General features: G+C 41.1%; 2 protein-coding genes and 1 long non-coding RNA gene across 7 annotated transcripts in view; 1 reads left to right on the top strand and 2 right to left on the bottom strand.

Moving 5' to 3' along the window:
* Positions 1-11,438: 11,438 nt before the first annotated feature.
* Positions 11,439-16,968, top strand: LOC145435698 (uncharacterized). Of its 2 annotated transcripts, XM_080312990.1 has the most exons (4): positions 11,439-11,981; positions 12,040-16,036; positions 16,271-16,358; positions 16,418-16,968. In XM_080312990.1, the coding sequence occupies exon 2, from the start codon at positions 14,812-14,814 to the stop codon at positions 15,253-15,255; it is 444 nt and encodes a 147-aa protein (XP_080169116.1). In that variant the 5' UTR covers positions 11,439-11,981; positions 12,040-14,811; the 3' UTR covers positions 15,256-16,036; positions 16,271-16,358; positions 16,418-16,968. The 2 variants fall into 2 exon arrangements, with proteins under 2 accessions (XP_080169116.1, XP_080169117.1); XM_080312991.1 differs by lacking the exons at positions 16,271-16,358; positions 16,418-16,968 and adding an exon at positions 16,094-16,263.
* An 18,226-nt stretch (positions 16,969-35,194) lies between these two features.
* On the bottom strand, positions 35,195-37,085 carry LOC145435594 (uncharacterized). Its single transcript, XM_080312879.1, has 3 exons — positions 36,756-37,085; positions 36,379-36,531; positions 35,195-35,263 (listed from the first exon to the last, which is right to left on the bottom strand). Exons 1-3 carry the CDS (start codon positions 36,990-36,992, stop codon positions 35,195-35,197), a joined length of 459 nt encoding a protein of 152 aa, XP_080169005.1. The 5' UTR covers positions 36,993-37,085.
* Positions 37,086-59,785: 22,700 nt separating this feature from the next.
* Positions 59,786-60,948, bottom strand: part of LOC145435697 (uncharacterized) — a 3,503-nt gene continuing 2,340 nt past the window's right edge. For 2 of the 4 annotated variants that reach the window (XR_013913961.1, XR_013913960.1), the window contains one exon: positions 59,786-60,948. This exon is cut by the window's right edge and continues 906 nt beyond it. This is a non-coding gene — a long non-coding RNA (uncharacterized LOC145435697). The other 2 variants (XR_013913963.1, XR_013913962.1) reach the window with 2 other exon arrangements.

Raw genomic sequence — 60,948 nt, 5'->3', positions numbered from 1 at the left:
GCAGTGGGTGTTTGGAAGCGTCGACGTTAGGTCAAAAGAGGGCTTCCTGGTAAAAGCTGACATGCGAATGCTGGTACCCTTTACCCATGTTACATACAGCTATATATATTCTGACTGGTACAAATTGGTACCCTTTACCCATGTTACATACAGCTATATATTCTGACTGGTACAAATGATTTCATATTTATGGGCACTGGGCAGCTTACAATACGGTTGGCAACTTGGAGTACCAGCATCTCACGGTAAATCACCGGCTCCACCTCGTGGAACCCGTCACCCACGCAACGACAACCACGTGGAATCAATGTGGGCCCGCGCAAAACAGCGAAATAAGCGCAATTGCGATACGTGACGAACCGTTCTCGAGAGTTGTTTAATTGAATCTATGTGTCGTCATGATGAATTCGGGGACGATCCGTTCGAACATTTATTAAGTGGTGTACGTAAAAGCCTGTTAAATATCCTATCTTTTATCCAGGTACATGCCCTTCATTTACTTGCTGCAGGCCAAGGTGTGGGTCTCATGTCGTTTCGGCACCCTCCTATCTTTTCATTATATCGCAATATTTGCCTGTGGTCGTGGTGTACTGATTTGATATCGCAATATTTGGTTGTGGTGTACTGATTTGATATATTTATGACAGTGTTTCGAAATCGTATATTAAAATTTCAAGGACGGTGGTACAAACAAGGGGAGGAGTTGGAAGTCCGGTCGGTGTTTTCGGGCTTTAGGGGTACATAGGAGTCGTGGAAAGTAAATGCCATTGCACTGCGAAGAAAAATAACAGCCACAACGATGTTATGGTCTCACAATTATTTCCAATTCTTTTTACTAGTTGTACTAGTTGATGACCATTACCCCCGAGTAAGTGTTGTCAGCTGCAAATATTCGAACTCATTTCAAACTGTGGAAATGTAGGGATAGCGGGGACAAATGTAACTAGGGGAAAATTACTGGAATGATGCATTCAACATTAGGACTTCTGCGAGCAAGCCGTAGTAAAGTATTCATGCGCACATCGATATCTACGCGGAGCCGACGCTAGAGCCCAGAAAGGCACGTATTGTGACACAAAGCCCCGCCTGTCCACAACAATATCCGATCTGAATATGTTTTCCTGTCCAAAGCGCCTACGATGTTCCCCTTCGCACGACGTTTACGAATTACTAGAATATAACAATATCACGTACATGCAGATTTCGAATGCAGAAAAAGAACAACTGTCTTGATACGTATTGTTCGTTGCATGAAAGCAAAGATGCTCATCTACATACGATGTATTCAAACTAACTTTGAGTGTAGCGTATATAGTGTTGTAGGTAAGCGAAATGAAAAGTATTGTTAAAAAAGGTATACGCATATGTTCACCGATTTCAGTTGGCACCGATCATCACTGATTTTCGCTTTAATGTGCCACGCGTCTATGCTTTCTATTTATCAAGAATTGAGAAGGGGAGTATATATACGCCCCCGACTCACAAAAAAAAAACCTTTTTGGGCCCTCCAGGAACAAATTGCAAACTGTAGTGGGCTGTCTTGTTGGTGGTCTTTTTCATTTACACGCTCAGCGCAAGTTTCGGATTTTTCACGTTTTACAGTGAGTATCACGGTAACGGCTGAAGTATAGCGTGGCATTTTTCGACAAAATCATGTTTCATCACTGACAACGTCAACAAATCCGAACTGGTGTTGAGGTACATACAGCGAAGCTATATAACTACGGAACATCAGGCATCATGGTGCTCATATGCGTGACACTGTCAACGACGCCTTTGCTTCATTATCCGGTAAGATAAATGCACAAGATTAGGACGAAACCTGTTCACTGGTATCGCTGGTTGAACTTTGTAACTGAATTAGGCGGACTCCTGCGGTTCGTTGATATAATCGCTGAATCCTGCGGTTCGTTGATATAATGGCTAAAGTTTTGATATCCAACCACTAGTTGCTGTCATATGTCGTTAAAATTGTTCCGTTTTAGTTTACCCCACCCGCATTTCGTCGGTTTCCAAGCACCGTCTCTCGGTGATAGCATATGTCGTTAAAATTGTTCCGTTTTAGTTTACCCCACCCGCATTTCGTCGGTTTCCAAGCACCGTCTCTCGGTGGCAGCTTGTAATTTCAGTCAAAAAGAACATGCTCACATACATATACATAGTAGCTACGCACCCGTATTTGTTAACAGCATCCGACTTGATAATTCTTCAAACTTGGCACCACGAAGCCACATTTTCATGTTACGAAACACCGTCAGAATAGACTTATACCAGCACCAGCAAAGGTCGACGGTAACATAGTTCATGGGGGTTATTACATGCTCTCCGTAAGAACAAAAATCTTCGGTATTCTGAAAATCGCCGAACATTTTTTATGATCGTTATTCCATGCGATCTTGTCACGAACACGAAGAAAAAAAATCTTCGGGAAGCTGCGAACAGTCAATACCATTCGTGGTCGTACGATTGCATTCGGAAGACTTATTTCGGCATCATGGCTGCCCGTTATTCATTTCTGTAAATGAGCGCACATCACATCACACACACATCACATCATACACATCACATCACACTTTGGAAGAGATCAAGAACGGGAACATTTTGACTTGAACGAGTGGAGCGAGAATGAAGTCGTCACAGAATTTCGAATGAGCAAAGATGAAATCGATTATTTGTGTTCAGAACCTGGATTAAGGAATAGTATGGAACCAGTAGGTTATCGTTAGGCAGACCTAACTTTACAACACAAAGTTTTGATATCTCCGAAAACGCTTCGTTCAGGGAGCTTTCAGAATTGCAGCAAAGATTTCTTGAACGTATCGCAGCCAACTGTGAGCAAAGTGTTAGGCGCATTTTGCGATTCAATGCTTTCGATGGCTCTAAATTATATTTATATGCCAAGAAATAACTCGGAAGTCACTGCCGCAAAACGATGTTTTATCAAGTAGCGGGTTTTCATGGCGTAATCGGCTGCGTCGATGGATCTTATATCCCCATAATTGCTCCGCATGATGACGAGTGTGCTTATGTCAATAGAAGAAGATTTCACTCTACTATTAATATCCAGGGAATCTGTGATGCAAACCTTTTATTCACCGATGTTCTGGCAAAACGGCCTGGATCAAACCATGACTCTTTCATACTTCAAAATTCAAGGATTTTTGACGATTTCGAAAGAGGCAAATTCGGAGATTCTTGGCTTCTCGGGGATAGTGGTTACCCGTTAAAGAACTGACTGCTTTAAAGAACTGACTGATGACTCCTATAATCGGCGGAAACGCGGAGGCAGAGAAAAAATACAATAGGTTACACCGCAAAACTCGTTGCTTGATAGAAAGAGCATTTGGTGTGCTGAAAAGTGGGTGGAGGATATTAGACCACACGGGAGGAAGTATGTGTTACTCACTCTCCTGCGAAAGCTGCAAAGATTAGTGACATGCTGCTTGCTTCACAACATCTGTCGCAGGAATGGAACGCCACTGCCCAACTGTAATCCGGATATAATTTGCCCCTGGGATGTTCAAGACGACGTAACTCTCACTGCAACTCCTACAGCATTGAGGAAAAGGCAGAAAATTTTGGAACTACTGTAAAAACTTTGATATTTATTTACTCTCACCCATCGAAAGTATAATATATTTACTCTCACCCATCGAAAGTATAATAAACAGGCTGTTGTAATTCTTCCCTGGCTGCTAGGACGTTTGAGGGTTCATGGTACGCGATCTCGTTGTGTCTTTTGAACTCGAGTAGGAAATTTGACAGAATCGTATTAGTTGCACGGAGTTCCTCGTGGATTTTCTTTACCATCTTTAATCTCGAGCTCAGCCTTCGTAATTTCTTCCCCTTGTTACTCTCATCGGCTTAGTTTGCTCTCATCGGCTTAGTTTGACTCTATCGGATGACGAGCGACCGTCATCGGTAGGAGTGGTTCTTTTTATAGTCTTGGGATCACTGGCATCAATGACGTACAGCTATTCAAATTTACTGGAGGAACAACGCTCCCCAACTTAGTCTAATACGTTGAAGCCATTGACCAGTGGGCGTAGGCATTACGTTGAAGCCATTGACCAGTGGGCGTAACAACCAGAACCAATGTACAAGCGTCTCGGGAAGGAGAAATACAAGCGTCTCGGGAAGGAGAAACATTCTCGAAATACAGCAGAGACTACTTGCTGGTACCCGTGCGCTCCACATCCACATCCGGCTGGTCTTCATTGCCTGATGAGACAGAGGCCGGGCGACGAGAGAATCAGTTCGTATGGATAATGGCGTCCTCGGAAGCAAAATACGTTGAAAATGTTAACCTACCAGCGCTTGTCTTGTGTTATTGTATTCGCTTGTCTCGTGTTATATTATCTTATTCTATTACTGTAACTGTAGAATTAACGTGGTCACTACTAGTTACTGTAACTGTAGAATTGACCAGGTGATTACCAGTGAACTCGACCTCGGAGAACCCGACCCTCGATGAACTCGGCCCTCGGGAAATTTTGTATTCACGTATCGAGTAAGCGGGGGAGATATATGGAATGAATGAAATAACCTGACTAGCCTCGTCTCCGTCAGCTTGTACTGCGTTACTTATACTTCAACCTACAGTGACATTGCCTTCAACAGCCTGCTCTGACCAGCTTCATACAATCAATTGAATCAGGTAAATATCACATCAAATATAATTGAATAAAAACGGGAAAAGCACATCTAATATAAACAATACGACAAAATCACATCTAGCTAGGTGCATAATTGGAGGAGGCGGTGGCTATATAATCAAGATGATTGAAACCTAATAACAGAAAGCAGGTTCATCCGAATTACTCACAAGCAAATCAGGTCGACATTCCGAACATTGGAAGTCTTCCTCCGCCATTCTGAAGTACTCTTCGTGCGACATAACAGCCTGTGGACCACAATCAATGTGGCACCACATGCTGCACGCATCGCATTTCAATGCAGCTTGATTTTCTTACACAGCTTTTTTACATATAACACACAGATCCATTTTTTCGAAAGTCGAACGTCCGCCCCTCGCCAAGTCAATTCAACAATGAGCCGACCATGCGTGATCGATATGCGAACGTCGCGTTCTTTCCCGCGCTTGGCGCTTGCGCAATCCGTGATCTGATCACGCCGTGACTGCGTGATCTACGCATGCCCTGATCTCCTTACAAGATCGACAAATCAGTTGATAAAAACATTATTAGTTTAATAATTCATATTAATACTTGTTAATACACTAATTACAAAATTCACCGAGGGCCGAGTTTGTAAGGCCGGGTAGGCCGGGTTCTCCGAGGTCTGAGTTCACTGGCGACCGACCAGGTCACTACTAGTTGAATCCTGGAATATCCTTGATATTTTGAATGAACGAGTGCTGGCTTATTTCTCTACGATTACCAGAGTTCGACCTGATATCAATCACGCGAGTAGCAGTATATATATATTTCGGTTATAAGACTTAAAAAGCTTGCGTTGCTACACTTACAGTATTGCGGATAGTTGAAACGATGTTAATACATTGAGTGGGTATGAAGTAGAAATGAAGACTATTGGCCTATAGTAGTCGACCATGAATACCCCAAAACAAACAAAGACGATCTGATCTGCCCAGGTCAATATGACAGGGAATTCCATGAGATAACAACCTACGTATGTGTATGAACTGGTTGACTCTCCAGTTCGCTGTTCGTCTAGTCAAGTGCGAACAAGAAACATGTTGATAGTTAATCTGTGTTTGTATTTTTACTTGTCGCTTGCGTAATCTCTACCACGGAATCTTTACTCATGCGTCTAAGGGTGCCCTGATGATTCTTGGTTTTTGTAAAACACATTTGTTACTACAACATACAATTCGAGTCACGGCTTGCCTACAAATATCTCACTGTACCTAGGTTAAAAATCACGGTTGCCGAGTAATTAGTGACACCATTATCAAGTTACAGTGTAACGTCATGTTCGCTTGCTGCCCTTGCCCCAACACCAGATATCAACACGAGCCGTCACTGCTGATATGTCATATCAATAAAATAGTATTGGAAATATTAGACATCAAAAACAAGAGGCGCTGGAAAGTCCAAGCGGGCCAAGTCGTCATGTCCAGTCCAGGTGAGGTTGTGGTCGACAAATGAGTTTTGCCCTCGGTTGAAATGGCTCTAATAGCAATATTTCGTTGACTTGACTCGTGTTTCATGGCATATTCGATCGCATCATCTTATTTTGTGATTTGTGGAAACGATTTTTATAGAATAGCTTGCCCAATTTCAGGGTAGCTGAATTTTGTTTTGATTCAAACCATTTTCAACCCACTGACGCTGAAAATTTTTCATAACTGACCAGAAGAAGTTGGGCATGGCCGCTATGTACGCTAGCCTGCAGTAGGGTTTATCGAAAATCATAATTGTTCTCCAATTCTTCCCCCCTGGCCTATATCGTCTGCTATATCGGCCGTGGATTTTCTCCTGTGTGCTGCCTACGCTTTGTGCAAGAAGATATTGCCTCTGAAATTTACAGACGTGTCGTAAGAAAATTTACAGACGTGTCGTAAGATCTAAATCATATTTTTCGTCTTTGATAATTCAATACACGTGTCGTAAGATCTAACTCATATTTTTCGTCTTTGATAATTCAATACACGTGTCGTAAGATCTAACTCATATTTTTCGTCTTTGATAATTCAATACAGACTCCACTTCTTTTGATGAACGCTGATAACCATGGGGTCCTCATCTAAGCATATCCGGCATAGATGAACACCAGAAATACATGTTGGTTTAATGTTGTGACACAGTCACTGTCACATCTTGAAGGAGATTTTTTCAATGTTTTTCAAACCAAGCAATAAATATGCTGATGATTTTTTATGACCTGTCGGTTAACGAAGCATGTGATTGTTGCAATTTCGTCTACGGCGATCAGTTGGATCCTGAGAGTTTCTGTCATGTCCTTACGCAACAACTACATTGGCATCTTTTAATTGTGTACCATTCGTTAGCGTCGAACGTTAATCTCAATGCTGCAGCTGCGGCAATTCAATCTAGAACCAAAATAATCGAAGAATCGATCTGATGCTCCCTGTACCCAGTTCTCGCACAAGCATCCAAACTTGTTAGCACTATTTCAAAAATGAAAGCACTATTTCAAAAATGAAATCTATAATTACAGACATTGTGCAGCGTCTGCTACTGCGCTAAAAACTTGTTCAACATGAGTTCAACGTCGATATCGAATATTTTGATTATTTCGTTTGCAAGACAATAACTGTTTTCACCTATCAAAGGTTGAAAGGTACTTCTACTACCCATTGCTACCATAAAATTCTATCGGGAAACGTGGGTGGGCTATCTCTATGAGACTAGCTATCACAGATGAGGGTATTTAAAATTTCTTGATCATGTCTAAATCCACATCTTGTATGTTTATACATAACCAATCCTAATCCGATTCCAACAGTGAGTTGTTCTCAAGTTTGGATTCAGCCGTGCGTCTCTATCAAAAGATTCAGCCGTTCGTCACTATCAAAGGATTCAGCCGTGCGTCACTATCAAAATCATTTTACCGTTGGGCACTGCCATAGTCACATTCACCCATAGCAGTACAGTAAACACCTTCCTTGACCACCGATCAGAGAAAAAGAATGCCGCCATCAGGTCGTCACTCCTTGAAAATCTGTGAGTCCAGATCAAAACCCATCACGAAAACATCTAAAATACGAATCACATCCAAATCTGGCAAAATGACAAAAATCCCTTTTCATCTTTGTTAGGCATCATGTTATGAATCGACGTGCAGCTATGCATTGTATATGCGAAGAGACAGGTATGTTATCATCCACACAATGTAACAACGTTAAACATCTATTGCGGTTGCCGACTTGCCGTATGTGTGCCTGTACTGTACAGATATAAATTCACAATACTGCGCACTTTGTGCAGTGTATACTGTGCACTCTGTGCAGTGTAATAATAAGTTGAGCATAAAACTGTGCAGTGTTAAGTTTAAGTTTGGCATAAAACAATTGTAGCATAAAACTGTGCAGTGTAATAAGTTTAAGTTTGGCATAAAACAATTGTAAAGTTACGCGAGCGATCAAATTGTTGCTACGTCATGCTGATACAATTTGGTGAGAGATGGTAGGTGAACTGCTGGCTTCCGATTGGTTGTTGAATTATTAAAAAGTTCGGGTGTGGAAAAAAATTGGAAGCTCTGACGTTGTTCAACAGATTTTGCTCGGTTTTGGATTATGGATTGGCTTTGACCAGTCGAGGGATGCATTATAATGGTGTTTTCCATTAGCGCATACTTGCTGAGCCATTTGCGAGGATATATCACCGTTCCTGTCGGTCGTACTGCTGAAAATGGTACTCGCAATGCCATTAGCACGACATACATCAGCTGCAAAGTGAGCACGACATACACCAGCTGCAGAGTGCATTTATATCGTCAACATGCTCCTGTGCAGACCAGCGTATCTGTCCTGCCACTGCTTTGCAGAAAGTTGATCCGACTAGAGATATGCTCCAGAAGATGAAATGAGCATAGTCACCCGGTAAAGTACCATAAAGGCGCAATATCGTAAAAGAACTCACGATTCTGCTCTCATCATTGACAGAACGAAGCCGACATTCAGTACACGGAAAGAAGACATAATCAAGGGCATGCATGTCAACAACGGATGTGTTGAAACGATATCCCCTGGTTCTGGATGCACGCTGGGTAAGATATTTATACATCATGGAAGAATTGAAGATATTGTGCCACACTGCTGGGTGCATTCAAAATTGTGCCACACTGCTGGGTGCATTCAATACCTTTGGAGAGTGGACAGGCCTAATAATTGTCGAAAAAAAGTCTCCAGCTCTGCCCAACAATGTCTAACCAGATTAAGAAATATACCACTGTACCAGGCTCCTTTGGAAAAAGCTCCTCTGTAAGTTATTTGAATACCAATACCTGTGTAAGTTATTTGAATGCCATTATGTCTGTATTTACTTCTTTGCAAACAGCAGTCGATGTCCGGTCCATCTACTTCGTGAATGTCGGCGCAATGCGGGTACGAACTTAGGGGAGATCATGCTTGGTCAACCCAAGATGTAAAAATCCCGATATCAGTTGCTAGGGTCATTTTATCCAAATGACGTCATGGTCGTAAGGTCGCTAAGGTAACAGCGTAGGTTTCGCTTGTTGTCCGCAAAACCGAAAATATAGAATATTCCGCGAATAATGATAATCGAAGAAATGGCTGCTTTGATTAAGGAACCTGAAATTTTGCAATAATGTGTAGCGATTCCTCGAAGACGTCTTAGGAATGTGAAGAATCCGATTGAAGAATACGATGAGAGAGAATTTATCAAGATTTAATAAAAACGTAGGCATTGAAATATTCCGAATCAAATATTGATTTGATTCGAAACGCGAATAAATTCGACCCACCTACAAGTATTCTTTAAAAACAGAATATACCGGATTCAATCGACAGAATATACCGGATTCAATCGAAAAGTCGAGAAGCTGCGCACCGCCAGCAGTCAAACCGGAGGTTGTCCAGCAACATCAAGATTCAATTGATTCGGTGGACAACTGCGACTCAAAGATCAATTGCGAAATAATGATGAAATACCAAACGCGAAGGGTCGGGTTTCTCGAACAAAATTGCCAATGGGTGGTAATGAAGGATTTGGTATTAGGGGAATACACGGGAATAAACGAAATACGGCGCCTTCTGCAGAATCAAACTAAAATTTATAGTAGAAGATGGGCCGCGAAGGAGTGAAGTGGAACTCAAACTACCGCCGGACGGTCCCTGCGTCATCGAAAATATTAGATGACTTCATATATGATCGAAATACCAGAAGCGCACTAGTGCAAAACGCTCAAAGGAGCATTGGGGTGCAAGCCCCAGCTGATGTCACAAATGCAGCACAACCAATAGCAACCACAGCAGCAAGACCTGCAACTGAATTGAGACGCAGTCCTCGAGTATGCAGAGCCCCAGACAGGTTTCAGCCGTGATGAACTGTATCGAACAATGAAAATTTGACAATAAGACCGTGACACCGTTAGAATCGGCCACGGCACTTTCTCTTATCAGTGACTGCGTTAGAATCGGCCACGGCACTTTCTTTTATCAGTGACTGCTTCATTCCTGTATTTTCGTTAGGGATCTTTGTTATTGGAAGTTTGTAGGTCTGTGTTAGGTTTTGTAGGTCTGTGTTTGTAGGTCTGTGTTAGGTTTTGTAGGACCTAACTCTAAATTTAGTAAATAGAAATTCGAACGTGATCATTTCAAATAACAAAATATTACTATTTCAATACCATAATCAAGCCTACTTAGATCACAGACTTACAAACTTGTATGTTGCTACTGTGCTCATCATAACAAGTTACTACAATGCTGTTGAATTTTAACATTTGCTTAGTAGTATAGGGCAATATATTAATTAAACATGTAATGGCAAAGACCGATTTTGCAGCTTTGTTCCGATTTGCTGAAGCCGGAGTGGATAATTCTTTTACATAGCTCAAGCGGCTGTAAGATGTCCGGTAATCCATAATGCATCTTCACGAGTTACAGAAATTACTGAATCTGGTCTTGATCGAAAGCTACTGTTGCATTGATTTCAAAAAATATAAATCAAACTATAGGCTTACCATATTTTGAATATGCAAAAAGAGGACACTTTTTCAGAAATTTGCAAGATACAAAACCGGAGTGGAATTCCCAAATACAGGTGAATTTTTCCCACTTTGCGGTCGGTTGACTAAAAAAAAAAAAAAAGGTCTTCATTTCGCTCAGAGCTGAAATCACCGATTTTCATCCGAATTACCCGCCGGAGCTTCACTTCTGCGCTATTTTGCGGCATATCACTCGCAATTTCATCTATATCTGACCTCAATTTTCAAAAAAGAGGACAAAATCTCAAAAAAGAGGACAAAAGGGCGTCCTCCGAGGACACTTTCAAAAAAGTCAAAAAAGAGGACAAATCCTCTTAAAAGAGGACGTATGGTAAGCCTATCAAACTATGATTATTATTATTATTGGACTCAATTCAACAGTAGTTTTCAACTCTATCTCTTAATGCTACAAAATAACAATATTCATTCTGAGACATGAAATTAAATTAATGTAATGTATAAGCATTGAAATTATCATGATCATTTACTTGTTATATTGTGACAACTGGATTTTTGTGTACAATTTAATGAACAAAATAGTTAGTTCATTGTGATTGAAATTGTCATTGTCACATCTTGAACACATTTAATTTTCATTATTCGGGATCATGTCAAGAGTGCGGTATCTCCAGTATGAGAATACTTTCTATATATACGTGGGAAAAGGTTTACACAGAACTGAAATAAGCTAGTGTCAAAGTCATGAGTGATTTTATCGTTGACGGGAATGGCTTGAGAGCAAACCTTGTCATCCCAAAAGCAAACCTTGTCATCCCTAAGTCTGGACAACATCGTCTCGAAAAACCGATTCGGCGGCTGAAGAAGATGCCAATATCAGATACTTTGACCGCACGTGGTGTGCGACGTTGCCAAAAACCATTCGGTGTCCTTCCCATGAGCAGCTATAAGCGTACGATCAGACCACCATAACGTCTGAATTTGTAAAAACTAAATTTTTTAAAATGCAACAAAATCAGTTTAAACAACTCTGTACTGCAAATTTCAAAAACCATGAGCACATCACCGAGGACGTTCCTCTCCCTATTTCAAGACGCCCTGTGAAAGAATTATCCGAGCAAAGGGCAAGGCAGGCCTCCAGAGCCGATCGAAGGTCTAATTTCTGGTGAAAAATTTGTAAGCTCAGTGACGTAACAATTCCAACTGAATATCTTTTTGGAAGAAATATCGTAGTTTATCGCTCATAATATAGTCAACGTTACCGCGTAAAGGTCTCTTGCTACGCATCTACTGCAATAAAGCGACGTCTTATCCGGGAACATGCAAAGTGAAGTCGCTGCAGAGATCAAGTAAGTCTTCATTCGTTTTATCACTATAATTTTCATCAATTTTATTCGATTATTGAAGGGATCCTATTACTATTCGATCCCAGAAACGTATCAGACTAAACAGATGTCATATTTGCCATATACGGACTGAAGGTCATCGTACTAGCCATTTTCGGAATGTGCATAAGTGGTCAGTCGACAGAATTAAAGAGTAAGATTGTCGTTGGCGTATTCATAACAATTAGAAGCAAATAAATATTACATATCGCAGGTCTGCTCGCTACGGATCCCAAGCAACAAATTCAGCAATGCCGCCCATGGTCTTGGCGTGTTCTCTGTTCGAGATCAATAGCCACGGCTTATATAGCAACGCAATCGAGGATTAAGCATTTACACAGAATACGTGACGACTACCTACTTGATAAATTTTCAAAAGTTGACCTTCGAAGCTGAAGGTCAAGTAACTCTGAGAGTAAATGTGTCACTTTGGTTACTGAAATACTGCTGATTCGTTTATTAGAGCTACTCTCCAGGTACAATAGGTATCGCGAAGTGCAATCGCTTGACGAATCAAACACAAAAATGGTGATTAGCAAACTGAAATCGGTATTCAAGAAGTTTCTGGCTGACGAGCCACAACAATTCGAGTAACATACATTGGTAACGACGATGGAAGACTGTCCGCAAGCACTAGGGATTTCTGGAATATGCACGTCTACAACATCCGGCGATATTGGAAAAATTGGTGTCATCAGACCACCAACTAAAGAGTCCTACAAATCATTGCCACGTATTCAAGAGCAACAAATATGACAAAAAAGTGCCAGAATCAGAAGCGTTTGTCTCTGGAAATGAATACCATTAATAAAAATTGGTCGAATATCAAAAGATTCGTACTATGATCTCATAGTTTGAAGTTTAATAAGCGTGTTTTTTTTAGCATGATCAACACCGAAACCTTTGAAAAAGTCCTAAATCAAGCGATAATGGACGGAAACGTGCACGACTGCTTGGTAGCGACAATTATTCAGACTGCACTCGCTAGTGGCACCAGAGAACTAGACTCTCATATTTCCGTGGCGTAACTGGATATGAGCTTGGACAGCCCCCCCCCCCCATCCCTTCCGTTGATTCTAGTTATACAAGTGAGCCACAAAGTCGCCCTTCGAATCAGGGTTTGTTAGTAATGGGTCAACAAGATTATAACCGATTCAAACAGGTAGTGGGTACGAATACATGAACGTGTAATGGAGCGGTCTCTAAACCTCTTTTCGCATTCAGATTTGCAAGCAAACAAATCCGGACTTCGATTGGTCCCGAGAGGGGGTCGCGTTGCGAAATTCCAATGGCAAGCCATTCCGAAATCTATCAGTTGGTGTCATCGAATATCTTAGTCGCCACGACGTCCGTCTTAGGTACCAGCATCTGCGTAAAATAGTCGCGACGATGGCGAGTTCGCTAGATGACAAGGGACAATATCATGTCTCAATGTCATCATCGCATACTATGAAGGTAGCGAGTCGACACTATGACGGAATAGGCAGAACTAAGAGGGCAGCTGCTGGGGCGATTCTGTGCAAAAAATACTTGGGACGGCAATGTCCAGTAAACACGACGACCTATATTCTGATTTAGCCGCGTCAAATGTTCATCCAAATGAAGGTATTTATAGTCCTATAAAATTAATTAAAACAAAGCATCGCGACGGTCGCAACCCGGTGTTGACGCGATGTGATTTCTGCCCAGTGCTCTGAATGTCATAGTGAAGCAATTCAACCAAACACGGGTAAACGGCGGGAGTAACTATGACTGTCTTGGTCACGCTGTGAATCCTGGTGACCTGTGTAAGCCGGACCCGAACGCAGATGTTAGGGCCATGTGCCCCCTAGCGCCGTGAGGTCCTAGGAACCAGATGTTAGGGCCGCAGTGCCCCCTTAGTGCCGCGAGGTGCTAGGAACGGGCTCTCCTCTCTGCCTACTCGTCTCCTGGAGGCGCCCGTGTTGTCCTGCCAAGACCGATGGTCCGAACGCCTGTAGGACCAGAGGCTTCTGGTGTCCCCCAACCTGCTCATTCCTGACGGCCGGCCCATTCACTGCGAAATGTCCGCAAGGGATGGGATCCCGGCCCTCCGTTGCAGGTGGTCTATTGTGGGTGGCTAACTCCGTCGATTGTCTACTTGTTATCCCGTCTCTCACCGAATGCTCTCTCTCTTTTACAGCGCTCTAGTTTAGTTGGAATCTGTGTTTGAGAGTTTATTCAAGACAAGAAAGCGAATTTCAGCAAAAGTGAAGTGCAGTACTGCGAGAAAGATAGCAAGATGTCCGATAAAGATCCAGGGAGCTGTACCACAGGGATTGGATCTCGGGAAGGATACCCGTGCGTGCGGTTCCTGTGACCGTTCATTCGGCGCGCCCCAAGGCAGAGGGCAACACCGCAAACGGAGCCGCCCGGTGGCGTTTGCGGCAGAAGCGGTGCTGAAGTTGGAATCCGAGGCGGCTAATTGATCGGCAACAGGTCCTGTGTGTCACCCCAACTCGGCGGGAAGATGTGCGGCCGAGGGACTTCATCCCCAAGGGCTACTTCAGCAAGGGCCCGCAAATTCGGGTGAACTCTGTGCGGCCAATGGAGTACGTCACGCAGGCCCCCCCCTTGAGGAAGGGGCGACTGTACCGGGGACATCGGGAGCGGCAAATGGGCCCGAACACCCCGGGGTAGGCAGTGCGGCCGAGAGACTAGCAGACCCCGATCCCCAGACTAGCAGGATCCCTGCGTCCACGAGTGCCGGGCGGCCAATGGACCGGATACTCAAGACCCCGCGGCCGGGGCGACAGAAGTCTCGTTGGAACGGGCGATGGGGGATGAAGAACCCCAAAGCCGGTTTAGTTCGGCCGAAGCTCTAGATGATTGGGATGAACGACTACGCGAAACCCTCTCCACGCTGGAGCCTCGGGATCCCTTGGAACCCGAGGACACTGGTGAGGAAGCCGTCCTGGATCAGTTAATTGCTGGACGTACCTCGGGGGCGACCCTTGCAGCCGCACTGGACACGCACGCAGGGGGTCTACTGGACCGCCTCGGGACCAGCACGCCCTCGAACAAGCCCCCTAGCAAGGGCACCGGTTCGGAAATATCCCTCCGTAGAGACAAGTACGCAGTCGTACAAAGGTTGTACGCAAAATCCAGGAAGTCTTGTGCGAGTTTGGTCCTGGGGTGGTTGGCGGAGTGCGGGGGTCTTATAATCAGAATGCTCACTCACATAAAATCGCGCGTAGCGCGAAGACTATTTTCCAGTTGAATGAATTGGCCATGAAAATATTCCACAGCATATACACACAGGCTTATTCCACAATGCACCTCGACTGCCACAGCATATATAGGCCTAATTCCACAATGCACCTCGACTGCCTAATCGCGTCGAGCAAGTGCGACGGTGAAGATATCGTGCCATGTAACGGGTTAAGCAGCCGCGGCAGCTGATCTTGTAGAAATTTCAATAAATTGCAGCTCCATTACGGTGGCTTTCTGAAGGAAATAATGGCCGCGTCCAAAAATATTTGTTCGTTTTTACCTTCAATTCGGGACCACATCATTTTAAGAGCGCTGTGCTCCTTCAAATTGATATGCGTAGTCTTCAGTGCAATCATATCATTTATCGAAATCTGAAAAAGCACTACGAAGAAAACTACTCTGATTGGGACATATTCGCGTTACATCGATTGATACGACGCTAAATACTCCGAGAGTCACGGAGGACACGGTTAGACGTCGCCGACACGCTCAATGGCGTCACAATGAGAACGAGGCGTTAATCGACCATTCAGCTCGGGCGCTCCTATTGCTCGGAATAGTGGAAATTTCGAACTTCGAGGTCGATTTTTGGGGGGTTCCAGTTCCCTGACCTGATTTCATTTACATTTTCGGAATCAGTGTTAAAATATCTTTCGGTTGAGACCGGTTTAAATAAATTTTGCGCTCTGTTCGCCAGCTATAAGATTACGCTGTATCGATGCGAATCTTCTGTTTTATAGACAAAGTACGTCGTTATCGTCGGCGGAGACGCCAACTGAGGACACGAAGTGAGTTAATATTCAGCTTATCAGTCGACAATTAATAATTCAATCTAATAATAAAAGGGTTCGTACGCCGAAGAGAGTGCGGGAAGAAACCTGTTTTGTGTGCGATTTTTTTTACAAATGGTCAGCGCGCGAGACACTTGAGAACGGTACACAACTGGAGTAAAATTAGAGTGAGATTGCTGTTATGTATTGATGGCCTTTTTACCGTGAAATAATTGTGTCGTGTTGTTCAAGGTCTAATCGCTTTGCGCGAGAAGAACGGAGGAAATGAGTGACCGAGTCGCGCAGAAAATCCGGTTGATGCACTTGCGCTCGGATTAAGGTTAGCCCACAAGTCTAAAAATTATAACTACCTCCATCTAATTCGATTTACACCTCAAGACACCGTTTCGCCGGTGGTGGAAGACGCCGCCGTACAACACGCTGACCCGGTCCATCAAGAAATTATCGGGAACGAACCGAGCGGCGAGGAAGAAATTATTTCCGAATCGGATGAGTGCCCAAGTTTCGATTGAACTATCATCGCGATAATGTTACAACAAGGTGTTACAATCTTTCCCGTGACATACATGAGTTTGCCTGTGACGTACATGCGTTTGTGAATTTTTCATATCTAATCATATTTAAAGGCAATGACACCAAAAATCCAGTGGAAACCGTTTGCATACGGCAGCGGGGAGGCAAATCAACCCTTTCGATCGACCAAATCACCGCAATCTTGTCCGACGAGCGTTTGAAAGCTTTTTTCCGCCCGCTGAAAAGCTGCGTTGTGAAAGATCACATGATGGTGTGTTATCTGACGTTAGATCAGATGAGAACCAAACTACGCTTCATCAAACAAATTTTATAGGAAACAGCATCGATATTTGATATTGTGTTCGATATCTTTCTATATTTTCGCTGGTAATAAATGTTGTTACCCGCAAATGTTGCAGAGTTGTCTTATGGGATAGGTGAGCGAGCCTTTATCATATGCTTGGCAACGTGCGATTGCTAGGCGCCGTGCGATTTCATGTGTTACGCCTAGTTTGACTTTGGGTTTTGACACAACTCAAAGTCAGACTCAGAGCTTTTAATGAAGTGTCGTAGGCGTAGCCAAGCGTCGCCGTATCCTTTATCCGGGTCTGGCCGGAGCCGTGCTCGTCCTATCCGGCTAATTCTGGTTTATTCGGATTCATCTTGTCGCCCCGGTCACGGAGATAGGTCTACCGTGAATCCCCCCCCCCCCTACGAGCAGAGTTATACCCTTAACACCTCATTCCGGAAAGTATTTCCGTATGATCTGACGTCATAAAGTCCCATAAGGATAACATGGGAACAGTTGCCGCGCGAGTGACACGTGCTTCTTGTCCAGGGGTTCGCGATCGGGATTATGGCTCGCGTATCATACCGTCCGTTATTATTGACAGGCACGTAGCGGTAAAATATCGACTGCGTCTTCAAAGTGAGGAAGCCAGATTATATCTTTTCACTTCGTGCCAGTCACGATGGATACAGTGCCGGAAACATCGACAGCGGTTATAACGCCTTACGTTCATGAAATGGTAATACTGGTGAATCGACTTATAGCAGCATTCCGTCGGGACTCGCCATGGTTGGCGCTGCACGAGGAGCTAAAGACTTTCAACGCTAATCCAACCGCTCCCAACCTTACACGCATGGTCTTGTGAACGTGAACCTCTAAATTTCTGAGGTTCACACACATAACGCGAACGTGAACCTCACGTTCACACCATCTCTAGTTCCACCCATCCCATATCGATATACGTCGGCTAAATCTGCTGGTAATTGTCCGTAGGCTCATAAAACATCAATTCTGGCATGATTTTACAACTTGAAAAAAAAAAATTCTGTTTTTCTTCAATAAACTTTTTTTTAAAATACAGTTTAAAACAAAGTGTTTTAAAACGCGGTTTGTTTTAAATAAAACCATTTGTACTATTCACGTTTAACACGGAAAAATCACTTTTTCAAATATTTGAATAAAATTGTGGGAACAGTTTTTGGCGCTTGTCTCCGTTCGTACCAGTCCGATCGGGCCGAACGAGGTACGGACGTCTGCGTCCTGGTCACGTGGACAGCAGATTTGACCGGGTCGGGTCACGTGTTGGGGCTAGATACGTTCAGCACGCGTGGATGGATTGGAGGCGGTCTGACGTATGCGGGGCCAAAAGTTTGCCAACAAATTATACCTTAGGTAAATTGGTGGATTCTAAAATTTTCCATAGCCGTGTAACGGTGTCAACGCAATGCAGCGTTGCCGTTTTTGATATATTTTTTCAGTTCTAACAATGTTTAATTTGTTTTCAGTAACGCATGTCGGGTGTCCAGACATCAATAAAAGAAGAAGAAATTGAAGGCGATGCAATTATTATCAACTGTATACGGAGACTTTCCTACTCAAATTCGAAATGAGCAATATTGTCTATCACAGGGTTCCTCAGTTTTCAACCTTTTTTGACATGGCCCACTAGTCGAGAACCATTGGTCAATCACCAATCGCCTAATCAACACATTAACGGCAGATCATTGATTCAAATTATAACGGCAGATGATTGATTCAAATTATAACGGGAGATGATTGATTCAAATTAGAGTACTGAAATCATTATGCCCCTACTTACAAGTAGCCGTCTCCAAAAATCCAATAGCGTCTTACGTGACTGTCACTCAGCACTGCCCCTTCAAATCGCAGCTCTCAATTTTTGGACCGCTGCTCACCGGCCTTGATAACGATGAGTTTTTTCAGATGGCCATCAACAGCTGACCCCGGAACTGAATTTCAAGCATCCGAAGATACTGCCGAAATTCGATCTGATGGGCACCATTAAAAAATATCGATTGGGATGCCGCCCATGGGTGCTAAAATTAATGTTACCGAGTTGGCAGAAATCGGCTTTAGTCATGGATATCGTAGTGCCCAATAAATGGGTTATCGTGCTGTTTGATTTGTTCAAATTTTGATGTGTTTAGCTTTTCAGGTGCTAAAATTTGCTGTTTTATCCTGTAGCGCTTGTGCAATTCTTTGTACTCTTGAGACATTTGTTTGCTTGCTTTTAATGTTCCTAGCAAAGGTAGATTATATGAAGCACATTTGCTGCATCACAGTTGAAACATCACATGAGTTACATGAGTCACATGGCCGTTTGAACGAAAATATTCTGTTGAAACTCATTTTGATCGACTGTAAACAACACTCGAGCACTTTGATATGAGAGTACCTCGCTACTTAGTAAGTAACACTAAAAATAGATCAGCACCACTCGCGGCCTCACAAGCTGATTGCCACTATAAAAAATGCCAGCACCTTTGCGACCCCCAGCGAAAAGGCAAACACTTCCAAGCCCAAGATGAGTTGTCATCGTAGCTACTAAATTATAAGAAATTATTATGGGTGTGTTTTTCCCAGCTTGCTGTCAGGGTCTCTTGGTGTTCGCGGTAGTGGTTCAACTTGTTGTATCGTGGTAGTGGTTCAGCTTGTTGTAGACTTGTTTAGTGTTGTTGTTTTTTCAATCTTCTTTCCGTGTTGATTTTTTGATAAGCTCTACCTAATCCGTCACATCTCTTCCATTTTGCTAATTCTTTGTACTTTATGGAGTTGCTAGTATAGGGTTACCATATTTCAGCAACCCAAATTCCGGACACTCTTTAGCGCTCACTGGTGGATTTCAAAATGAGTTATTACGTCACAGTAGTAAAGCTTTGCTCATAGACCAGAGTTGGTCACGATCCGGTTCAGGAGTATGTGGCTATTTGTGTTTTATAATCGGGACCGAAAGCACATGTTTTCAGCCTCCTCCCACCCAAATAAACAATGATTTTGAGCCCACACTATAGGGTAATCGATGCAACTTCTGGGGGGTTGGGGGGGTGGGTGATTGCTGTATAAATTTGGTTTCTATATGCATCTGATCGTTGAATTATTTGAATGAATTCTGTCAATAATACTGGTCGTTACATATATTACTATATAGATACTACTCTCCGCCCACATGATCAGAGTTAGCGGTAGAGCTGGTGCAGGATAATGAGTTCGAAAATACAAGGAGCGTAATTGCACATCGTTAAGTCATGTTCATGTCCTACCGATAAGATTGTTTATCAGCCTTATGCCGGTGCGCGCGACGGAGCTTTATAAACACCCCACATCAATTGGTTTCGAACCTTTTATGGTCGTGACTCCATCTCCAATTTGAAAATGTTCCGTGGCCCAGATCAAAATCTGACGAGCTGATTACTAAAAGAAGTCAGCACCTTTGCTCAGACTTACTCACGGGCTAATTTGTAAGTTGATTACGCTCAACATATTCGAAAACACCACAATAAAGGCAAACGATTGGAACCACTATCTTTGAATGAAGCATTTAAACCGCCTTAACGACGATCTCTAGAAATATACCGTTCTCCTATAACTGCGATTACAATTAGGCTTATTCCAATAAATATGCAAATATTTATGACAAATATAATGCATCAGCATAAATATTCCCAAAAATATTGTTTTTATGCTGATTTACGTCCAGTCTTCAAAATTCCGGACATTTGGCATATTTTAGAAATTCCTCCCGGACGCTAGTTTGAACAGTGAAATTCCGGACATGTCCGGGAAATTCCGGACGTATGGCAACCCTATGCTAGTATAAGTATCTAAAGTACATACTTTAGAGTTGTTTTTGTATAATTGATGTGTGAGGACTCCAGGTTTTTTAAAACAAGTTATTTTTCCCCAGCCACGACAGGTGCCTTCCTCTATAGTTCAACATTTTCTTGACTTAGTCAATTTTGTCTTTTGAAGCGGCCTGTTACAAAAAGCCCACCTGTCCCACAATATCTTAAATTGGAAAACGCGAACAGGCTGAATGCGTGATACTTGCAGACAGGTTAGTGTTGTTTATGTGTTTCAGAGACCTCTCGAAACTCGGAAAAAATATCCGAAGAGACTATACGCAACACAGGCCTTTAGAGTGGTGTTCAAAGTTTTTTTCGCCTGCGATCCATTATGAAGCTAAATTTGTTAGTAATTTTAAACCCTGATAGGTTTCTATCAGGGTTTAAACTACTGTCAGTGAATCCATCAAATTACACCAATGTAAATTGTTAAGCAGACGGTTGATGTTCGGTCCTGATGAATTGAGCTTAATTTGATTAGCATGAAATTATAGTTTTTAAATAACCTAATCTCTGTGCATTCTGCACCGATCCATGATATCAGACATCCAATAATAATATATTGGTGTGCAGCGCCTCAGAACTACACTACCGGTAATAATGATACAACACAACAGAGTTTTTGAGCTATACACAACCGGTACGCGACTATGCCGCTACTGTTACCAGCGACATAAAAATAGCAATATTACATATAGCCTTCACTGCAGTATGAGGAAAATTCTTCAAATAATACACCTGAAAATACTACGCAATGGCGACCTCGACTAGAGATCTGAAGTTCCGACGCTACCACGACTGAGCACTAGGGCTGTTCAAAAATAACTTTTTTTCCTGAATCTTGCTCGTTACCTGATAAAATCGTCAGGTTGCCTTGAAAAACGACGCACACCAAATTTGAATTCATTCCAACCAATTTTCGCGGCTTTCGTAGAGTTTGAAAATTTTGAATTTGCCTGAAAATGCAAAAAAAAAAATTTTTCAAATTTTTCTGACAACCCCATGAAATTGTTGGGCTGTCTTCAAAAACGATGCAAAACAAATTTGACTCAATTCCAAGCCGTAGAAGCGGAGTTATGCCAGTTTTTCTTTCATAATTCTTGGATTATCCACCTGTCTACTAGATTTTGAACATTTTTAATATGAAAATCACGCAACTTACCATTTATTGGTCGAAAATATAGCGTGGAAGGGGAGGTAAGGCATTGGTGAGGCACGGCCGGGAATAGCATAGCGCAATTCATCGTAAGTATCATAGAAGCAATTCATCGTAAGTATCATAGAATTTATAATAACTGATAACTAGGACAAGTTTTGTTGCAGTAAATCCGTGGAAAGTTGCATTCATTTTTTCACCAAAGTTGCGCACTAAAAGACCACATTTTGCTCGGTTGACGAAAAAAAGGTCAATTTTCCGGTCAAGCTCCCGTAAAAGCGTTACTTCGGTACTGATTTACGGTGTTTCAGTCGAATTTGGCCGTGTATTCTGCCAGAATCGCAAATACTTGAAAAAGTTGGATAATATTGCAAAAAAGGAAAATGTTGCATGAAAAAATAGACAAAAGTTGCACTATAAGATTCCTTCAGAAGATTCCTTCATACAGCTCAACACGGCATTCTACATATCTTACGAGTATTTAGGAAGCTGCCGGAAGCTGTAAAAAAAGTTGCAAAAACTTGCCTTACGGATAACACTGGTCAACACATAGTTTTAGGCATACAAAGGGAGCGGGGGTTTGGTTTGGTGGTTCTGAAGGACGCTAATTCCGAAAATGAACTTAAGTTTTTTCTCAGATTGGCTCTTGTTTTGGAGATAAGTTTTTTCTCAGATTGGCTCTTGTTTTGGAGATAAGTTTTTTCTCAGATTGGCTCTTGTTTTGGAGATAACCTATGGGGACGACATGAGGGTTCGTCATAGTCAATAGTTATCTATTTAGGTGCAGTGAAAAAAATTAGTTACTATGATTTTCTTCTTGCCAAGTGAAATATTCAATGGTAAATACAGTAATTTTTTGACTTTTTTTAGGGGTATAAGATCCAATCTCTAATCACGAATACGATATTCGAAATCAGCAACCTCGATAACTCCAGAAACGGCTCTTAACCCGAAGTCGCGATTAAATTAATTCGTATCGCATATTTCATTCCATGAATTCATGCGGAATAAAATATTAAAAATAAAATTGAATGTAATAGCCACACCGATTCCGATTCGATTTCTTGAAGTATTCGGCAGTAACACAACGTTGTGTCACACGCCTACATTTGAACAGCAACTACAAAGCTACGTTGTCAATCAATACCATGGATCACTATGGCGTTGTTTCTAATTGTGAATTTCACTTCCACGAAGTTCATTTCTCGCCTTAGATCAGTAAGGCAATGTGTATTTGAAAACTGCATTGTCATACAGGCGTCGCCTCGTCTGCTATTCTCATTGAGCAAACAACGCATCGTGCAATCCGCGCAGGCGTGACAGTAACTTACTTAGATTCGAGGATTTTGAAACGGGGTCCGAGCCCATAACCCACAATACGACACTGTATTCACCTCTCAAAGACATGTTTATACAGCCACAAGAAGAATTATACTGGTCGTCCTGAAGATTTAATAACAAGTTGCTGCAACATTGATAAATTATGCACAAAAATTAAGATTTTTTTACCAAACTTAGAATTTTCGCAAAGAGTCATACTTTATGCCGAAAAGAGCCATATATTGCTCGCGAGCCATAGGTTCCCGGCCACTGATGTATATATACGCCTTACGAATACTTGGTTTCAGAAAAATATTTTACGTGTTCTCAGGTCCTATGTTACGTCTTTTCAGGTCCACGAACAAAATGCAAACTTTAGCGGGATGTGTTTCGTTGGTCTTTTTTGATTGAACTCTCAGCGCAAGTTTCGGAGTTTTCACGTTTTGCAGTGAGTATCACGGTGCGGCTGGAATAGCTTGGCATTTTTCGACAAAATCATGCCTGGTGTTGAGGTACAGCGAAGCCCTACCTACGGACCATCTGATTGTATGATCAGGAATCATCATGCTCTTGGGCGTGACAGTGTCAACACCTCATTTGCTTCATTAGGCGGTACCATATATGCACTGATGCCATAGCGGTGCGGGAATGCACAAGATTAGGGCGAAACTGGTATCGAGAAGCCTTCGTTTTCGCGAATGGGCAATCTCACGGACAAGATGGGCTATCCGATCAACCAGTCTGATGGGTAGAAGCTCCCATCAGTGGCCGCAGACTGTCGACGTTCGTCACCTCCGCTCGCCGTTGGCCGCACGAGCCGTCGTGCGGCCAACACAACGGTAGCTGAAGGCGTTTAAATAGGCAATGGTGCTACTGTCAAGCCCCATAGCTATGCACCAATAAGGTGACCAACAACTGTAACAGAAATAAAAAAAATCTTTGTGGTATTGGCTATGGGCATAGATGTAAAACCCCAAATTCGGCAGTACTGGTCCAATATTATTTTACATAAAAATGCTTTTTTCCCAGGTGTCTTGTCCAGAAATCGATTTTCCGGCATCATGTCTTTTCTGCATTGCAATGACAATGCCCATTACATTTCCAGTGGCAATTAAGGGCATGATCCTTTATTCAAACTGAGGCCAATAATAAAACGTTTTGAAATATTCAAAACCAAATTTGTCATTAGGAAGGAACTCAGTTTGGATGAAGGGACATGCCCTTTTGAAGGCCGTATAGTTTTCAAGGTGGCCGTGTAGTTTTCCAAGGTGTATAATCCTTCAAAGCCAAAAAATTGGGGTATAAAACTATTCCAGTTGTGCGAGTCACGAAGTGGATACTGTCTGAAATTTTCCATAGCGACTGGCAAATTATCGCACGACTATGGTCCAGGGAGAACTGCACAACTCGTCCTCGATATGGTTGATGAATATTCCGGCAAAGGCTAAGAGTTATACACCGATCGTTATCACACCAGTGTGGCGCTGTGCGACGTATTGTACACGCGTGACATCATCGGCGTTGGCACTAGGACTCCCACCTATGATCAAAGAAAACTTGGTAAATAAAGGGGACACCAAAAGTGCTAGCCGTGGTCACTTCCTAGTCATGAAATGGAGAGACAAGAAGGAAGTGCTACTTTTATCGTCAAAACACAACAATGACATGATTCAGGTGAAAATAAGAAGTGCGGGAGGTGCCAAAGAAAAATCGAAGAGGAAGTGCGTGGACGATTATAACCAGTTTATGAACGGAGTCGTTCGTTCAGATCAAAGGATGTCCTATTATAGCTTCGAGCGTCGATGTAAAAAATGGTGGAAGAAACTTTTCTTTCACCTGGCCAGTTTGGCAACTACTGCATGACGGCGGCCGTTGAACAACTCGCAGCCGTCCCGGTCGGGTAAAACACTCGCAGCCGTCCTGGTAGGCTAAAAAACGCAGCCGTCCTGGTCGGCAGAAAAACTCTCTGCGCGAAACAATCTAACAATGCAACAATTGTCATAACCACCGAGGAGCCATGTTAATTCGCGATACTGGTCGCCGGCGGAGAGCTACGCGAGGCGAAAGGTGGAGAGCTACGCGAGACGCGGAACTTCCTCGTGTTATATTTTGCCGGCGCATTTGTCCTTCGTAACAGAAAGCGGCCCATGTCCAGCGCAACGTGCGAGGCAATTCTTGACCGACTCGTTGCGACCTAGACGCGGATTTCGAATGCAGAAAAAGTATAACTGTCAGAAGATATGTATTGTTCGTTGCATGAAAGCAAAGATGCTTTATCTACACACAGACGATATTTTCAAACTACCTACCTTTTAATGTAGCGTATAGTGTTGTAAGTAAGCGAAATGTATTGTTAGAGGGATACGCATATGTTCACCGATTTCAGATGGCACCGATCATCACCGAGCTTTTTCGTGACTGTCTATCGGAAGGTCTCATGTTGGCGGAAAAATGCTTCCCGTTGGGGAATAGATTGTCGGATAGTACCGATAATCAAAACAATCCGAGACAAGAGTAATTTTAGTTCGGCGCAATGTAAACCTAGACGCGACAAAACTCTCCCCCGAAAGATATGAGCACAAGTGCAAAATTATCGATTCCGCTCTGCATGAGGCTTATGCAAAAAGATTGAACGAATCTCATCATCTCAAACAGCCTGACAAAAATTTATCGGACCAGAAGGAATAAAAGAGGAAAGGTATAAAACCATCTTGTGTAACTAAATCGGTCGGTTGCGAAGTCTCATGTCGTGTTTACATGTATGGATCTATCAACTAGCCGCACAACGGCAACGTAGCCCTGGTCACTGGGCGTCCATCTCTATCCGTATATCATTACATGTATTGTCGCTCGTTATCGCGTATATGTAACAATAACTTTCATGTTAATCATCCTCATTAATGTTCCTTGTCCAGCGGCATATGCACATCATGCACTCATGATATGCATATGCGCAGATCGTGTGTGAGTGTATCATGAGTCGGTGTATATGCCGCAAAAACATCAAGGACAAAAATTAACTACGTCCTTTCCTATCTTGACCGATTCAAAATGAAAGTTGGTTAAGTAGAACAGCAACTTACGACCCAATTAAGATAACTAACATGCAGTACAGCAACATACAACTGAATGAAGACAGCTGACACGTAGAATAGAAACACCGACATACAAATGAAGGTAGCTGACCCGCAGTACAGCAACAGCAACGTACTACTGAATGAAGACAGCAGCTGACACGTAGAACAGCAACACCAGCATACCACTGAAAGAAGATTGCTGACACGCAGTACAGCAACGTACTACTGAATGATGACAGCAGCTGACACGTAGAACAGTAACACCAACATACAAATGAAAACCCACAGTTCTGCAATATGCAACTGAATGAACATCGCTGGCCCGAAGAACAGCAACACCAACATCCAACTGAATGAAGATCGCTGACAGGAAGAACAGAAACAACAACATACAACTGGATGAAAATCGCTGACAAGAAGCGCAAAGTACTGCAAGAGCAACATACAGTAGTATACAACCGAAAGAAGATGGCTGACACATTGCTGTGAGATTACTTCGCGTTTGCCAATAATTACCCGTGGTCCTTGGTTTCTTCATGTTAGTAATTCGTGCTTGCCGTGTAGTAAATGTCGTAACTTGTACTGTATCGGCTTACTTTGCTTCGGTATAGTATCAAGAAGTAGTTGAAAAAAAACAACAACAGAACGTTTCTAGCGGCGAGAATGGGATCGTTATGGAGATTTTGAAGACGATCTGAGCTATTAACATCTCCGAGAAGAGGTTTCAGTGCGACAAAGTTTTTATTCTCAAGAAGTATTAGGGTTAGGGTTAAATTTTGTGTCTCACATTCGGCCGGCTTACTAAGTACTCACTCTGATTCGCCATCCCAACAGGAATAACTGCCTTTTTTTACCAGGACTTTTACCGTGTCACTCACATGACGTCATTTCATAGCTGAATGATTTCATATCCGTTTTTGGGCTTTACGATTCATAATTTAAATTGTTTTTCGGCTTTACGATTTATAATTTAAATTACTTGAAAACTATTAGGTAATTTCAATTTTCATTATTTTATTCATATTCCTAACCACATTATGTACGAAATAAGGCAAAGCCATTTTGAAGATGCAGTTGATCCTTTAAAGCAAGTTGAATGTCCGACTCACTCCACTCCATCTTCTCAATTAATCCTTAGACCTAGCTTGACAATACAAACCGACGAATTTTAATTGCTACGGAGCCTCATTATGTCGTCATACTACAGCCGGGATAAGGGGTTATGATATAACAATGAACTGAGTTCAGCTTACACCGCAGCGTGCGGGGAGCTGGTGATTCGAGCGGGAAAACATTGAAGGACGCTTGTTTGTGGACACTGGTCATAGCACAGCACAAAACGAGCATAGGATTGACATAAGCGCTCGTGCGTAACGCCGCGGGTAGCAAAGTTGTTACGAAGAAGTTTCTAGGCACAACTATGAACGCAAACAATGGTAAATTGGAAGTCCTCAAAATATTCAAGGATCTGCTCCGATCATTTAATGGAGAAATACATCGACAGAAGTCGATACAAATGTAAATTAATGCCAAATGCTGTGCCAACAAGGTTCACGAAATTTCCTTCTTATTGGAATACGGTAATTATGTCCTGCATTTGGTCACCATGATATAAAATGTCTACTCGATTATAATTTTTCAACTTTCCCAGGGTTCTGCCTGTACACAAAGGAGAACTCTAAGGAGGCCTATATCATGTAAGCCAACAATAACTCAGTCAAAAAGTCAGCTGAAGAAAATGATTCAACATGATCATTGTCATTCATACAGTAAACCAATTTCACCGGTAAAGCTCCAGAAACTTGTCAATACGGCGAAGGCACGTACTGATATATTGAAGAGAACGCTGAAGAAGTCGAGACAGAAGAACTACCGGGTGGGAGCAAAATTGAATTTGATGGTGGTACATGTCTTAAAAACGTTGAAGGCGAAAAATGTGATTAGAGGGTCAGGTGGAGAGTTATTGGAACAAAGATTTTCTGGAATACCGAATGAGTTATTTCCGCGTGTGAAGCGACCGCCTGGCGGATAAAGGAATTAAATACACCCAAGAGCTCAAAGCTTTCGCCATGACTTTCCAAGAAAAGCCTGCAATATTGTCCGGAAGTTGTTGAATCTTGCCCTTCCGCACCCCAGTATTATCACACATTGGTAGACAGGACTCCCGGCAGAACCAGAATGCACGGCTATTGCTTTCGAAGCCATAAAGGAAAAAGTACTCGCATCTCCTAATCCACTGGTCTGTACTCTGATGCTAGACGAAATGGCTGTAAGAAAACATACTCAATTTGATGGGAAGAAATTCTGCGGTTGTGTTGATCTGGGAACAGATTATACAGATGACTCTGCTCCACAGGTCAAAGATGTACTAGTTTTTATGCCAGTATGTGTGAATAAATGGATCATGGAAGATTCCATTTGGGTACTTTTTGAACGCAGGACTAAACGGCTCAAAGCGGGCGAATAAGATCACACAAATTATAGCGGCATTGTTGAGCTTCATATTTGTATTCAAAAATGATGGATCCCTTGTGACAGAAGTAATTTGTTCGCCACTTGCATAAGCCCCTTTGCTTTCCCTCGATGAAAACAAGGCTAGTAGGCTACAGCGCTTTCCATCACAATAAAGCGGTAATGCTTAAGGCGTTTTTGTGAATCAGCTGTCGTTTGTGCGTCACGTATTTCCGACCTCAACACGCCCTAAATCATTATCTGACAACCTACCCACAATGCCCTTCCAGAATCGTCGCCGGTACCCGACTACCTGCTCACCTAATCAGCATCCTGCTGCTGTCGTGATCATTGAAGCAGTTAATCGAGAGCCGTGGTTTCGTGATTACTAGTCTTTTCGCCGTTCTATGGCACGTCCATTCTGCAGCAACATTCAAACGTTGTGCACGAAATCTTGCTTTCCTGCGAGCTTCTTTTAGGCTCATTGTTTTTTTAATAATCTATAGAATAACCCAGCGGAGCATTTTAAAGATTTTTCTAATTATGGACAACCCCATACGGCCGTAAACCAAACTTTACGCTGATTGGTCGAGAGACAATGGCCCATGGATACGGCGCAGCGACGGAAGACGCTGCCTTTACCTGGGCCTAGTTAGCACTACGATGCATTACTATAGCCGTATAGGACTGTATAAAAACAACAAGATTACAGTTAAATGTTTATTTTTTCATCAATAATATAATTATAGGAAAGGAAATAAAATATTTAGTAACATATACTATACTATAATGCCGAAATACTGCTGTGGTTATAAATGCAGTGCCACCAATGGCAATGAACTGGGTAAGAACAGATCTTACCATTCTTTTCCTTACAACGCAAAGCACAGGAAGGTTCGGGAATGCAGAGTAAGAAGGCAGGACTATTTGTGGCATACATTTGGGCCTGAATTTGATGCCAGTAAGAGTGATTTACTTGTAATTATCCAGTAGCAGTCAAATAAAATCTGTTTTTCTGTGATTTCTGCCCAAGTTCAAATTTCATGAACTCATCGACTGTGATGTTACGATATTTCTAGGGGCACTTTACCTCAAGCACACCAACTGCAGATGAGGTATGCTCAACTAGAATCCCTCTATCAGGTGAAGCACCCAGGCATCCACATGGAAAATTAAGATCAAGACCAATATTTGCTACATTCACATGAGTGATGCTACATATGGTAGTCTTGAATAGCCCTTTCTTCGTGCGATAACACCCACAATATTGAATCCCTGTTCCTACTGTACTGTCCTTGAAGTGATTTGAAAAGAGATGGTGGATATGGAGTACCTGCTTCCTGGTCCCCCCCCAAAGCAGTCCAAAACCCTACCAAAAATGCTACTTATTGTGAGTCGATGAGCCCTATGTATTTACCCCATTCTGCACATTCTCGCTGTTCTGATGTCCTGTGGGCAAGGTAGCTAATCTGCATACGACTAACGTTGTTGGCTTCTAACCCCAAGATTCAGGTGATGGCTTTGAAGATGCCATTTCAAGGCTACACGATGGGAATTCTATATCAGGATCAACAGATGACAATGTAGGATTTGCATGTGCAGCATCCACAACATTGGAGGAAGACAGTTGACACGGCATGGAGTTCAGGGTCCGCCTTTTCGCAATGTACGTATTTTCTGCTTCACCACGGAGATTGTGAATGGGAATCGCACCTCTCTTGAGACGTGATTTTCTAAACTGTATTGGTGTATCTAAGATGCACTAGCAGCAAAATCTTCCTTGCAAAAGTGGTAGGACCAAATTTTCATTTTACACAACATTGGTGCTTTTAGCCTGCTGAATGATCTATAATAAATATATTAATAGCACCAGTCTAGCAGTTGCAGATTACAGTTCACAAAGCATAATTTCTCGCCCCTCTCTCCAAGGAGTGAACTTCTGTGGTCTTCATAAATGATGCATGTAGTACTAAACACATTGAGTGGTCTTTCACTTGGTACCATAGTTAGTGGCAGAGCAAGAATTGGAAATCTTTCTTTATTTCGGTTCCACCACTCCGCTGCAGGGGATCTTTCCTTCAATGGTTCCACCAAATATTGATATTCTTCTGGCAGTGCACCTGGAGCCTTCAGCACATCTTTAACAAATAGTTGAAGAGAACATTGTTCACGTCCGCTACTGCTCCACCCATTCCCTTGGGCCTTGACCATGACCAGCATTTCAGCAATCAATTGATCAATATTTGACGCTCTTTTATCAGCATCGGCCCATGTCATCATGGAATCAAATATTTTCGTATGAATTGTTGGCTCTGCTCCACTTTTGCTTGATTTTCTTGCACTCTAGTCTCGCATATTCCCCATCATGGTGGCCGCTCAGGCCTCAGTCAGATGACTTCATATATTACTGGTATTTTTTGCTTTGTTGCCTTGGCTTGTGAGCTTCTTACACAGACACCACCAGCACTATTTACAGAAAATTGTTTCGACGCTACACTTTTCTCCATCATCAGAGGGTCAGTCCAGCATTAATGAAGTTCTCATTTTTCTAATCGTATCGATAGAAATCTTCTGCAGACAACTATCCATCCAGCTGCTTTCTGTCTTCGGTATTCTATCATTGCAGGGGGATTCCCACGAAGTCACTGGGGCATAACGGTGAAAGTATATTTCTCACATAGGGCTACTGGCCTGCATGCACTATGCCGCTTGGCCATTTATTTTTATAATTTACCGACATGCAGTGAAGACCTCACATCTTCTCTGGCTCCCTACCACCTTGTTGTAACGTCACGAAAATGGCCGATATTTTTTTACCTCCAATGGCCGATACCGATATTTCTTTCCAAGTGTGATATCGACTCGATATTATCGGCGAGCCGATAATCGGTCGGGCTCTAGTGTTAACAGCTTCTTGCCGAGACCTGGTGGATTGTATGATGCGTGAATGGAAAAGAATGTCTGTTTAGAATAGATAGCCAGTCTAACCTTTTGCAAGATGCCTCTTGTCATATGTATGTTTTATTTCTGGATGCGTTTCTCTGATATGCTTTCAAATCTGTGGGTGCCGGTTAGTTACAATTTCCACGACAACTGTTCTTCTTGTACACCAGCCATGCAGTGAATTTAACAACAGCCCTGCAGTCAATAAATCCTTTCTCCATTTTGGTACTACCCGCTACTTTATTAGACCGTAAAATAATACAATTATGAATCAGAGGAGAGATACAAGTTTCCAGAACACATTTTTCACTTTAACTAGCTTTCCACACAAAATTTTCCTGCTTTAGTGCATTTCCCGATATTACGTTCGCGAAGCAATCTTGAAGTACGTCGGTATTCATGGAGATCCATCATGGTGTAAACACCATACTTTGAACGATGTCGAGGACTCTCAGCCCTTCGATCTACCGATAATGTTACCCTGCTTGATTTTTAACATGCTCAAACTCCTGTCGGCTTTTGGCTACAAATACTTCATTAACCGTTGGCACCAAATTTTGGTATTTGAATTAGGTTCTTGACAATATCATTTTTACACCAAGGGCGAGGCCAGAAAAATATATGGGAGCGGGGGGGGGGGCAACAATTCGATGACGCAGATGATCCCCCATTTTAACGACAAGGAAAAAATAGGCGAAAAAACGATGGTTTAGACCTGATTTAGGCCTTTATTTGATGATTAACTAGGGCGATCGTTATACATATACTTTTCTTTTTCGCCTAAAAACGCTGCACACAAATTTTTGCTCACAATTTTGTCAAGTAGCCAGTAAAATCAAAACTAAGTTAGGTTTGTACACTCCTAACGTAGCCTACATAGCCGAAAGATGGCCTAACCTGATTGGAACTTTGCATTCATTCGGGTGCGCATTTTCACGCCAGCATTCTTTATTATAGCGAGTAGGGTCGCGCCACGCATGCTCATTGCAAAAATGAATGGGGGCGACCCACGCCCTCCCATCACTTCTGGGCTCCTGTGGCAAAACGGACTTTACTATGACATGGGTGACAAGACAAACGTGGCTGATGGTCACCTGTAAATTAGAGTCAATCTCGGCTCATAATAATACGTTTGAGCATACTTCCAGTAAGAAAACTGATTATACATGCTGTACAAAAAATTTGAAATTCGCCTAAAAAGCTATGAATATCACATTTGTCGCAAACACAACCTGGATTAAGGCCCCAAGGTGCAGCTCGAATCATAAAATTATTTTAACTTTAATTATCCCAACTTTTTTTTATTGCAGAATCCTAGAGTATGAAACTAGGTATTTTAAAAATGCTTAGGCGGATGGCTTTCGAAAACGAAGGTCAGGGATTAACCGTACCGGTATTTCTGAAGAAAAGAGGCAGAATCTATTTGGTATCAAAATTCGAAATTCGTGATATACATTACCGGGACCTCTTCCTGAACCCGAAATTCAGGTCCATGACGACAGCTCCTGATCGGAAACAACACGATGTGAAGCAAGCTAAATCCTATATCAAAAAACTGTTTCCTTCGTCCAGTCCAACAATTCCTCATACCGTTGATGAGCACTCATATGCGACTCGATCAGGATTTGCACCAACAAGCAAGTGTCGAAGATGATTTCCTGGAATTTCAGGATAGCGAGGCGAAACCCGAGGAAGATGAAGTGAATCGGTACTTGGAATCAAATTTGGAGACCTTTCGAGGGTCTCAAATTCAGGATGATGCTTGGGAATTCAGTGTGTTAAAATTTTGGTGCAATCCAACCATACACGATATGTTTTCAACATTAAGCCGGTTGGTAATACGCAATGATATATATACAATGATTGAAAACTACCGCGAGCTCTGCGTTTCTGCGTGTTCCTGGTTACGCTTCATCGCATACACAGTTGTGCTGTAAACAAAGGCTTCCTCAGCAATACTTCCTTGAGGAACTAGCGATGATATATAATTCATTGGGTATATTTATCAGCGGCGATTAGCGTTAACGTGTTGAATAGCCGTAAAAGCGCATTTCTTTCTCGCGTCTGGGATTTTTTTTCTGATTATGCTAGCGGACCGCTGCCATATAAACGTTGATTCACGTGCACGTACTACGTACAGTCGTACACCTAGTTCACAAGATAAATTTCGCGCGTCATGCGCGTATCACAAATCCAATTCACACATTGACGACTCGCAATTATACGCAATCCCCGGTGGACTGTCTTTGTCGACACCCACGATTATCCAATTAGTATGCAACGACTATCCACCGATTCTTTCCCTGGCCACTGGATGGACTAAGTCTAGATGTCCGACTCATGTTCAACGACTATTCAAGGTGTCGCAATCTGGACACTAGCTATATATAAATGCTACCCTTACCATGCCACATGTTAGAGGCACAAATACACTCACACAGAATTGATTTTCAGGTAAAAAGCTTGTATATTATTAAATTGTTGACAATGAAAAAAGAACAGCAACGAATCAAAATGAATCAATCAAATTGAAGTGATACAATAAAGCAGCAATGAACTGACAAATAATAGCTAGCAGTCAAACAAGAGACTGTAAATCAAGTTCAAATCAATCAGTTAGTCTAAAATAAGATGACTACAGAGTACGTACACTGCAAGAATTACAGAATAATATCAAAATGGGCAAGAGCTTCTTGGAGGTACAGAACTTCAATATACAGTGGAATAATTTCATATTGAAATGAACCCGAATATTTCCGGCTGACACTCGCCAGGGCTAATTGTCAGCGACTAGTATAGAATTGGAAAGAAAATTGTATATCAATAATCGTATCACAAAATATGACGTCACCAGCATAAAACGTCGATTAGCAGAGAGCGCTCAATGCACTATATTTAGATGGTACACGAACACAAAATGCTCCCCTAGCTAGACTAATCACCTCAAGCTCGATGCTGAGCAGTCAATGGCCATAAATTCCGCATCTACTGGATGATCAAATTTGGGCCAAAAATAATGATGTCGTCGGAAGGGGCCGTAGATGGCACAATTTATGGCCTTCTACTCTTATCAAAATACACCAGCCAAAGCTGTGTCAACAAAAGGATGTTCTGCACCATAAAAATAGTACATTGAGCGATCTCTCCTATTCAAAATTTCATGCTGGTGACGTCATATCTTGTGATAAGATTGTTGATATACAATCTTCCCAATTCTCTACTAGTTGATGAGGAATACCCTAATGAGTGTCAGCCAAAAATATTTTGTTTCATTTCAATAATAAATATACTATTCAATTGTATTGTTCTGTACCTCCAAGAAGCCCCTGTCGATTTTTATGGTATTCTGTAATTGTTGCACTGTGCATTCTTTGTAGTCATCTTCTCAGAGACTAATTAATTGATGCGAACTTGATTTAAAGCCACTTGTTTGACTGCTTGCTATTTCAGTTCACCACTGCTTTAATGTATCACTTCAACTTGATTGATTCTTTAACTCAAAATGTCTTCACACAGTAGAACTTGCGACGAGTTGGTACGCCTTTAGCTAGCATCGTCATCAATGTCAGGGTAAGGCTGTGACAAGATATGCACTTGTTCTGTATTCCCGTCCTGAAATATTTCATAAAATCATTAAAAGCGAACATGACATAATCAGTCAAAATACCAGCAATTCCGGAAACCTGTGCAATACACATTTCAAATACTGACAACTACATTATATGCAAAGGCACAAAATGTATGACGATTAAACAACAATGGACACCACCAACACAGAATATTCAGCATATCAGTAGCATACAAATATGAGATCACAAATCGAGTCGTAGTGATCTACTCGCACTCAATGACTATTTCCTAAGTAGCACCAGAAGCCTGTGTAGCTATAAAACCTGCGGATGGATGCACAACACGCGACTCATATGCTGATAGCCGTACTGCTGAGCCGGCTAAAAGCAACACAATTATTGATAGTCCTATTGCTGGTGATCGCAGCGTCCAAATTTAAAATGTATGGGCTTAGTCGAAAAAGCCAGTGTCACATTGATTCATAAATACAAATTAAAATATGGCAAGGGCAACAAAACCAACCATTATTAGTCATCAAAGTATGAAAATTAGCATTGTTCAGAACAATCGGTCAACGCAATTGCCCATTGTGTTGCGGCGCTCCTACTTTTCGGAACAATAGGCATTGACAGCTATTTGAAAAGATTTTATTGCCCTGGCGAGATTTTAATTTGTATTCACGGCACAAGCAAATCTAACGGCTCAGTGAAATTGGTCTACGTCACACTTTCCATTTGGTCAAAGGCAATTTGACGGCCATTTTTGACTGGCTTGTGCAGCAATAAATTTGATGAAAGGGTATTAATTGAAATCTACCACTGCACTGCTGGCAAAAATATAAATTTTATTGTGCTCGTGGTCCCGGAATCTCAAAATCAGCCTCGAATGGTGCATTGTAGCACAGTTTAGTATTGTGACACAACCATGTCATGCCGTCTGGGAGCAGGTGAGAAGCAGAGCAAACTTATTGGCTATTGTTGCGCAACCGATTGAGCGTTAACACTCTCACTCACTCACTCTCGCGCACTTGCTTGGGAAGTGACGTAGACCAATTTCACTGAGCCGTGAGATTTGCTTATGCTTGTGTCTACACCATATAGGACATTATGATTAAACAATTTATAGATTACAAACATGTTCAACTTACGATATACGACCTTGTACAAACTCAGTGTGCACAGAGTTTTCTTCTTCCCACTTCTGCCCTTCAGACTGAATTTGCACCAAACGTTGTCGGTTGCAACTCTGTGAAGTATTTTTTTTACAGACTCATTCAGAGTAGACCCCCCGAGTGGATTCATGGCTGATACCTGAAAAATTATTAAAAGTTGACACATCCTCATGAAGGTGCCATAAAAAATCTATGCGACAAGGTTCATCTGCATCATAATACCAAGGGTATTTTTTTTATGACAATGAAATGTGAAATTATTACTGGGACGCACAAGGATACGATGAATATCAAGCGATCACAAGATGCGATATTATACTTACATCATATAAGAAAAGTCTGAATTACATCCTATTCATTTACCATTCCCCTCTGTTTTGCGATGGTATCCAGCTCATCCGCGACGAAGCATTCTAGTTTTACAGCATCCTCAAATGGTGTTGGGATGATGTCTTCAATAAGCGTTACGCTTGTTCTGTGGTCGTCATTAGATACTTGGGACCGGTTGGCAGACTGCAGTATCTGTGTGAGTAGTTTTTCGTTCCTCTTCAGTCGAGCGGTGATGGAATCCAGTCGAGTTACGATGGAGCCGACGTCCATATTTGACGAACTGGTGTCTACGTCTTCAATCAAAGTAGAGCTCAATGGGGTATCTGCACAAATGAATATATTACATCAGATTACAAAACTATACTTTAAACAATCTTGCTAATCAAGCGGCTCATAACATTTTTTGGCTATTTACATTCCTAATACTCCAGAGAGAACTGTGACATATTCTGTCACATGTCTTAGTGGCCCTCAGTTTGAGAAATTTTGCACTAATCGATTAAATATACTATACTCACTATTTCCAGTAGGCCATTCCAAGACTGAACTTGGGTGACTTGCTGTAGGAAGGGTTACTTGATGCGAGAAAGTATCTGAACAGATGGATAACAGTCATAACATCATTCTGCTCTATATATTTAAGCTCAGAGGAATCAATTTCTAACCTGGATTTGGTGATGCGTCAGTATTCATGACTTCACATGCAGATGTTTTGCTGAACCTTTGGCAAAATCCTCTTCATTGGGACATGCACGCTTTCGTACATGACCAGAGCTTGAATCTGAGCTTGAATCGGAATCGTATCTGGTGGATTTTCGAATACGTCGTTTTCTCACTGTATCTGTTGACGAGCTGTCCAAGTTACTGGTGTCGCATGCCTTCTTTGCTTTGCCCACGGCACACTCCCATTGATCTGAATGTATAAAAAAAAATTACTTGTGATACATATTTTGTTAACTATGATATCCCATACTCGCCTGTTTCGTATATCACCCTTATTTCATGCTGAGGCCAAGAAGCATCAGGCGGACATCCCTTAATGACTTTATTGCGAATATTGTTCTTCGGCCAATAACAAATCAGTTTTCCCTGAGATTATTAGATCATGAAATTGTGATAAAATATGAGTGAATGAAATGCAGCTTACTCCACATTCTTTTATCCAATTTGAAGGTACGACATCAGTGATATCAGGTTCTTCAGTAAAAACCACAATACAATATTTAAGATAGGTTTTGGTCATGATGAAAGCACTGAAACAAAAGATATAAAAATATGAACATGAACATTCATCATACAGAATCATCAGTATAATTATCAAAAATATTTAAATTCATGCAAGATGGCCATAAAGATCATTTTGTCATTCGAGAACTCCAACAACATGGCTCTACATGCCAACTCAGTAGATGAGATTGGATGTATTTCTCCCAACGAAGGTTTGGTTACATAGGCACCGATCAGATTCGAGGAACACGGTGATTGGAATAATGGATTGATTGACTGATACACACGACAGATCAGGCTTGAAGGGGAATGATTGGAAGGCAGGATTTCCAGAATTTCACAACATGATCCATTCTTAAGTATATAAGAATTGTTTGGTCTTTTTGATGACAACTTTCTTGCAGGAAGATTCTTGCCAACAGCAGGTACAGACTCTTTATGGCGCTTAATTACTTGGGAGAGAGGGTTTTTACCAGACCTGACTTTTCTCAACATCTTTTGCATATAATTTTCAAATCGAAAGGCTGAGCAATTGTCCAGCCTTTTAAATTTAACAGCATCTTTAGGTAAGTGCAGCAAAATATGAATATTATAAACAGCAAATGCTTCGCCGTAAAGATCCACACTCTTTCTAATAAACGACCTAAGAAGTCCTTGAGAAAATTCCGCTAGCTGCTGACTAATATTAGTAGACACCAGAATGCAAATGGCCGCATTCAAAGTTAAAAAATGATTGTATGCATCTTCAGATAAAACGTCCTCAAGAACAATTTTACCAGTGTACAAAAGGAATTGACGGAATTCAGTGGCCTTCCAGCGATCAACTTCCAGTAGGGTTCTGGGTTTTCGAACAAAAACATCAGGAATGTTTTTTTTTCAAATCTAACAATCGGTTGCTAATAATACGGATATGATTGCCCGAAAGGATGGCGTTTCTGGAGGCGCCCTTTCTATCAGGGTCTTTTTCACCTCTCATCCAGCGCAATAGCAATCGCTCCATCACGCGAAGACAAACGCAATGCATGTAATCTATAGTGAACACAGACACCATATCAACGGGTAAATCACAAAATGGGGAGTACCCATGATGATGATGCGGATCAGTCTGCTGACGAAACGTTTGATCTGTTCTAAGTGGAATTGACTCGGTAGCCGAGAAAGTCATTCGGCGATGAACATATTTTCCACGAATTACACATCTATCACAGCTTGAATAACCACTATGAAGTTTAATACCTTTCACTAAAGCCTTCGCGGGCGCATCACAAATAACGCATGCTAAATTTACTGAGAATAGCTTGCCATCAATATCGATACCTGAGCTCAAAATAACTTTCAATTCATTAACAGTTTCTTGCAAGAAATCAAGGTTTTGAGGCTTAGATGTGCCACTCGTTACAGCTATGGGAAATACTATTTCTGGTTTCAAATTGATCACACAACCCAGTATAGGCCAGAGGTTTGTTTTCGAACTTTTGAAAAGGGGCAAGCCATCAATATTCAAAGCTAATGAAATCTCGTTCGTATTTTCCAAGATGTCTTTAGGGTAGCATTTCAATACCTTTTTCAACTCAGGTGATATACCAAGATAGTAATAGAGCATTGATGATACATGTTTCAATGGTATCTGTCGCACAGTTTGCTGCAGCGATCTTGCAGTCTTAGGTAATTCATGACCAAAGTCTCGAAGTAACCGTAACAATATATCAGTTGACGATTGCGTGATATTTTGTGACGATGCGAATTCTGCTAAACGAGACTTGAACGGTAGCTTTGTTTCATCATCATAGGGAAAAATGCTGGTTGAAGGAATATCATCATTAGGTACCGGTACTGGCGATGGCGATAGTCTGGTGAACTAGCTACACGAGTTATAATCAGCAAAATGACTTCCCTTGTCAAGTTCAAAGCATTCTTCCATATTAAATCCAGCTTCATATGACTCGTCACTTGATGATTCACTTGATTCAGTAATGTTGACCAGCAATTCTGACGAGCTCTCGGGAACTGCAATCTGACTGCTCTCGCGTTCAAGAACAGCAATCTTGGCCGAACTGCTATTGGGTTCAAGAACAGCAATCTTGGCCGAACTGTTCTCGCCATCATCCAATCTTGCTTTAGCTCGAGATCGTTTTCTTCTTACCCATTCTCGTTGATGTATTTTTCTTTCAATTTCTCTAATATACATAACTATATTAGGGCTGGGTAGAATTGAATATCGTGATTACACGCTAAACTATATGCTGTACATGAACATCTAGTTTTTATACGCAATTCCCGCTTCGGTTGCAATTCCAGCTTAAAGCATTTATCATACAACCTGCGACCCTACCTACCAAAGATGAGCGGATTTGGAATTTCTATGTCCTAATCCAATCCGAATCCGAAGCTTCAAATCCAAAACCTAATCCATAACTTTTTCATATTCAAGTCCATGTCCAATCCTAATCCGATTTCAACTTGAAATTCAGAAAAAATGCTTATTTATGCAATGGAGGGATTGGAAAATTTTCTTTCACAACCAACGATTCTCTTGATTTAAGATAACTTAGCATAGGGCTGCACCTCTCATGTTCATTTGCACGAAGTGTACCATAGTGTAGTGTACTATAAATACATCAATAACTGGTCTGAGTAAAGTTTGTCGCCATTCGCCGTACGACATATTAGTCTCCCAGAAAATCGATAAATCCTGTCCAAATCCTAATCCGTTCAGAAAAAATCTCAAATCCTAATCCTAATCCATGCTCATCTCTGCTGCTGAGATGCTACGGCCAGACCTGTTGAACATCGCATTTACATTTTTTTTCCTCGCGCCCGAACTTTTTAGTAATCCAACAACCAATCAGAACCCTGCAGTCCGCCAATCATCTCTCACCAAATTGTATCAATATGACATAACAGCACTAGCGTTCAAAATTTTTTCCCAGCACCCGAAATTTTTAGTAATTCAACAACCAATCAGAAGCCAGCAGTCCGCCAATCATCTCTCACCAAACTGTATCAATATGACGTAACAACACGAGCGTTTAGAATTTTTTCCCCAGCACCCGAACTTTTTAGTAATTCAACAACCAATCAGAAGCCAGCAGTCCGCCAATCATCTCTCACTAAAGTCTATCAGTATGACGTAACAAGAATACCCAATAATCATGATCGCGATTTGACATTTGATATGATTTGAATTGACATATTACATATAGCTCGCGAAACTTCATCTGCATTGTACAGGCACACATACGGCAACTGCAATGGATGTTTAACTATAGATTACTAACCTACGGATAGATACGCAGGTCCCGTCGTTACGCTCCGGCAAGCAGTTACACTTGTTGCTGAGCAATCTAAAAGCGGCATATTTGGTGGTGTTATAACTTGCGACCCGAGGAGTGAAATTTAATGAAACTGGTCTTAATTGAGAGCTACTGTCGCACTGATTCTGAGAATAAAAATTAAAATCTTGTCGGGGAAAGGGAACCACGTCAAAACATCCCCTGAAATATGAAAATCGGCATTGTTCTGAACAATCGCTTGATGCAATTGCAATTGTTACGTTAATCGTGTTGCGGTGGTGCCATTGTTGGAACAATGCCGATTTTCGGATTTTGAGGGCTGTTTTGAGGTGGTTCCATATCCCCGTCAAGATTTTAATTTGTATTTTTGGAATCAGTGCGGCAGTAGCTCTCGATTAAGACCAGTTTCATTAAATTTCAGCCCTCGGGTCGCGAACTATAACACCGCCAATTATGCTGCTTTTAGATTGCTCAGCAACAAGTGTAACTGCTTGCCGGAGCGTAACGACGGGACCTGCGTATCTATCCGTAGGTTAGTGATCTATAGTTAAACGTTACATTTTACGCATAACTTGGCCTTCTCATCGCATATACAATACATAGCTGTACGTCGATCGTAATATGATACCTAACGAAGATGAATAGGCTTGATTGCGTAATTTGCGAACCTGCAAACTTTTTTACGTTTTTCAACCAATCATTTCGGACACGCGAATCATGTAATTTGCAAACCCGAACGTTCTTTCAGTTTTCCAACCAATCATGACGGACACTTGCTTCACGTGATCTGCGAACCCGAACGTCTTCGATTTTCAATTAATCATGGCGGATACTTGAATCGCATAAGCTGTGAACTGAAATTTTTTTGTTTTTTAATAATTTCCTGATTTATTCTAGAATTCCATAAAATGCAAACCGTAAAAGAAACCTTCAGAACCACCTTGAAGGGCTTCTTTGTGGTTCTGATATGGCTGGGTAGGCTATATGTGCATTAGGGTGGTTCAAAAATAACCTTTTTTCCTGAATCTTGCAGGTTACTTGATTAAATCGTTAGGTTGCCTTAAAAAACGACGCACACCAAATTTGAATTCATTCCAACCAATATTCGCGGATTTCGTAGAGTTTGAATATTTTGAATTTGCCTGAAAATGCAAAAAAAAATTTTTTTCAAATTTTTCTGCCAACCCCATGAAATTGTTGCGCTGTCTTCGAAAACGATGCAAAACAAATTTGACTCAATTCGAAGCCGTAGAAGTGGAGTTATTTCAGTTTTTCTTTGATAATTCTGGGATTATCCTTGATTGGTGGATCATCTCAGAATTATCATCAAAAAACTTGAATAACTCCGCTTCTGCAGCTTGGAATTGAGTCAAATTTGTTTTCCATCGTTTTTGAAGACAGCGCAACAATTTCATAAGGTTGGAAGGAAAATTTGAAAAAAAATTTTTTTGCATTTTTAGGCAAATTCAAAATTTTCAAACTCTACGAAATCCGCGAATATTGGTTGGAATGAATTCAAATTTGGTGTGCGTCGTTTTTTAAGGCAACCTAACGATTTAATCAAGTAACCTGCAAGATTCAGGAAAAAAGGTTATTTTTGAACCACCCTAATGTGCATGTTACAAGCGCTTGAAGTTGAAAGATTGAGTTTTGAACAGAAAAAAATGGAACTATCCTCACACTGTTAGAATATGATGTCCATTGGAATTTTGATTTGGACTTTCAGTGGACTCTTCCTAATGTCGGTGTGTTATGTTCGATTTTCATACGAACTATACTATTGAAACATTGTGACACGCTGAACTATGTGCACTATGATCGTAGGAAGTACAGAGATTGACTTTTTAGCTGAAAGCAAAGTGAAACTATCCACAGACGGTCATTTTATGACATCCATGGGGCATTTGATTTGGATATTCAGTGGACTCTCCTTAATGCTTGTCCATATGTATATCCATGGATATCCGAGTCGTACATGTCCCACCATGGGTATCCCAGCATATGCCCCCGACTATCCAATCGGGACACCGGACACTCGTACCCTGCTTGGATATCCCACGACTATTAGGTGTTTGCTGGGTACTCACCCAACAAAAACACAACTTGGTTTTTGCCAGTGATATCTAGATATCCCTGGGTTTTGAAGGTTTTTGAAAATAGCACCCACATATTCAATGGTGATTTTGCGGTAGTCACTAAGTTTCACCCTGCAATTTCAAAAGTGAATATTTCCAACTGACTCCGAGCGAACAACCAAATCTAATTTTAGAACTTTTTAAAAGTACTCCACGGATTTATATTTTCGCTACTTCTATTTGAACCTGAGTAGATCATTGTAGCAATACTTCCACTACTTCAGTACCAACGCTGCATACATTACCCACCTCTGAAAAAAGTAACCTATCCATGATCATTCCACAAAATCTCGATGCCTTACAATACAGAATTGAATTTTCAGGATTCCATCATGTCATGTAAAGAAATGAGGAATGATAAAGATAAAACAAGATACATACACTTCACAGATGGAACATTTGCGAATACATAATTTAATCCTCAAATCCCTAATTCGTGTGTATATGACCGAAATAATGATGCATGCATTTGAAAAAAGTAACATTAATATGCAACTGTAAAGAACTAGATCGATGAAAAAATAACCATGTGGACAACAAAAACTGTTTATGCGTGATTTTTTTAGGCAATAACAGTGCTAGATGTCAATTTTTGTCACCTTCAAAATTGCAGCAGTACACTCGCTTTCGTTGGCTCAAAAATGGCCAATTACGACTCGAATGATGCTATATGCACTCTTGATGAAATCTGCCTTGTTTAGATGTTTGTCCATCTGTGCTTGCTCTTGCCCGAATCATTGGTAGGATGGGGAACATCCTTTTTCTGTAATTTTATATGATATCAAGGTGTCACCAAATTCATTAATATCTGTAGTGCAGAATATGGATTCGGTCATTTGACCGTACCTGTTCAGGGTTATTAAATGCAATATGGCTTCAAGTCGGCGCTGTATCTGAACTTGGTTGATGTGTTCATAATGTCGAACCACTTGTAAATACCGGCAAACCATGCAGAAGCTTCTATAGCCTCACCTCTCCTCGCTCGCATAATGAGCGCAACACTATTAGACAGAAGCTGAGCAGCAAAAATATCCCGCATCTTTGCCAAGCTTTGCATACGAAAATGTGCATCCGTCAATTTGCAGCATCTCAATTCCGTCGGTTCAAACAGCCGTAAAATGCCGCCATCGAATAAATTTACCATCCTTGTTGAGAAGTTTCGTACCACCAGTGCGGCTGGCGTAGAGGTTGTTGCGTACGGTTTTTAACAAATGGGGAGGGTCGAAAATCAAAAATATCTCATGCTGGGGGTTGAATATATTTCTGCATTTGTAAGGATACTCTAAGTTCAAGTTATTCAGCTCTTGGAACATCTTGCGATTTGCACTGAGTCCATCAGCAATAAATTCAGCAACCCGAAATCCACAATCCTTCAAGATGCCGACTTATTTTCAGAATATACTCGAAAGTTGAAATGAAGCCACCGACTGTGTTGCATAGTATGCCAAGGGTTTGGAAACAGACGTCACCAGGCCACTGGCATAAACTTGAAGAGCGTGTGTAGCTGGTTCATCATCATCTACAGGTCTCGACTCCCCAAGGAAAACGTTGTACTGAATACAATATTCTCTTTCACTGAAAATGCAGAAATCAGAAGTAGTTAGACACATGAAACATCACAGTGAACAGCATTGCAGAAATATTCACGATGAAGTCTTCGACACTGCTATAAAGTCATGAGAACACAATCTGGCCAATTTACAGGCAAATTTAAGGTTGGAATTGCTCCAACTTTCAAATTGATCGATTTGTGTCCTGTCCGCAAGAGCAAATGCATTAGAAATCGAAACGAAACTCGTTTTGTCAGTTTTACCAGTCATCACCATAGGAGTCAAAATATATAGTCAAGGTAGTCCACCACTGTGTAGTGCTTATGCAATGATGAAGAGCCCAGTATAGAATCATTTCCTCACCTTTCAACAAATCAGATGACGCGAATGAAGTTCGCAAATCTTTAAATCGTCTTTTTTGTACAATTGATCCAGCCACGGATCTTGATGCATGCTCCTGATAAATTTCTCAAGGTTTTCCGCCCATTCACAGGCCTATTTGGCTCCATTGCAAAAACGTTTTGCTGGAACTTTAAACAAATGCGCATTGGCAGAGCACACCCTGGTATGCAACACTATCTCCCCATTCTGACGCAACCAACAATTCATCAATCAACTATTAGTGAGAAAAAAGAGTTATATCTATTATAGTAGCCTTCAATAAAATTGCTTTCTGTTAAATCGGTCTCATCGAATTTTCAGGTTGGCCACCCACCAGAAATAAGATTACTCACACAAGCATCTTAATCAGTTTCGCTTTCAAGATATCAGATGGCGTAATTGATGCTTACAAGTGTTCGAATCTCAATCTGTCTTAATTTTCCAAGCTTTTTTACGCTCATCCACAGATGCAAAAACCTAAGCAGCTAGTCAGTACCTGAACATTGCGCATTGGCGGGAGTTTGATTAGACCTTAGTATGCAGTACTGTATCACTATGCTCGCAAAACCTATTAACAATCAACCAACAAACGAAAAAACAGTGAAATATATGCCAGCAACAGTGATGGCAGTACTGCACCACGGTCAACAATACTCAATGAAGTGTACGCAGTCAACCTTATCCGCGCACACGCTGATTTCGGCGGGAGTAAACCTTACAGCGTTAGGGGGCGTGGCAGTTTCCAATCATTGTATATATATATCATTGGTAATACGTGTTTTGTGCATTCCGGCGCCGAGTGTCTCGAGTGAGCGTGCATTCATCTATTGTGGTAATACTCTCAGCAAAATGCGAATGAAACTGTCTGCATCCACCGAAGAATCACTGATGATTGTGAAGTCCTGCAGTGACAATTAGATATTTTACTTTTTGATATTTATTTGTTCAACACTGTTGAAATGATGTATGTGATTTCTTTGCCTTTTCAATTATAACTGTGAGTTATCATTGCTGTGCTAATAATGTCAATGATTGTCATTGATGTGAGTTTTCTTTGATATTAGTTCATTTAGTTGCAAATCTTCGTTTATGAACCTGCTCCAAGTTCATGTACTTGCCAGTCTAATTTTAGTTTCATTCACATTCCTTTATTCCACAGATGCAACTGGTGATGTTCTAGTGCATGTAACTGAAATGTATAATTTTGATTCTTCGACAACTGTAATCAATACGGATAGTTGGACAAGATTCTCCGGAGTCGGACGGATACTTAAACTGTCGGACGGACTTGGATTCTCAAATCGCGAACGACAAGAATTCAAATCACTTGTTTACGATTTGATCAAGACATTTGCAGTTTCACACGATTTGATCAAGACCTTTGCAAGTTCACAAGGAAGAGATACTTGGATTTCCCCTACTTGACTCCTCTCGAATTTGGCAGATTTGGGAGAGAGAGGCAAGTATCTGGTTTGCGTTACTGTTCCTGATTATTTGTGCAGAAGGCGGGGCATATTACCAATCTATCGATGTGCAAGAGGCCCCACTTTGAGTCTACTTGCACTTGAACAGGTTTATTCCAGGTCAGTGTGCCAATGCCCCTTTCCAGGCATATCTTCTGCAAGGGCTCTACAGGTGGAATGAAGATCGAGCTGCATATGCAACTACAGCAGGTTCCAAGCTACGCAGTTACAGTATCTCCAATGCCGTTTATTCCTCGGGTATGGAGACCTTTGGTGCGGAACTGTGTCCGCCTCCGGTAGCGACTGGCAAGTGTACCGGTGAGCTCATCGGTGTAGAGACCCCTACAATCAGATTGGAAAGCCTCTGCTTTCATTGCAGGATGCAGATAATGAAAGAAGAGGGGAGATATTTTTCCACGCGAAGATAATTGGACTTGAATTGCCTAGCGCGCAAGTCAGTCAATTACTACAAAGTACAGAGTACTCACTCGGATAATAACTGGAGCGACAGAGAAACTTGTCAGCCGAAATCATCAAGTTAGCTTTACTACTAGGCCTACTCCATTCTCGCGTTCAGCGGCGACAAAGGGCATGTATTTCAACGACAGCAAGCCACCTAACGATCGGGAATGTGAATGTCAATTGTAGACCATTTCTCGTCGGTAATCGCGAAGACAATGTGGATTTGAGAACGGCATTGTCGTACTGGTGTCATATGTCCGCGTCTCGCTGGTCTAACAACGCGCCGTGCAATCCTTGTGATTTCAAGGCGAGCAGGTGCAGCGAATGCGCTGGTGATGTTGATTGCCGACAACTTCGTCTTTGCAATTACATATCGTGTCGATTAATTAGAGTAGATTTTCCTAAAATGCGTCTATCGATTTTACAGTGAGAGAGGGAAATCGAGGGAAGAAAGTTGAGAACGTCAGGAACTGCCATAGCTGAAATGTAGCTAGCAAGCGCAGAATGCGTTCGAAATTAGCGAAATGTAATGTCTTTTTCATCCTTCCGACTCATTTGGCGCATAACTCCGATGTTTTGTAGGGGTTCAATACCCCATTAGTAACATTATGGCGCCCCATCATACGAAAAAATCGACTATGTTGACCTCATAAATCAAAACTATATGAGGCTATATATTTGACATAAATTTCTGAGATATTGAAAAGAGGTTCCGACCCCCTCAAACTCCTGGATACGCCACTGTTTGAGTATAGTCGAGTCAATTTCAATTCCCTACCGACACGAGTCCAAGTCAATTTTACTTCATTAGTTATGATTTGAGTCTAGTCATTTTCAATTCCCTCGCTGTGAAACTCTTGGGTGATATGGCCTAATACTCGATTATTGGTCCAGTGCTAATATATATATAGTAAGGCGGATGACTTGGTCCTTAGTCATGCGATTTGGGTCAGCATGCTTACATATGCTAGGTCTGTTTGGTTTGAATTACCATTTCGATTTCATATTTTATGTCCTGTGTATTGCTCCCGATGAAGGAAGCAATTATATTCGACTCAACTATGTTTCGTCTCTGTCTGATCTGAGAAGGCTCAAGTGCATTTGAGCACCTTATCAATAAGGTGATTTTTTTGACCAAGCACTAAAGGGCCATCATTATGTTCATTGTGCTGCGTCGCTGTCAATGTCTTTTTTAAGCATGAGATTTGGCTATAGATTACTAACTAACCTACGGATAGATATTAGATATGCAACTGCTGGCGGTTACGCTTGGACAAGCAGTGTCTCGTATTGCTGAGCAATCTAAAAGTAGCGTAATTGGTAGTGATGTAACTGGCGACCACAGCGCTGAAATTTAATATAATTGGTCTTAATCGAAAGCTAGTGTCGCACTGATTCCGAAAATACCGATTAAAATCTTGTCAGAGCATATGAACCACCCCTAAACAGCCCGCAAAGTCTGAAAATCGGCATTGTTCCAACAATGGCAGCGCCGCGACACAATTAACATAGCAATGGTCAATTTCGTCAAGCGATTGTTCGGAACAATGCCGATTTTCAGATTTTGTGAGCTGTTTTTAGCTGGTTCCATTGCCCTGACAAAATTTTAATTTGTATTGTCGGAATCAGTACGACACTAGCTTTCGATTAAGGCCAGTTTTATTAATTTTCGGCGCTCTAATCGCCAGTCTTAGCGCTACCAATTATGCTGTTTTTAGATTGCTCTGCAATAAGTGTAACTGCTTGCCCGAGCGTAGCGACTGGTTTTGCGGGAGTTCGTATCCATCCGTAGGTTAGTAATCTATAATTTGACTGGCTCTTTGCGAAATTTTTATTTTTGTGCTCAATTCATCAACATTGCAGCAACTTGTTATTAAATTATTCTCGTGGCAGTTTGAAAATGTCCTTAACGAGGTTAATACAGTGACGTATCCAAGGTTTTACGGGTTCTGGCCCCCTTTTCAAAATCCTCAAATTTAATAACTTGCTGTCTGGCCGACGACCAATATCACTCGCAAATTCGATGTACCCTGTACGTAGTCATGAATTGCACGATGCATTCATTGATCAGAAATCAATGCAGTTTCCAAATATACATTGTCTTTCTGATCTCTGGCAGAAAATAAACTGCCATGAAAGTGACATTCACAATTACAAATTCAAATTACAAAAACGCCATAAATGCTGCTTTCCCCGCAGCTTATTCTGCTTTAGACTAAACAGCAGAAAACTGGTACTGCTGTTTACTGCTAAAATGACGCCCGCAGCGATAAGTTGGTACAGCCGAAACTACTACACCACTCACTGCCCTAGCTAAGCTATTGCACCACTTCGAAGTCAAATCAAGTGGTGCGTATGCCACGGCAGTTCCTTTCAATCATGATGTCATAAAATCTCGACGCAAAATCATAATTTTAGAATATTATGCAACACAGATACCAGAGGGAAATGATTGAAGTTCTGTAGTTGTTGAAAATAAGACAAAATAAGGACGCAAGTCGAAAATAAGGACATTTCTTGGAAATAAGGACAGTTGAGTTTTCTAAGACTGGGCCCTTCAAAATAAGGACAAATCTTAGAAATAAGGACGGTATGGCAACCCTGGATATAACGAAGCAGCAATATCGCTGTGGTTGGGCAGTCTTGACTGTTATTTTAAACCGCTACTATGCATCACATACGTATGGTTACTTTCGTTTGGGCTAGCAGCTGACTGCGAACGAAGTAGTGCAACTCTTAAATGAAGCTCCTAGTACATGTACTGGGTGCTCTATTCAGCCAATCCGAGGACTCTAAGCTCTGAAAGCTCCGGCTCGAAGGATAACCTATGGTATTCAAACTTCAGTACGTCATATTAAAGCTGTATTCTCTGAAATTAACCTTAACGAATGGATTACACAGATTATCTGTGGACCCTTGGTTATCAAAGCTCCGGCCTTTCAGCTTTCCAACGATAACCCGCTGTTATTCAAACTTCCAGCAAGTCATAGTTTACAGTTGTATTCTCCAGAATGGTTGCCAGTGAACTCAACACTTGGTGAACTCGACACCTGGTGAAATCGGCGCTTGTATTGTGACGCAACAATGCCGTCCGTCGGTGTTGGTCTACTCGGTACATGTATTGCTAATTTGACGGATATAGGGAATGATTGATTGATATATGCGATGGACATGGACAATGGACAGGGTTGTCCATAATTTGGAAAATCTCAAAATTTATGCGTATCCATGTCTCATTCTATAGATTATAGTTTAAAAACGTCAATGAACCTGCAATAAGCTCACAGGAAAGTCGTTAACATTTGTCTAAATGCGTTTGAAAGTAGCTGCCGTAGAGTGGGCGTGTCAGCGACCATATAACGGCATGCAGACTAGTAATCACGAAATCACGGAGTTTGATTGCCTAATCTGCTATGCTTCAATGATCACGACGTTGGCGGCTTGTTGATCGGCTGATCAAGGAGTCGGCTAACGGCGGTAATACTGTAAGCGCATTGTAGGTTGGTCCACAAATAATGATTTAGGATTAATTCAGAACATGTTTAATTACGAAATACATGATCAACATAATTACGAAATACATGATGAACAAAGAACAGCTGCTTCACAATATCTTTAAATATATGACTGGGTGGCTAATTGTGAAGGTAACCGTTGTAGCCTGTATGCCTTGATTTCATTGATGGAAAGCACAAAAACACGCGAAGAAATATTGAAAAGGCGCTTATGCAGGTGGCAAACGAATTTCTAGTTTCAGAAGGGAAGTACCATAATTGAATACAAATATAAAGCTTGGCATTGACACTACTTTGTCTGATCTTATTAGGCTGCTGTCGCGGTATATAATTGAAGTCTTGAATGCTGTAAGGGCTGGATGAATCAGTCATTTAGTCTTGGCATTTGTCAGATTCTTGCAGCATAATGAATTATACCCGCAAGTGCTGCCAAAGTCCTCAGTGATGCCGCGCAAAGAGGTCTAAAGATAAGCACAGAGTACGTTGGCAGGACCGGCAAAAATACAGTCTGCTTGCATTGCTAAGCATGTCCTTAATGAATCTTAGTTCATTACCGGCTGCATCACGACGAATGCTTGAATAAAACCAGACATGGTCATAAAAAGGATGAATAAAACCAGACATGTACATAAAAAGGATGTATGGAAGCGAAGCGGTGTGGTAGTTACACTGTTCTTCAGAAATCCAATGTAAGCTACCTGGTCGGCACATATATCTTCTGAGCATACAGGATTGTGTCCAGAATCCATCTTGCATGGCATGCTGCACCAGTTTGGCGATGTCTAATATGCCTTTGCGGGGCCACTTGGCGTAATCTCAGGCATATCAGATAGGCATATCAGATAGGTATCTATACTTAGTTCTATAAGTTCGCAATCATTCGCTGTCTCACCTCTGTCATGCCTGCAAGAGCCTATTGTTGCTAAACCTATCGGTACCTAGTTTTAACACAAAAACATTCAATGACCAGGTGTCTCATTTTATTATCAAATCACCAACGTACAATGCGCTTACAGAATCATTGCCGTTAGCGAACTTCTTGAACTAGTAGAAGCACATAATCAGCAAGCCGCTGTGGTCGTGATCATTCAAGCATAGCTGATTAACCAATCAAGAGACGTGATTTTGTGATTACTAGTCTTCTCGCCGTTCAATGATCGATAACACGCCCACTCTACGGCAGCAACTTTCTAACGCATTTAGATAAATGTTAACGACTTTCCTATGAGCTTATTGCCGGTTCATTGACGTTATTCATCAATAATCTACAGAATGAGACATGGATACGCATCCTTTTTGAGATTTTCCAAATTATGGACAACCCTAATGGACATATGCGTTGAGATTGAAGTGCATGGGGCCGCCACCGGTAATCGATCTTTACAACCAGGTAAGTCGAATAGTGCTAATTAATTCGATGTGAGCGATCAGATTTTAACTAATTTTGTTTTCAGGAATATGATGATCTCATTCTCGTACGAACAGGTGGCACACCTCTCAGATGGCAAGATCAAGAAAAGACGCCGCAAGGAGTGTCGCTTGATTGATGGCCAATTATACCAACTCTGGAGGGAATTTAGAAAAGGAAGTAAGACCCCTCGCCGGTTGTTGAAAGAGATTGCGAGGATTAATGGTCCTGCTTCCGTCTAATAAACCTCATTTTGTATTTGCTACTGTTCGGTTTATTAGAGATTTTATAATAACTAATTTGTATTCGCAAATTATATCTATTTTTTATTTATTAGTTTATTAGTTATAGATAAGTTCGGTTGTTGAAAGAGATCGCGAAGATTAACGGTCTTGCTTCCGTCTGATAATCCTCATTTTGTATTTGCTACTATCTATTTTTATTCATGAGTTTATTAATTCGACTGTTCGGTTTATTAGAGATTTTATAATAACTAATTCGTATTCGCAAATTATATCTATTTTTTATTTATTAGTTTATTAGTTATAATAAGTTCGGTTGTTGAAAGAGATTGCGAAGATTAACGGTCTTGCTTCCGTCTGATAATCCTCATTTTGTATTTGCTACTTATATATCTATTTTTATTCATGAGTTTATTAGAGATTATATAATAACTAATTTGTATTCGCAACTTGTATCTATTTTTTAATTATTGATAAGTTCTACTGTTATGTTTATTAGAGATTTTATAAGTTCAATGCAATACAACAATACTGATTTTGTATGAGCTGATTGATTACTTATAGGAAGGTGTGATGTGATTTTGTCACAGGTAGCTGGTCAGAAGCAGGTTGAAGGGTGACATTAGGGAAACTTCCTGCTAAAAAAATATAGTTAAAGGGCGATATTTAATTTATAAGGAGCAGGTTGAAGGGTGACATAAGGGAAACGTCCTGCTAACAAAATATAGTTAAAGGGTGATATTTAATTTATAATATCCGTTTCCTTGAAGGCAAAAAATGATTATTTTGGCCTTCATAAGTTTCGATGTGTTCATGTGAAACATATATTGGTGTCATGGGGAACACTGTTTTGTCATAAACTTAAACAATAGAGATCGCACAGCATCTACTCTACGGTCAAACGAAGTGCCGAGTTCATCAAGTGCCGAGTTCACCAAGTGCCGAGTTGAAGGTACCTAGTTCACCAGGTGCCGAGTTCACTGGCAACCCTCCAGAATGAACTTCGACGAATGTGAAGATCTGATTAAAATTCTGGAAATACTCGAAGAGCGAAACCACCACCACCACACCCTACAAAATTATTTGAAATATGTTCACAATCCATTAGAAAATTATATATTCACAATCCATTAGAAAATTGTACATTACAGACAAGAAGTTTTACAAGCGCTATCGGTTTTGAAAAGATTGCGCTATCGATATTTTCAGGGTGATCAAACATGAACAGTCATTATCCGTCCGACCCTAATGCTTGCCCCCACTGCTCCAATTCCTTGTGGCGCTACGTTTTTTGCAGGTCACGTACAGCAACCGGATGTAGACTTGATTGGTGTGTCGGGCAGCACAAGGCGCAGCATTCACAGGGTAGCCTACGCCATCGCCACTCAAAAGCCTTCCTTCATCCAGTATTCCTAGGTTGATGCTCAAAAGATCAAGGAAGACTTCTATAAAATATATCTCACTTCAGGACTGTAATGTAATGTTATACATTTAATTGAAGATGTGGACGAAGCCAGCGACGACTCGTTGAAGGAAACTACTGAGCAACGAAATGAAATAATGGTTGTTACTGTCGATTATGAAGTTGACTGTTTGAATATTCTGCACAGTACTCTCAATCACTTGGGTGTTACACTGCAACACGGCGATCAGAGCGAAATTCTGCGAGAACTAACGAACTTGACTGCTCTTTCTAGCAAGACTGCCATGATGATTGTTGTGACCAGTAAGTTTGGAACGCCTGAACTACCAGAAGTTACTGCCAAGCGAATTATGAAGAGTGTCATACGACAGATCATTGATGCTAGCTTCCCTACTTCATCAGACTCTTAAGATAATTCAAGCCAACAGTATGAAATTCAGACTGGAGTAGTTCAGTACTTGGCGGGCAGCTTAATGAAATGGGGTATCAGGAAACTAAAAGGGGAGCGTAATGCTTGATGCCGAAGTCGGACAGATCGCTCTGTCGACCTACATCCTCTATGCGAAGGTCGCAACAGTGGGAGCCTTGTTCAACCACGTAACGGTTACACTGCTATGCTTTTGCGCACTGAAGTTGTAGTTTCAAAATATCTGGGTCACTGGCATATATTTGCTACGCGCAGATAATCTCATCTGTCAATCCTTTTAAATTCTTTCCTGAAGCAGATCCTATCCTACTACAGATATTACTGAAAAGATATATTAACCTTCGGTTGCGTATTCATTGCCGTGAAAAGTTGATCTCCACCCCTAAAAACAAACAACCACAATCCTGCAGTTTGAATTTTTATGGATTTTACTTTGAATTTTTATGGATTTCCGGCAAAGTAAAATCCATAAAAATTCAAAGTAAATGATGCAAGCATTGTTTCCATTTCACTTTACTGCTGCATATAAAAGAACACTTGAGCTTGAAGCCTCTCTTTTGAAACAGTTGTGACTACTGCCTGGGAACTCAACTTGCTGCCTTCCAATTTTTCCAATCTACGTAATTTACGAATTTGTGAGTCTTCTTGCTTCACTTTGAGCTTCATACATTGACAACAAGGAGAACCAGTTGAAGATGCTGCAGCACAGTCTTTGCTGTAAAACCTGAAATTCATTGACAATACTCATAAGTAATCGATAGCTGCAGACACATTTGTTCAAACTTCAAAGAATTTGTCTTACCAGAACTTCGTTTTCTGCCATCTTTTGCACCAAGGTCCATCATCCAACACTTGATCATTGCCAGGACTAGGTATGACATTAGACAAAATATTCAAATGATGGTTGATTGAATGTTCCATAATGCTGATATTTTGAGAAATATCAGGCGCATAAATGCCATCAATTGCTACACTGGCAATGAATTCACCATCAACATGATTGAGTAAAAAACCGACCGGAGGAATTGGGTGGTTACACTGGTCGACATGGTTTTTCTTTTCTGGATGAGATAGTGATATATAACATAATTTGCCCACGTTGATCACGAATATGAAGTCGTTTTTTTCCATCACGTCAAGATTTTTTATAATTTGTGATTTAAAATTTGGCATTTCATCACTAATAACAGCCGGTTCTGTGAAGTTTATGTATGCTGTTGTGTCATAGTCAGGCCGTGTTATTTTTGGCATTTCAGGAGCCGGATGCCAAAACTGCCAAAAATAAAAATTTGAAAATGCCAAAAATAGGCAATTTTTGGCATATGCCAAAAATAAAACGGCCTGCCAAATAGTGTATTTCGTTCATGGTGTTGTGTTAACAGGACCGCGTTACAAGCGAGAAGAGCGTTTGTGAAAGGCAGGTTTCTTAATCTTGGTCCAGCCCACACCCATTAGGGGTGAAAGCATGGTGTCATAAATGGTGTGGGCACAGCGAGATTGAACGGCTGACTGCATTTGGTTTACGTCATACTTTCCATTTGTCCAAAGGCAATTTTACGACCATTTTTGACTGGCTGCATTTGGTTTACGTCATACTTTCCATTTGTCCAAAGGCAATTTTACGACCATTTTTGACCGGCTTGTCGAGCGCTAAATTTGATAAAACGGGTATCAATGAGAAGCTGCCGCAGTACTGATTATTAAAATATAAATTATATTCTGCTCATGGAACTGGAACCCCCAAAATCAACCACGATTTTTGCATTGTGATCGAGTTGAACATTGTGACGCAACAAACTGTCTGGCTATTTCTGAGCTGAATAGTCTCGTTTTGCCAGACAGTCTTGTTGCGTCAATGTTCTTAAACAAGCCAACCTTCCCAGGACTCTTCCATGCGAGTTTGTAATATTAAAGCCACCTGAAGTGAATATATCAGTAGACTGAAGGAGAAATGATAGTCGGGCTACTAAATAAAATTTGTTGAGAGACAACACAGGAAACTCCTGGAAAAGGATCGGGAAGACAATTCTTTCCGCGACGAGATCGATAGCACTGGCGAAGTGATCTCTTTTCATGATGCATGGAAGCCGGTTCGGCCCTCCAAAGATTTTTAAGCTCTGAAAACCTTTTGTGGATGAATGGCAACATTCTTTCCCTCAACGGCTACTGTTGAAGCCGATATTCCCAGATTCTCTGGGCGAGAAATTCAAGTCTATTCAACAGCTGTAACAATCAGCTGTTGAGCGTGTTTGTTAGGCTTTTCTTTCTTCATTTTTGCTTATTGGCACCGATTCCGATGAATACTGCACATTTTGTGGTTTCGTTTGATATTATTAACCTATTATTAACCTTCTTCCTATTGTTTGTTGGCACTGATTATAAGTGGATGCTGCACATTTTGTGGTGTCTTTTGATAAACTAGCCCAAATAAAGCGTTTTTGTGACTAATTCGAGGCTGAAACTATCTATTTAGAGGACGATGCCAAAACTGCCAAAAATAAAAATCGAAAAATGCCAAAAATAAGTTATTTTCGGCAGTTTTGGCATATGCCAAAAATAACACGGCCTGATCATAGTTATTATTCTATTATTCAGCATTGTGACGACATAAAAATGTGGTTATGGATAAGCCAAGCACAAACCAGGGCATGTACAATAACGGTTTTGTTTAAAAACAAAAATCAATTTAAAACACACATGTTTAAAACATGGCCCTTGTTTGGCCCTTGTTTAAAACATGCTTGTTATTTTTTTTTTATTTTTTTTTTTATTTTCTACCCATGATATCCTAATGATGACGAATACCTTCTAAAATGACGATACAGTGATTACTGCGACTGCACGGCATGGAATGCTCGAAGAAAATTCTTGTATTCAACGATTATTTTATTTGAATACTTTATTGAAGAGTGGCTAACACGGCACAATGAACAGCATAGAGCAGCAACTGCTTTACTTTTACATCATCGTCAATATTGTCCATAAATAAGTCCTGCATCCTGCATCATGGACGGAGTTATGAAATCGTCCCCGCCCTTCAAGTCGACTGAATATACCATTTACACGACTCAAAAGAGTCGTAGGGTATGTATCATCATCGTCAGTTTCGCTGGGTACATCCTCGGCTTCGCTGATTTCATCGATAACCTTTTCAGATTCTTCTTCCTCGGCATGTATTCTATTAAACTTCCTTAATAAGTCTTTCGATTTCTGACAGTCAGACTTTCCAAGCGAATGGTGACTTTTAATCTTCAGAATCATTTCTCGACTTCCGCAACTTGGCCTATTTCTTGACTTGGTAACGGTGGCAGCTGCTGCTGACTAGAGTCGTTCACACGAGGCCACATGAGGTGAGCATGATAGTAAGGTCTTGGCTGGCATAGAAATGTCCGGTGCATCCTCATCCTCATGTACGTCACTCCAAAAGATCATGGGATTTGCTGTACCGAGAGACAGAATTTTTGGAAATGTTCATTTTCCAAAAACTCCCATGGAACATTACCGCTTATCAGTGCAAGAAACAAGTGCTCGTAAGCAGAATTAGTAGCAGCCTTATTAAAAGCACCCCTGTAAAACTGATGCAATACTGTTTGACTGCTGCTGCTGCTCCCGACACTGGAGCTGCGTTCACTTTCACTTGCACTTCACGTTCAATTGCACTGGACGAGCGAATTTGCATTTGCTGCTAATAGGGGTCCTGTTACACTCATGAGTATGTTTCATCATCCGCGAAATTTGTCCTTCAACTTCCTTGGCACAATAATTACACTTAGCCTTCTTTCGTACCTGTACACTCGAAGAGCTTGTACAAACTTCTTAATATAAACTGCACAGAGAGCATGCTTCTTTCGTCCGCTCCGCATAGCATGTACTGGTTGCAGCGAAACAGTATCCAGTATATTCACACAACAGAGAAACACAGCCAGACCTGCTCATTTGTGTTCGTTAAATGTTAGTCGTCGGACCATTGTCAAGTCTCAAGAGCGTGACAATATCGCTTTTAATTTCACTATTATGAAACAATGGAAGTCGGCGACGAACATGTTTACGCCGACCGAAGTATTTATTCGGCCTATATCTATCGGTCTACCTCATATGCAGAATTTTTATGGAGTAGGGCCATCATCATCAAAACATCCAATCGGTTCAAGTGATATATAGCCTGCATCTTATAGGCCTAATTGCTGAAGCGGTGACGATGTCGAGGGTTCCATTCCTACCATATTGTATGCATCGACTTTTCGTGTGCAAATCGTCCGAGGGTTCATGCTATATGATTTTCGAAAATATCAAGACAGGTTACGATATAATTATATAACTTTTGAAAAAAAAACACAATTTTGTTTTTTTCTAAATAGCATTTGTTTAAAACAGTGGTTCCCAACCTGTGGTACGCGTACCACTAGTGGTACGCGAAGGTCTTCCAGGTGGTACGCGGGTAAATTCTGTTTTTTTTTTTCGACCGAAGGAAGTTATTAGTTCAGGTGGGTTTGATTTTGAATTTTTTGAAGTCTTTTGACCAGTGGTGAAAAAAATAATTCCATGCATCTCATCAACCCGGGCTGATAATGCCTAGTTTAATAGAATTAGGTATTAGTAGGGCTATTTTTTTACAAAATTGAGCTTTAAGTCAAAAAATTGTCAAAATTGTTTACAAAGTCAAAAGATTTTTGACCCCTTCATTTCGTTTGTATCGTAGATTTGATATTTTAAAGCTTGAAGCCTACTTTATAGGCCTACCGTTGTAGGCGGTCCATTGTCTGCTCATCGTGGATCATAAATTGTCAAACGAAACAAATAGGTTGACAATTTACATGGTGTTATTCTCAACGTACCGTAATATCCTAATTGAACCAAGACTGCTTGGGCATTGCGTGGATATTTAATCAAGAAGCGCATGATGAATAATTGTGATGTATGACAACATTGTCAGAATGAAGCACCATGCATGGTGGGTCACCAGCAGTGTACGCACAGTTTGAGTGCTGTCAACCAACAACTACTGCTGTTAAACGGTAGGCTATTTCTCCATTCTTGGCAAGCTACTTAGTAAAGACAGACAATTTCTACCTGAGAATGTAAGAAAGTATCTTTCGTTGTACTACAACAAATTTTAATTAACTCCTCCATAATACGTGGTGTAACTACTAGGCCAGATATCGTTAAAATAAAGTTTTTTCATGTCAAAATTGTCATGCCTTCGGCAGCTCATCACTGTGAATCTATTCGGATCACGCTTCTGGATCTGATCTTTGTCTGAACAATTCTTAGCTTGGTTAACCAACTCGACCAATTGATATAGTTTAACATCTAATCTGATAACTACACTCTTCTGTTCTCTGTACGCTGACTTCTAATGCATCCCTTACTATGTCACTTTCAGTTGAATTTTTTCAATTTATTTCATTTTTGAATACCATCTCCAGACACACAACTTTTGCCACTATTTATTCAACCTTTACAAGCTCAGCCGATAACTCTTACACGCAACCTATGTCATCGCACCACCACCCAAGTCTTTCTCATACTACAGATGATTCACAGCAACGATCAAGAACTTTATTTGGATCAAGAAACCTACACAACCCGTTTCGTACCTAAAGACGGCGCTTGTTTTTTCCACGCCATAATCGACCAATTAGAGTCCAGGCAAATTACCAGTCTTTACACTTCGAAATATATTAGATACCACGCATGCAACGAAATTACAACAAATTGGAACAACATCAAAGAATTCGTAGAAAAAAACGAAAGAGAGGAATACTTGAAGAAGATCAGACAAGAGGATTTCTACGCCGACCACTTTTTGATCCAAGCAACTTCCGATACACTGAAACTAAACATAAAAATTTATCAAATTACGGATTCTTATATTCAAAATTACACATTTGGCAACTATACCGATGCACCAACCCTTACCCTAGCCCTCCAAAATCTTCACTTCTGGAGCTTACACCTATCCGATACCCTGCGCCATAGCACCACCCCCACCCTTACCCGCAATTGCAATACTGTAACTACCCCACTTCTCACCAGTCAACCTGACCGATCAATCCCAAACCCTCCCGCTTCCACACTTACCAACTACTGGAGTGATGACAACCCAGAACTTTTCCATCTTCTTCCCTCTGACTCTACGAATTTCGATAAAAAAACTTTAAAAAAATTACTCCACTCTATACATACTCACCTACTCCATTTCTTCTCACTACTTCTCGCCTTTTCCAATTCTAACATTACTATCACCCACCAACACAATTCCCAACACAATTCCTTCGAAATCACCGACCCATCCCATTTTCATTCCATTACTACCCTAACTAATAACCTGAATTTGGCTCGAGAAAAAATTGACACAATAAAAAATTTTAAATATAAGAATTCGAAATTGACCAACACCATCACTAAAATCATCAACCTATATTATCGAGACATACATGACCTCCTCATCACCACACAACATAATTTGATTAATAAGAATACCACTGACGAATTTAATAAGCCTAAAACCCCATTTCACAATTTCACAACACACACTCTGGATTCCACTTGGTCAGATATTTTAGGTTTAGGCCCCTCCTTTATACCCACCCAACAATTCCGATCCCCAAGAAAATTCAAAAATGAGGTTACACATTCAGTACTTAGCTTGCTTTTAAAAACGAACCCCCATAGAGACCAAATTCAAAAACCCAAACCC

This window comes from Botryllus schlosseri, chromosome 3 (genome assembly GCF_051294905.1).
Source record: "Botryllus schlosseri isolate E-star chromosome 3, Bs_hap1, whole genome shotgun sequence".
Classification (NCBI taxonomy): Eukaryota; Metazoa; Chordata; class Ascidiacea; order Stolidobranchia; family Styelidae; genus Botryllus; species Botryllus schlosseri.
Note: the sequence above shows the minus strand (reverse complement) of the source record. Positions and strands in the feature narration are given on the sequence as shown.

Bases quoted from the DNA above. Each gene is read 5' to 3' on its own strand.
- LOC145435698 (XM_080312990.1), top strand. From the start codon at position 14,812: ATGGGGGATGAAGAACCCCAAAGCCGGTTTAGTTCGGCCGAAGCTCTA.
- LOC145435594 (XM_080312879.1), bottom strand. From the start codon at position 36,992: ATGGACGTCGGCTCCATCGTAACTCGACTGGATTCCATCACCGCTCGA. The intron at 36,532-36,755 runs GTAAATGAATAG...ATAATTTTTCAG, and splicing joins TCGCAAAACAGAGGGGAATG to GTATCAGCCATGAATCCACT. The intron at 35,264-36,378 runs GTCGTATATCGT...GAAATATTTCAG, and splicing joins GCACACTGAGTTTGTACAAG to GACGGGAATACAGAACAAGT.